This window comes from Arachis ipaensis, chromosome B5, assembly GCF_059453495.1.
Source record: "Arachis ipaensis isolate K30076 ecotype BB chromosome B5, ASM5945349v1, whole genome shotgun sequence".
NCBI lineage: Eukaryota > Viridiplantae > Streptophyta > Magnoliopsida > Fabales > Fabaceae > Arachis > Arachis ipaensis.
In genome coordinates, this window is record NC_142440.1 from 9,319,024 (window position 1) to 9,388,521 (window position 69,498).

The window sequence follows — 69,498 nt, forward strand, 5'->3', positions numbered from 1 at the left end:
TTCTATAGCACTGGAGAGGATGCCGATGGTTGAGGAGGTTATGAAGGCAATGTTGGACTGTGAATCGTCTAAAGTTCCAGGAAGTGATGGGTATGACATGAATTTTATCAAAAAGTGCTGAGATGAGATTAGTATAGAGTTCACAATAGTTGTCTTGAATTTCTTTCAGAGATCCAGGGTACCTTCAGATTAAAATATTACGTGGGCGACTCTCGTACCGAAGCTTATTGGAGCCAAGGAGATCAAGGACCTTCGACCGATGAGCATGGTGGGCTGTGTATATAAGGTAATCTCTAAAGTGTTTGTTAGGAGGATGAGATCGGTGAAGTTAGGACTAGTAGGTGAGACACATAGTGCATTTGTTAAAGTTCGAAAAATACATAATGGTGCACTTATTGCGTATGAAACAATGCAATGGCTTAAGATGAGGAAGAAAAAAGCGACAATTATTAAATTAGATTTTCAAAAGGCATATGATAGAGTTAAGTTGAGCTTTGTGGACATTGTGTTGCAGAAGATGGGTTTTGGTTTGCAGTGGAGGGCTTGGGTAAAGGCGTGTGTTGGTACAACTTCTATGTTGATTTTGATTAATGGCTCACCATCGAAACCTTTTAAGATGGAGAGGGGTTTGAGACAAGATGATCCACTATCTCCATTTTTGTTCATTCTTGTGGTTGATGTTTTGCATAGGATGGTGGGTGAGATAGTTAGAAACAGACGTATTATGCCTTTGTTGGTTGGTAAGGATAATATAGAGTTGTCATATCTCCAATTTGTAGATGACACTATATTGTTCTATCCGTCGGAGAAGGAGACCATCAGAAATTATGCAAAACTCTAAGGTGTTTTGAGGTGATATTAGGGCTAAGTATTAACTTCAATAAATCGAGTTTGATTCCAATCAATTGAACCGCAGTGGGTTGATAACATGTGTAGCATATTGGGATCCAATGAGCTAATCTTTCAGTTAGATATCTGGGCATATCTTTAGGAGTGAACCCTAGGTTGGTCAAGACTTAGAAGTCTATGATTGATAAAGTGGAGGAGAAGCTCAGTTTGAGGAAAGCAAATATGCTCAATAAAGCTAGTAAATTAGTCCTCATTAAATCAGTGTTAAATAGCTTGCCAATGTACTATTTGAGTCTGTATAAGATGTCGAAGACTGTGGCAGAAAAGTTGATTTCATTGCAGAGAAGATTTCTGTGGAGTAAGGAGGAAGGAAAGAATGGTATGGCATTGGTTAAGTAGGATGTGATCAAGATCCAAAAAAGTTGGGAGGGTTGGGGGTGGGTGATGCCGCAGTTAGAAACACAGCGCTTCTTTTCAAGTGGTTGTGACATTTTTCAAAAGAGGAGTATCTGTTGTGGAAGAAGGTCGTTTACTCTTGTTATAGTTTAAATCCCAATTTGATGTTGTCAAATTAGGCATTGCCGGTTAGAGGGGGCCCATGGAAGGATATTTGTCAATTACAGTTAAAGGATTAAAATGTGAGACGTAAGATGATTTCTGGGTTGTCTATAGAGGTAGGTGATGGTCGAAGGACTCGATTTTGGGAAGATGTTTGGCTACAAAGTGGTTCATTAAAAGATCATTTTTCGAGACTCTTATCTATTTCAAACCAAAGAGGATCTGTAATAGGAGATTGTGGGTTCTAGGATAGGTTAGAGTGGATTTAGAACTTCTAGTGGAGGTGAGAATTATACCAGTAGGAGTTGAAATTAATAGATCAGTTGCATGATACTTTAATACCTATAAAGCTAGGAAATAATAGAGAGGATAGAGTTGTTTGGAAGTTTGATAGGAAAGGAGTATTTACTACCAACTATTTTGTGTCGGTGTTGCAGTCAGAAATGCTTCCGGAAGATGTTACGAGTTATAGTTTTACCAGAACTATATGAAAAGGCTTGGTTCCACCGAGAGTGGAATTATTCACTTGGTTTGTTTTGATAGGAAGAGCGAATATTAAAGAAAGACTATATAGACTGGGAATCGTTTATCAGGGTGACAACATATGTGTATTGTGTAAAAAAGATGTTGAATTTGTTCACCACTTGTTTATTAGTTGTGATTTTACTTGGCAGATGTGGTGTGCTTGGCTATCTGGTTTTGGAAGGTTGTGGGCAGTTTCAAGTTCACTGAAGGAACATTTTGAGAGTTAGACAAGTGCCTTTACTAGGAAGGAGGAGTGTACGAAGTGGCTCATATGTTTCTTTTCAATTATTTGAAATATCTTACTAGAAAGGAATGGGCGAATCTTTCATAACAAGGAATCAGGTATAGAAGAAGTGTTCCACAGATCGATTGCTAGTTATAATGCATGGAGTAGTGTGGATCTTTTTTATTATTGATGGTAATGCCGAAATGACATTGGGGATCCTTTTTATATATCGCTCTTTGTTTATTTTGGTTGCTGTTAGATTGTGTTCTAGTTTGTCATTTTGCTCCATTTTATTGTGTTGAGCTCGTTTGTTCAAAAACAAAAATATTATATAGTAGGGTTAAGTACGATTTTGGTCCCTAAAGTATTGGTCGAAATTTTTTTCATCCCTAACCTTTTTTTGCATACAAAATCGTCCTAAGGTTCAAAGTAGTTTTAAAATTGTCATTTGGACCAAAATACCCTTCTCTTCTTCTTCTTCACAGCATCTCTTCTTCTTCTTCATCACAGCTCCCAACCCTTCCCCTCAAAAGAAACAGAGCCCAACCACTGCCACACCCAGCCCTTTCCCTCCTACCTGGACTCCCCCTCCTCCCTCTCCCCCACAGTCAAAATCCTCTACCACATCATAACCACTACTCCTTCTCAGTCCATCGAGCAATCTCTCCAATCTCTCCACGATTTCTCCCTCTTCGTCACTTCCTCCGACGTCGAGAAAGTCCTCAAGTTCTCGTACGCCTTCCCCGCTTAGGCCGTCAAGTTCTTCTGCAGGTCCGGCCACGACCAAATCAGAATTTTCGCAAAATGGATGAGGAAGAAGAAGCCTTCTGCCTCCGATCGAGTCTCGAACTAAAGGGCTTGTGCTCCTTCCTGTCTTCTCCTTCTCCCTCGAAGGCGAATTGATGGAGGCACGTCAAGGGAGCAACCATGAAAGGCGGTGGATGGTTGCTCTAATGGCAGTGTGTTTGTGGGTTAGAGAGAGAAACCTTGGCATGGCGGATGAAAAGGATGCTGAAGCTTTGAGGTGCCACAGGCAGCTGGTGGAGGAGGAAGAAGCCGCTCAAAAAAGGTAGCAGGTTGCATTTGAGTAATTAATAGCGATTGTATGTTATCGTAATTGAATGAAATTAAGAAATTGAGCTTTAACAAAATCCTTTTGTTAATTTTTAAAATAAGAGATCTTATAAAATGATAGATCAATACAGGCAAGGGAACAAAAGCATGCGACAGAAATTGAAGAGCACATTGGGAGTGCAGAAGATGATTTGTCAACAGCAAAAACATGTTTGGCTACTTATGATTTTAAAGCACATAACCTGAAAACATTCATAGATAGCACTCCTTTATATAATCCTTTTCAATGGCTAACAGAACAAAAGACGGAGGCGGTGGGGGCCAGGCTCACTGGTGAAGATGCAAATGAAGGCGCAGTAGCTGCCATTGCTATGTATTATTGTTGTTCTTAAATTTGAATATTGGGTTGTTGTTGAATATTGTATGTTTTTGTAGTTCTTTTTCTTCCATTAATGATTTTTTTGTTTTTTTTTTATTTTATAATTTTTTTTGTTAGAGAAATTTAGTCCAAAATTTTAAGATTTAAGTCGAAAAGACAATTTTAAAACTACATTAAATTTTAAGAATGATTTTATATGTAAAAAAAATTAAAAACAAAAAAAAATTTGATACATACCTTAAAGAATCCACTGTTACCAACATCAGAGCTACTAGCTAGCTAAGAACTAAGAAGACTTGAAGCTTATTAGCTTAGATGACTTTTTCTATCCACTAAAGCTTCAAGCTAAGATCACAAATCATCGCATTGCATTCATCTCTTCCAAAGTTCCAAACACCCCCTCCCCTCTCTTCCCCTCCTTTCCTCTCTCTCTTCTCTTCCCCCTCCCCTCCTTCCTCTAGTCTACTCTATGCGAAGTGGACGATAATGAGAGAGAGAAAAAAAAGTGGGTGTCATAATCAAGCACCTAACCGAATAGACCATGTCGATGCCAGGTGGAATGGGCTTGATTGGTTGAGGGTAAGAAGGGCCAATGAGAGAATAGCAATGAGTAATAAGAAGAGGGACCAAGTCGTCATTTTCAGCGGGTACAATCCAAGGCAGCCAAAACCCCCTCAAGTTGCTGCGCCTGACAACAACCCACAGCCATCCGTATACATTATCAACTAAGCAACCCACATCACCATCAAACCCTATACCGCATTCAATTATCATTCTAACAATAATAAAATACTAAAGTAATTCTTTATTCCATAGGTATATGCATATCTTATGTTATAATTTATAAAAAAGAAAATAACAAGAGCACATGCAGAGAGATAGAAATTAATTCAAAATTGAATAGAGAAGAGATAGGGAAGGAAGGGAAGCAACATGTTTAAATAAAAAAAAAGGAAAGAATAAAAAAGGAGAAAGACGACAATGTTGCTTACGAGGCAACCACCTCAACCGGCGTCATCTAATATCGGCACACAAACACAGAAAACGACGTCGTTTACTGCTTCCTCACTCATTCCATTACCTTACCCCAACTCAAAAGTCTCCTCCTCTCACAAACTCACCCACACAACACAACAATCTCAAACCTTTTCTACTTTCTCTGCTGCTAATAATATCTTCTTCACATATATAACTCATCGCTCTGCTCCGATCAGAAACCGCCGCTCTCTTTACCCCTCTTTTTTTGTGCTTTCTAATGTAATCTAATCTCCCTTCCTTCCAAGAGAGGAAAAAAGGCGGCTCCTTTTTGTTTTGCCTTTTTTTATTTGCCGATGGATCGAACGCCGGCAGCGGCGGCGGGAGCGGGCGGAGCAGGGATGGAGTTGCCAATCATGCACGAAAGTGATCGCTACGACTTCGTCCGTGACATAGGCTCCGGGAATTTCGGTGTGGCGAGGCTCATGAGGGACAAGCTCACCAAGGAGCTTGTTGCTGTTAAGTACATCGAACGCGGTGATAAGGTTAGAGATTAGGGTTTAACTTACCAGGGTAATCTTTAATCTACTTCTCTGAATCATTCATCCTTTTTTCCTTAAGTAATTCAAACAGGAAAAAAAAGGTTTTGATTTTTACGTATGTGTGTGTGTGTGTTTTATTATTTTTCTTTTTGGGGGGTTTGGATTTTTTTCTTTTTTTTTTGTGTGTTGGGGGGGGGGGGGGAGTGGATGTCACATTTTCGTTAATCTTCCTTTTAATTGTTGAATGAGTTGTCGTTTGTTTATTGACGCTGACGTTATGATACTATATTTTCGGGTTGTTTATTTTGTTTCACTACTTATTAGTTATGGAAGGTTGTTGATCTTTTTTGGGGGGAAAAAATTAAACTTTTCCTTTCTTTTCCCCTACTAGTAATTTATGTTGAGTTGTTAACTTGTTATGTTTTGTTTCTTTGGTTCTGGTGACACGTCTGTTTGGAACATGAGAGGATATGGAAATTTTTGCTATGTTAAGCATGTTACTTTAGCTGGTTAGTATCAGTTATTGGCTTAGTGCACTTTATAGTTGAGAGATATGTTTAAGGAAGAAAAAGGGGTAACAAGGATTTATGGCAAGTCCTAGTATTTTAGGAGAACATGCACTTCAGTTAATCCAAACTTTTTTGTTTGAAGTTTTGCACTTTTTCTTCAAATGTCAAATGTGGGTCGGGTTCAGGGGGCTCACTGCTAGACGGTTATGGTGAACTTTTGGTTTAGGTATTCACAGTGGAGCTATGAATCTTTTGATGTTTAAAATCAATTTTTTATTCGAGTTCGACTGGGATCTTTTATTGACCTTTACTATTATGTTATTTGTGCTGCCTATGTTTTTGCCTAATTGTCATTGATCAAGACTCGAGTTGGACGCATCTGTTTTACCTATCATGTTATTGTGGTCACAGATTGATGAAAATGTTAAGAGAGAAATCATTAATCACAGGTCTCTAAGACATCCTAACATCATCAGGTTTAAAGAGGTTGGTATTTTTTTAAGTATATGTTGATTAATTCTGATACTTTGTAAGTGTGGAGCATGCAGATGATATATTTTGCAGGGGGGATAATTACATTTACTGAAATGTCACTCAGGTCATTTTGACACCTACTCATTTGGCAATCGTAATGGAATATGCATCTGGAGGAGAATTGTTTGAGCGAATCTGCAACGCAGGGCGTTTTACTGAAGACGAGGTTCATATACAATTTGTTTACTTCTCTGACACCTGTCACCCAAGCGGAGAATATTTTTGTAATTGTGATCTGTTTTCTCTGTAACCTGTTAACCCACTGTTGTTCTGCAGGCTCGGTTCTTCTTTCAACAACTCATATCTGGGGTCAGCTATTGCCATGCAATGGTAATCAAAGTCCTCTCCTTTCCTTTCTGATCTAAATTACATTTAACCTAGACTACAATGTAGTATAGGTGAGGTATCAGTCTTATGTATGTGTCTCCTCATGAAGCAAGTATGTCACCGGGACTTGAAGTTGGAGAACACTTTGTTGGATGGAACTTCAGCTCTTCATTTGAAGATATGTGATTTTGGGTACTCCAAGGCAAGATTTTCTTTGTCTCGCTAGCTTATCATGGTGTGAGTTCCATGCTTATTGGTTGTACTGGGTGTTTGTGTGATTGACTAAGTTTTACCCCTAAAAGCGTTGGGCACTCCTTTACTACATCACCAAGTTTATGTTAGATACCAATTTTATTTATTTATTTATTAAAAAAATAATATTAGCATAGCTCCAAATTACATCCCGCATTTAAAAAAATGGTTTTCTTGTGAATCACTTTTTTTCTGCAGTGCTCAATTGGAATATTTTTGAGTTTTGATAATGTGTCTTTTGAAAGGACAATTGTGCAAGACTGTTCATTTAAAATTTGATGATCTAGATTATTTAATGAGCTTATGCTTGCTCCATGTGCTAAAACTTAGCTACTTCCAAGTCCAAGCCTGTAACATTGTCATATGTAATCATCAATTGAACAACTATTGTTTTGTAGCTTACATTAACTATTAGACCATGTATAAGGTGATAATCATTTTAGAGGAGCCAAGTTTTATTGCGAATTCATGGTGCCAATATTTTTTTTTTTGGGGGGGAGGGGGGGGGGGGGGGGGACATCGCAATTAAAACTGTGCATCCAATATATGCATCATGACACCTTCCCGTTTTGTTCATTCATTTTTTTCCCTATCAGTCATAAATTATTCATATTTTTCAATCTACTTTGGGACTTATCAATTATAGATGTTCCCAATCTAATATATTTTTTCTTGGCAGTCTTCAGTGCTTCATTCACAACCAAAGTCAACAGTGGGGACTCCAGCATATATTGCTCCGGAAGTGTTGCTAAAGCAAGAGTATGATGGCAAGGTAGAGTACTTCTTAGTTTGGTAATGTCGCTCTTTATGTGTTGCAAACTTGCAATCACATTTGATTGAATGAAAGAATATTTGTTATAATTTGTGTGCTGGTGATTTTTATCTGGATCTGAACAAAAACTATTTTTCTTTTCTGGATTTCATCTTCACATAATTCATTTCTTCTTGGCACTACTTGAGCATCTTAACAGTATTTACATAAGTCTTAGTTATTATTTATTAAACGAGAACAGGAGGTAATTTTCTATCCTGAACCTTTCCTTAAAGTTAGAAGGTCCAGATATTGATCTTTTAAAAACTGAAGTTCTAAATGTACTAAATGATAAAATAAGGCCAAATTACAACCGGCCAACTTTTTCCCGCCACTCTTTCCATGATTTTTATGTTTCTAATCTGCATTGAGACTATTTTGGCATTTTCAAACTTCTACACCCATAATCATGTGTTTAGTAATTTTTGTTATAAGCTGTGAGCAATATCACTAAGCACTTATAGGCTAGTTTGTAATCTTGTTATCCAATCCCTTTTATTAGTGATATGGTGAATTGGATTGGTGTACTTTGATTAGACATTTGAACGTTTAACTTGGTATCTAATTGGTTTAGATTCTCATACATTTAATTTCAGGTCGCGGATGTTTGGTCATGTGGAGTAACCTTATATGTGATGCTAGTGGGATCATATCCTTTTGAAGATCCTAATGAACCTAAAGACTTCAGGAAGACAATTCAGGTTGATAAGATGTTAAGACATTTGCACATGTTCACAAGCCTTGCCTCTGATTGTATGACCTCAACTTGTTTCTGTTGGTTTCATTGCAGAGGGTCCTCAGCGTCCAGTACTCTATCCCAGACTTTGTTCAAGTATCTCCAGAGTGTCGCCACCTTATCTCAAGGATCTTTGTTTTTGACCCTGCTGAGGTAATTTCTAGTTTCTAAACTTGCTCGTTTATTCATTTATTTAAATCTAATGCAGTTGAAAAATTCATGTAACAGAGGATCACCATTCCTGAAATCTTGAAAAATGAATGGTTTCTGAAGAATCTTCCGGCAGAGTTGATTGATGAAAAAATTATGGGTAGCCAATTTGAAGAGCCAGATCAACCCATGCAGAGCATTGATGAGATCATGCAGATAATTTCAGAAGCTACAATACCACCGGTTGGGGCACATACGTTAGACCATTTTATGATGGATGATAACATCGATGTGGATGATGACATGGATGACTTGGACTCTGACTTTGAGCTTGATGTAGATAGCAGTGGGGAGATAGTATATGCTATATAACTTAAGAAGTCTTCATCTGCATTTGAAAGACGACATCATAATGAAAGGAAGTGAATTCATCATAGTGTTGTTGCACTTCATGGCCGCTTTCTCAGCATCAAGGAATGAGAAAATAGGTGAAGACCATAGTTTCTGTAGACTAGCATGGACAAACACCCAAGTTCATCATGTTAATTTATATTTGTGTGCTTCTAGGAACTGCCACGATCCACACCTTCACAATACCATTTTATTTACGGCAGAATCGTTGTTCTTAAAACCTAGAAAGAAAAGTGTGAAGACAGTGAAAAAAATGATTGGTTATCCTGTTGAATGCACTTGTTTTATTATGTATTAATATATATGTACATCAAACCTCTTCGGGTCTTTGCAAGCTAAATTGGTAGGAGACTTGTTTGTTGTATGTATACGCATATTGTTCGAGTAATATCCAACGGCTTTTTAGTTGGACATCTTGGTCTTTAATAAATTTTAATTATTAAATCAGTTTTTGATTTTTTTTTAAAGACAAATCAATGCACAAACAAATAATAAAAAATATAGAAAAATAATATTTATATACTTATATATAATTTTCGTTTCTGCTTCCTTTAACAACAAACCCAGAGCATGAATTACTCCACCAGACACGCATAATAACATCATCAACAACCTGAAACAGAAAAGGATAGAGGAAATCAGGTTACCAAGTTGAAAAAGCAAAAATTGACCATGAAACTTCTATTATTAAATATGTATAATATACAACCTCTTTGTCAAAGGCAACACTAAAAAAAAAAAAAAAGGCAGCAAAATCAGCATTTATAACACCTAATCATCTATAAATTACATGTGATAAAGCTCTACATAGGGTATAATCATGTCTACAGTTAACGAAGACAAAAATGCAACCAAGACTCCGGGAGTATAAGCCAACTCAGAATCATCACATAAATGCTTGATTTAGGATAAAGTATTATTTTAACTTTAGATGAAGTTTTACTTTTGTCGTTAATGTTTGGACCGCCTAAATGCACAAATAAAAACTATGCAATGTAGTTATTGACTTATTGTTGCACATATATTCGGCCAAATAGGGTGATTATTGATTACGTAAATAATAAGAAAAAAAGAGTTACAATACTTACTATTTTGAATTCACTCTTAATTTACAGGTGGACTAGAAGTAGGGGTGGCAACACTACCCGAACCCGCGGGTACCCACCCCGCCCCTACCCGCTCGGGGCGGGTAATTACCCGCCCCCGCACCGGGGCGGGTTTTAACGGGGCGGGTTCTTGGGCGGGGCGGGACGGGGTCGGGTTTAGGTTGAACCCGCCCCTACCCGCCCCGGTATATATAATATATATGTAAATATATATATTTTTAATATATAATATAGGTAACATATATAAAATAATTAGTAAAATGATTAATAATATTATATCATATATAAATTTTTACTTTAATTTATATTATGTATGTAAATGGTGGTTATATAATTTTTAAAATTTAATTTTATTTGTTGGATTTAATAATTATAGGGGCGGGTAGGGGCGGGGCGGGTACCCGCAGGGGCGGGTTAGGGTTTAACATTTTACAACCCGCGGGTAGGGCGGGGCGGGTTTGATGCGGGTTTTCTGTAGGGCGGGGCGGGATCGGGTAGAGCAAAAACCCGCCCCTACCCACCCCGTTGCCACCCCTAACTAGAAGGGTCAAAGAATACAGTTTCATATTTTGACAAGGAGATAATACTCAATTTGGTCCGTGAACTTGTATGCAAGCCACAATTTAGTCCCTAAAATTTTAATTGCCTTTATTTAGTCCTCAAACTTTATAAACATAACTCATATTAGTCCTTGAAACAATTTTCAACGTACAAACATTAACGGAACACTGTTGTGAACAGCCGGATGCCACACTAAACCTTGTAAAATGATATCATTTTAGTTTTGGGATTCAAATAACCCAAAAACACCATTTACCCCAAAACAACATTGTAAATGGTGTTTATTAAAATTTTACCTAACAAAATAAGTGATATGATACCGTTTTTGAACTATTTAAATGCCAAAACCAAAACTACATCATTTTACAAGTTTTAATGTGACATCTGATAGTCTATAACAGCGCTCTATTAATGTTTTTATACTAAAAATCGTCTCAGGGACTAATATGAGGCACGTTAATAAACTTTGGGGACTAAATAGAGACAATTGAAACCTCAGGGACTAAATTGAGACTCGCGTGTAAGTTCAGGGATCAAATTGAATATTAACTCTTTGACAAGATTCAAGATAGTACCAACTAAAATAGTGCGTCAGCAATCAGTCGCGGAACTTGAAACAAAATTTTGGGAGCAGTAAATTTAACATAAAAATTTAATAATAATATTTATATTAAAATAAAATTTATAAATATAATTATTCTTTAAGTTTGTTACTAATAAGATAATAAATAAATAATTCTACAGATAAAAAATATAAAATAGTTTATAATGGTACTCTTTGAATTTTTAATGACTTAAAATATTCAATAATTGAATCAGAACTAAACTTTTCAACAATTTCTTTCTCAATGTAAATAACCAAACTATCCGCAAGAAAGTCGTCCTCCATCTTGTTTCTTAACCTTGTCTTTATTATTTTCATTGCTGAAAATGATTGCTCTGTGGTAGCTGTAGAAACTGAAAGAGTTAATACAGACGAATCAATTTATCAATCAAGTAATACACTTTTGATTTTTTTGTTTCTGCTAAACATCTACACAGTTCATGAATAGTTGACAAATTCTTCATTTTTAGATGCTGACGAACATCAAGAATAAAATGCTGAAGTTGAAAAGGCAAATTAATCTTCTCTTATTCAATAAAGTTTTCGGGATAGTAGCTGTCAACAAGAATAGAAATCTTAGCAATGCCAAAATTTTTATAAGCATCCTTAGACATGAGAGTAGAGCTCAAACTTAATAGATCCATTGCTTGATTATTAAATTAAAGCATCTAAGCCAACTAAACTATTTTTTATTTTTTGAAAAACTACTACTAATTTTTTTATAAAAAATTTGGGGTAGCCATGCCACTGTCAGCAACGAACTCCATGAAGCCAATTTAAGCTGATGTCTACTTTAGCTGTCTCTATCTTCAAATTGGGAGTTGAGGGGACATTTTCCCATAATTGAGCCCTCTCCTCATCACATAACACAAATACTTGATGTTTTGCATTCTCAAAGTTCATGACTGAGTATGGCACCTCACTTAGCCCTGAACAACCCTTCATGTAGAGTTTCTCAAGATTCTGCAGATCTCCAATGTCCTCTGGCAATTTGGATAGACTTACACAGTCAGATATGTCGAGACAGCGCAGGTTACACAGTCGTCCAATCCCATCTGGCATCTCTTCCAAATCGGAGCATGAACTTAGCCTTAGCACTTCCAAATTCTTCAGATTTGCTGTGTCTTTAGGAAGTGCTGAAAGCTTGTGACAGTTGGTGATGCTAAGCTTCTTTAGTGGGGTAATGTTGCATACCCCCTCTGGCAATTTCTCCAGATCTTTGCAATAGTCAATGCTCAACTCCACTAGATTTGGCATGGATTCTGAGATTGGGATAGAACTGTTCCCAAAAGCCTGGCTTGTGTTGCACATATGAAGCGATAGTTTTTGCAGACTCTTCAGTATGCATAAAGAAGGAACTGAAACTTTCTCCAATCTGATTCTTCTCAAGTTAGACAAAGCACTCAGTATCTCAAAATCTTTTAGTCCAGAAAGATGGAAGCCGTAATTTGTGACTATTAGAACTTTAAGTTTGTTCATTTTCTCCATGAACTGTGGCAGGCTGTACTGGCTAGATCGAATGTTTAAGACTATAACCTCGGCTTCATCAGCTGTCATGTCGCACCAATCCGAAGCAAAATTCTCGTCTGCCCAAGCATCATATATGGCATCAAGAACACAAGATTATGCAAGATAAAGTAATTTAGATTTTAGAAGAGAGGAATTCACAAACCAGTTGATATAGACAATACTCTGGCAGCAACCTTTAGCTGCTTTTGTTCTATCAATCTTCCAGGTAAGAATGACAGTGACAAAAGGCGGCTGAATATTCCTTGCTGGTTTTGCCTTACCCACCATTCAGGATGATCATCTCCATTTAGCTCAATTATTAGTTTCTTTCTCTGTTCAATTTGTTCCTGCTCACTCTGATGGATTGCCAGCTTTCTGAGGAGATCATGTAGCAAGACAAAGTGGTTATTGTAGTACATGTCTGTGTCCTTTGCAATTTTCCTGATCAATTACCATAGTTTAGTCCAGCTATATTATGGAATCAATCTTTACTTGTCAATAAATCAAGCATTTTTAGATAACCAGCTACGAAAAGGATAAAGGATGATGTGTACTTTGTTACTATGAGCTTAATCAAGTTCCTGGTGGTTAAATCATGGATGATGGTCATTGCTTTCCTTCCATTGTCATCAAAGTTATACAGTTCTGCCCACATATCAATCAGGATTGCAACAGGGATCCTTTGGTCTTCAGGAAAAAGGCCTAGATCCATGAAGCACTCCTTCTCACTAACTGAGAACTTATCTTCCAACATATCTAAACTTTGTTGGAGCCGCGAAAGCAAATCTGTATTACCCGACTCCAAAATCGACTGCTTTTCTAACCATTCTTTCATATCTTGCCACACCTCAAAAGGCTGCTGACACAGTGATCCACCAATCACTTCAAGTGCCAATGGTGAACCCTTACAACCTTTCACTATCTGAATTTCAGTGCAACAAAGCAAAAAATCAGTGAACAAGATCAAACAAAGAGCTTGAAAGAGTTACATGGAATACAATACACACATTCAAAGTAGAAAGAAGATAAAGCACCTCATTGACAAGATTATCATCTGGCATGTAGGAGCATTTACTATTAAGTTGAGCCGAGTGACGGAAAAGGGACACTGCATCATCATGATCAAGGGGTTCCAACGGCCATGGGGTGCCAAATCTTTGAAAAGCAACCCTTGAAGTCACCAAAATCTTATAATCTGGTATCTGAAATCTGAACTTGTCAACAAGTGCCTCTGAGCTCTGCCAAACATCATCCAGGACTAATAGTATTGGGCTTCTCCCAACAAGCCTCAACAAAATTCCCAATTTGTTGATGGCGTCTTCATCACTCTGAAACTCGGGCACCTTACATCCGCAGTGCTCAAATAATGTCCTTACAATGTTCTTCAAGTTTGGTGTTTCTGAGAAGGTCACAAAGAAGATATTCCCCCCGAACTTGCCTAGCCAAACCAAGGTAAATTTCTATAATCAAGTAGTATCTAGAAGTATTCCAGAATGCATGATATGCATGACCATTTCACTAGACTAAGAAGAGTAACGGTATATAACTGAAAGCACCTACCTCAATTCTCAAGGCCACTGTAAACCTAATGTATCTGTTAATGCATATGCATAGATAATTATGGTAATATGAATAAAAAAGGAGAAAGGAATTCTTTTCATATTGAAAAACATCAAAATTTTTACGAGGCTTTCCCAATTGAGATACTGTAACTAACAAGAATGGACCACATTCCCGAAATAGCTCAAGTATTGAACTTGGTTTTGGTACGGTGACGGATACACATGACATTCTGGTATGCAAATAAATTGGTATGTGGTACTCGCAAATCCTTCATTCCATGTTTAAGCTCCTACTAGGTTTAACCAAAAGGAGAAATGGAAATCTACCTTTAACATGTGGGTCCCAGCAGAGCTTTTTAGCAAGAGTGCTCTTTCCAGAACCTCCCAGACCAGTCAAAACAAGAACACTGACATCATCCTTGAGAAGCTCAATCCTCAACCTGCTCAAATGCTCATCCATCCCCATACACTTGGGTTCTTCAGGAGCACCACTCAAACCCTGTATCTGGCTCCCACTGAACTTAGCAAAATCTTGTTTTCCAAGAATGTTCAAAATCTCCTCAACCTTCAAAAGAACCTCCATCAAGTTCCTCGCATTCTGAACCTGAACATCAAAGGACAAGTGCCTTTGAAGTGACTGGTCCTCGGACTTAAGCTTCCCCTGGTAGTAAGGGAATGAAAGAAACTTCCGGCGACTTAACTTTCTGGAGCACTTTCGTGCAAGTTCTTGTCCTTGACGTACGCGACTCTGAAGCCTCTGGATCTCTTGTCTTGGTCGATCTAACTTGTCGTTGTATTCCATCATCTGGTCAACCAGTGGTGCTATGTCGTTCAAGGTTTGTATGTTGGTTTCAAGTGTTGGCTTGAACTGTCGACCTTTGTTTATGGTTTCAATTACTGCTCGAAGAAGCTCTCCCATAACCGCTCCAACGGCACCTCCACTGAACAGATCTGCCATACTCTAGTGATCGGATTGTCAGGTCAACCAAGAGATTGATGGTGGTCAACGGCTTCACTACTAAAACAGAAGTTATTGTCTCAGCAAAACAAATGAAGTTGCCAATAGGATTATAGGAAGGATGGTAGCAACTAGCAATGTGTGTTACTTACAAGTTATCGTAAAATAAAATAATATTTTATCAACTACCAAAGTCTTGGTCATTCACTTATATATTTTTTTGAGAAATTCTTGACAATAAGTAATTTTTAGAAAATAATCAAAATATTAAAAATGTTCATGCGCTAATTTTTTTTTTTTAATAGAAGTTTATATATATAACGGAAACACCAATGGTGATAGAAATATAAACAATTCGCCCCAACATATTAATTTGTTCCTTTTGCCGAAAATTACAATTATATTTTTGAAGTTTTAACTACAAAATCTTATTATCAAGACATGAGAAATATACTTTAGACAGAAGAACATCAATTTAGAAATATCTATAAAAACATGTAATTTTTAAATACGTATTATTTTCTTTGAAAATAATAATTGTTACGACATTTATAGTTTATTTAAAATCATAAGAATCCACAAATAATTTCATACACCTAAATAAATAACAAATATATAAGAAAAGTTCATTCTTGTAATTAAGTTCATTCTCTATTATTGTTTCTTTCTTTTTTCACCGAATTAGTGTTTTTGTTTGTTTGGATTTGGAGTCATTCCGTTTGGGAATATGTTAAAAGGCAAAAAGCGGGTATTGAACCCGACGTGAATCGAACACGCAACCTTCTGATCTGGAGTCAGACGCGCTACCATTGCGCCACGGATCCACAGATGTTATCGAATTAAAGTGACATATATTTAGTTTATATTTATTACTAGAATTCGTTACATTTACCAAAATATTTAAGAAGTAATAATCTTATACATATCTCGAATCGTATTACATAACAGCGCATCTACTACAAGGGAAATTACTGTGTTTTCTTCTCCTTATTATCCTTGCCGTTCATTACTTTGGTTTTGATCTTCTGAATAGCCCTCTCATCGATAACTTGATAAGACTTGTTGCATCTCTCTCTCAACCAATTCACTAATCTCTGGACTTTATCCTCGTACTTCACGTATGCTACTGGAACTGTCATGCTCACTATTGTACCTACAAACCGAAAATACAAAATATTCAAGAACATAATTAACAGAGGGAATCTAAATATCCATACAGGAATATATAGCAGGTAAATTAAAACTAATAAGCAAATATGTATCATGTATGTACCTATATAAAGGAAAGTTAGGAGGTCCATGAAGGTTCCAACATAAGAGAGCAACAACAGTCCAACCTCGACTCCCACAAAGACATGCCACTCTTTCTCGGCCCCCACCCAGAACAACAACCTTATTGCTTCTTCAATCCAAACTCGAATAGTGTGGGCCATTCCCATAACCGTTTCTTCTGTCAGTTCAAATCTCGTCAAGCGCGGTGGTTCCCTGAATTCCACACAATAACTCCATTATAGCTTATTAATCTAATTAATCCTTAATAATATATATAAACATAAGAATAATAAATACAAGCAAGAACATATATATATCTTACTTGCCGAAAAGCTTAGTGAGATTGGCATAGAGGAATATGGAAGCAAGAAGGAATATGGCAAGCCACGATATGAGAGTGATGAATTTAAATTGATATAGTTGCATAGAGACCCATGTTGCGGTTGCCAATATGAGAAGGGTTGCATTCAGTTTCTTTCTTCTCCATAAGACCACGTCCTTCACAACGTTGTTGCCATTAACGTGGTCTGCAGTACAAGAAGTCAAGAACAAGATTGGTGCAGTACAATGAAATGAAATAATTATTACCTGGCGAGGAATGGGAGGGAGTTGTTGTCAAAACTTGAGATTCCGCTTCAGGTTCTGGTTCTGAAGGCATAACTGGTTCTGGTTGTGCAGACATGATGGAGAATGAAGGTGAGAGGTAGAGTAAATGTATGATATATGTATGGTTCCTGGTGCAGATTGAAGTGCAAAAGGGCGGTGTTGTGTTACATAGAATTGAAGGTGATATGTATCTTTATTAGTGTGAGAGCATACACGTGTAGCAGTGCATGGAAACGTGGAATCTTTGGAACCTTTTAGCACCGCATTGACTAGTCTAGTGTCATCTAATGTATTGACTTTGATTCTAGAAGGCGCTTCATATGGTAACACACACCTTGATTCGTCATTTAATCAACGAAATCAGTTAACATATTTTAATATGCATTTTATATAAATAGTGTGATTAATAACTAAGAATTTTTGCACATTGGAGGAGAGTCCCAAAACGAAATACTCTGTTCCAATGTGGCTCTGGTGATCTTCTTTTAATCATGAGTTTAATGTCCTTATTTCTGCTATACCAAAGTCTCCAGAAAGTGATTATGAATATTTCTTTCCAATCTATCATCTGAAGTGTGCTTGCATCCCAATCCATCATCTATTTCCTCTTGTTGAGGAGGTGGCATTGCTATTGTCTTTTCTCAAGTAAGGCCGAAAAGTGTTGCAGTCTTTGTAAAAGAGAAACTGATAAACCAAGACTATGTTTGTTTTGGGTTTTTAATTTTATTTGTTGTTTTTAAATTTTGTGATACATATTTTAAGCTCTTATTTTTTTCTTTTTGGAGATACATAAATTTTTACTCAAACTTTAATACTTATAAATTTCTAATTATTGAGAAAAGAGACACATAAGTCTTTTATTGACTAAAAGAAAAGTTTGTGTATCTCAGCACTTAATAGGTTGTATTTATTTTTTACGACAACATAAAATATTAAGAATAAGATATAAAAAATAAAAAAATAAAAATTTGTATTTTTATATTTTATTTTGTAATAAATTAAAATAAATTATAAAAATTTAATTTAGTTTTATTTTTTTATTTAAAAAATTTGAGACAAAAAATATAATAATAAAAAGTATAATTATAAAAAATTAATAAGAATAATAATAAAAAGTTGTATTTTTTATTAGTGGTTTTGTATTTTTTCTGTCATGATGAATAAAATATATTACTTTAATATTTTTAAATATAATATTTTTATCAATATCTCTTCTATTAAATATAATTTTGTGTTTCTATATTTTTATTTTCTATCTCTATAAACAAATGTAAATATAGATTCTTGATTTTTTTTTGAAGACATATTATTTTTTAATCAGAATTAAACACTTATAAATAGTCAAAAAGAAAAAAAAAACACTTATAAATAGATACTTAGATTTTTTCTAATTGACTAATAGAAAAATTATGTATTTCAATAAAAAAAAATTAACGTGTCTCAATTTTTAATAATTAGATATTAATAAATATTTAATTTTAATTAAAAATGTTATTCATGCAAAGGATAGTTAAAGACTTTTTTTTTCGGTGTTTTCATATTAATAAATGAAAAATATTCGAAAGTCAATATCTTTTAGTAATATTAGTTAATATTTTTTTATATTATTAAAATTTAAAATTTAAAATGAATTATATATTAATTAAAATAATAAGTTTTATTGGTAATATAAGATTTTTCTTTAACAAATAACAAGCCGCCTCTAAACTAGGGGTGCATGGCTCGACCCAATCCGAAGATTCGGTCTAGTTCTGAATTTTTAGGGGCTAATTTTGTGTGATTTTATCGGGTTCTGAATTTTTTAGGGGCTAATTTGGTGTGATTTTATCAGGTTTAAGACGGGGTAAGAGTCTAAAAAATAGACCCGGTCATTATTTTGAGTTGAGTCCGGATCATAGTTCGAATTACCCGAATTTAGCCTGGTGTCCCGGTCATCGTACACAATTAATATTGTGTTATTAGTGATGGATGATGGCTATTCTTATGTGAAATTTAATTTTTAGAAATTTTAATATTTTGTGTTATTAGTCACTATAAGATTATAAGTTAATGTTTTATGTTTAAAATGTATAAGATTTTATACTAATGCATAATATTGTGTTATTTGTATTGATTTAAATATTTGGTGTTATTAGACAATATTAGTATTGATTGTGGTTATGCTTTAATTTTAGAGAAGAGTTTGTTCTTGTTATATTTTTCTAAGTGAATTTTACCATGTCAAATCATAGTTGAAGTCTTAGAAATTTGAATATTTTCACATGCTAACTTATAAAAAGATATTAAAGTAATGTAATATTAACGTTCCAAATTTTTATTTGGTAGAATCGTGATCCAAAAATATATAGATTTCATCGAATTTAGGACCGAATTCAAATCTAATAAATAGATTCGGCGACCCATGACTAAACACAGAGGATTGGCTTTAAAATTCTAAATTCCATAGACCTCACTCAAGTAGGGTCCATATTTGATGGAATCACCGCAATTGGTAAGGGCCAAGGGGCACCGAAATCCGTTGTTTTTTTTTTTGGTCGATAAATCCGTTGTTTATCTTCCCATATAGCACATGCATCACAGATTCACATCTACCTCCTCTCAATCTATGCGATCTTTAACTTTTATTAACGAAAATTTCGCATAAAAATATAGGGTGTTGCGCATGTGTCGTATGACAAAAATCAACGTTTGAATATTTACAACTTTGATTAAAGAATAGTGCGTTGGATTACACCTGTTACTATCACTATTGCTAATAGTTGACTTCTCCCCTAATTTGTTTATTTGTTTTAATTATTTACAACTTGTTAGTAATATTGTAATCAATAAAATCATTTATGGCGTCTGCATAAACCAATCTCTTCTAGTGCAGGTTGAATTTGAGGTTTGTGTTAACTACTTGGTCGTCCAACAAACACTCGCTAATTGCTTCATTGCTAATCCAATGAACCTCTTATTAATTTTAAAACACCTCGCATGTATTATCACCATTTTTTTAAATAAATTCCAAATTATTATTATGAACGTAGTTTTGAAACTTCAATCTCTCGTTTCGGAGCTCTGTCTGGTATCAGTCTGATCTCAATTTTCACTCAATTCACCATTGAAAAATTATACAAGCATGGTCCTTCTCACTTAATTTATACTCAATTTACCATTGAATAATGATGGTTAACTTATGCTCAGTGTGATCGTGAAGTTTTGTTGAGAATGAATTCGATTATCATTAAATAAAATGGTATACAAATACAAATGTCTTTCCGTCAAATCACCTTCTCACATGCTACTAAAAGTCAAAATAATGTTCTGTCGGTGCTCCTTTCGCAACTACTTTCTCTTTAGTTTTTAGAAGAAAATACATTAATTTTTTAAAATTTTACATCATTAGTAAGGAATCAAAGGTACAAGAAAAGAATATGAAAATAACTTCTTCTTATTATTATTATTCAGTACAATAGGTATGAACTCGTTGAGAAATCTTTACATGGGCATAGTTGTATGCTTACTTAACTTGCGTTATTAAGCATCTTAAAATTTTCACATTTTAATGTAATTTGTCTAACAACTATTTAACACGCAAGAAGTTCAAAACAAGAATTTGACGGCGACTACTTACATGAAGACAATTTTAATCATTACGATGTGAAATTCTTCTATGAGACAATTTTAATCATTACCATGGAAACATGAGAAAAATGCAAGAAAATTTGAAGTAGCAGTTTTAATGTTTTACTTTAACATGAACAGTGTTTTAAGTAGGTATATATGCATACTTAATAATTGATTATTGGTTGATGGATTATTTTTAAAATGCCTTTCCAAAATATGTCTAGACAGGGTAAGTACAAATTAAAAAGATTCTGCTTTAATAATGATACATGATAATATGATAGGAAATACTTGTACCATATCCATCATGGAGAGACATAGTGTAAAGGAGACAGAAGCATAGTATTCCTTTAGCTATAAGCAAATATAGTAATAACCAACACGCGTTAACGCGTTACCCGCGCCGAATACGAGATAAATCAATTTCAAAATAAAATCATAAATAAATGACATACATTATACTATAATAATTATTATCCATTACAAAGGTCCAATATAGCTACATTTTCTTCATATATTAATCCTCCAATTCTAACAAGTCGGTGTCACTCTTCTAAGTTCTAACAGAACCATCCCCAGATCTAACACGTAAAATGGGAAGAAGCACAAGCATGTTACACTCGCTGTGTCTCGTTGTTGCTTTGTTGTGTGTGTGTGCAGTGGAAGCAGAAGATGCATACAAGTTCTACACATGGACGGTTACTTATGGCACTCTTTCTCCACTTGCTACTCCACAACAGGTTGGTGTGTTTCATTGGATCTCAGATCTATTTTTATTTTGGAATTCTCTTTCTGACACACATTGTTTTGTGCTTACTTTCTTCAAGGTTATCCTCATCAATGGCCAGTTTCCTGGACCAAGGCTTGACCTGGTAACCAACGACAATGTAGTTCTCAACCTCATCAACAAGCTTGACGAGCCATTTTTGATTACTTGGTATGGAATATGGATCTCACTTTCTCATCAACGATGTTTGTTTGTTTGTTTGGATTCTAACATTGTGGTCACAAACATATATAGGAATGGCATTAAGCAAAGGAAGAACTCATGGCAAGATGGAGTGTTGGGAACAAACTGTGCCATTCCTCCAAACTCAAACTACACATACAAGTTTCAAACCAAGGATCAGATTGGCACCTTTTCCTACTTTCCATCAACTGCATTTCACAAAGCCGCTGGAGGATTTGGAGGACTCAATGTCTATCACAGATCTGTCATCCCAATCCCTTATCCAAACCCTGCTGGTGATTTCACTTTGCTCATTGGTGATTGGTTCAAGACCAACCACAAGGTAATTAACCAACCAGGATTATTACACTTTGCTCCATTCTTGATGAATCATGAAGAAATTGAATGTTGGTCTTCTTGATTGCAGACATTAAGGCAGACTTTGGATTCTGGAAAATCTCTTGGACTTCCGGATGGCCTTCTCATCAATGGCCAAACACGCCCTACGTTTACCGGCAACCAGGGTAAGTGTATGATAATGAAGGATATATACATATATACTTATATAGTTCAACTATGGACAATTCTTCAAACTTTGTCAAGATCTATTTTTGCCAACAATATTTGGGGTTTTGATTTTCAGGACAAACCTATATGTTCAGGATCTCAAATGTGGGGTTGTCAACCTCAATCAACTTCAGAATTCAGGGTCATAAACTGAAACTAGTTGAGTGTGAGGGATCACACACTCTACAGAACTTTTATGACTCACTTGATGTGCATGTTGGCCAATCAGTTTCTCTGTTGGTAACCTTGGACCAACCCCCAAAGGATTATTACATTGTTGCCTCAACAAGATTCACCACAAAAGATCTCACAACAACTGCTGTGCTTCACTATGCAAACTCAGGTTCCCCTGCATCTGGACTCTTGCCTCCTGCTCCCCCTGCTAATAAATATGACTGGTCCATGCAACAAGCTACAAGCTACAGGTTAGTATGAATACATAGACACTGGGAAATTAAATATAGACCTATTTGAAATATGACAAACTATGAGGTTATGTGCTTGCTAATGATTTTGATCTGTTTGAAATGAATTACTGATGCAGATGGAATCTGTCAGCAAATGCTGCTAGGCCTAATCCACAAGGATCATTCCACTATGGAAAGATAACTCCTACAAAGAGGTTTTTGTTTGCCAGTACAGCACCCTTGATCAATGGAAAGCTCCGGTATGCTGTTAACTCGGTCTCCTATGTGAACTCGGATACCCCTCTGAAGCTTGCTGATCACTTCAACATCCCCGGAGTTTTCGACACGAGTTCCCTCCAAAGCAATCCCTCGAATGGCGCAGCACGCATTGCTACCTCGGTGGTCCCAACTGCTCTCCATGATTTCATTGAGGTTGTTTTCCAGAACAATGAAAATGCCATGCAATCTTGGCATCTTGATGGCTATGATTTTTGGGTTGTTGGGTATGTGCTTCCGCTAGTATCTATCTTTACTTAGAATTATATATTGGATAGTTCTATTGATGCTCATTGCTTCAATTACAGTTATGGTTTCGGCCAGTGGTCACCCAACAGTAGAAATACATATAATCTTGTGGACGCTCTGACCAGACACACTGCCCAGGTTTGTGTCCGAATACTTAAGAAATTAGTTGAAGCGACAATTATTCTGAAACAGAAAGAGTAATTAATTGGATTGATTAAAATGAATGTAGGTGTATCCAAACTCTTGGACTGCAATATTGGTGTCCTTGGATAACCAAGGTATGTGGAATATGAGGTCCTCAATATGGGAGAGGCAATATCTTGGGCAACAATTCTATCTGAGGGTGTGGAATGCACAGCAAAGCCTTGCCAATGAATATAACATTCCCAATAATGCCCTCCTTTGTGGCAAAGCCGTTGGACGCCACTCCTAGAATCAGTTATCAGCTATCACCTTCAATTTCTAGTCATGAGAGCATGACTACATTATATATTCTTTTTAGAGAAGAAAGTCACAGAGGGAGAAGTTCATTTCTCTGTTTTCAGGCTCGGTTACTTCTAATGTGTCAAATTTTTCATTGCTTATTTATAATTTGACAATCAATTCATCCGGTGTTGTTTACTGTTATAATTTGAGAGAGGTGTACTTACTGCACAATGTGGCTAGTTGAGAAAGCAAAAAACTAGCCCTGCGTCCAGGAATATATAAGAATGTACTATCAAATCAACTTGCTGAAGGTTGTTCAAGATTTAATTATAGGTTTTACATTTGAGCTTTAGATGTGTTATATATTTAGAAAGAAAAGGTTTTATCGCACTGCCTTTTATCGCACTGCCTCTTAAGTTATGTATTTTACCTAAAACAATTAGAGTACCTATAGTAGGAGAACATGGGTAGTTAAGCTAAGGGAATGGATCGTCTTAATTGTCAATAAAAATTGAGAAGATCTATTCCCGTTAAGCTAACCGTCTATAATGCACGGATATCGACTCAAATACAAGACATAATATAACATGAAATAGAGATACATGAATCTTAAATTCTTATAAAATATGAAAACTCAATATATATATATATATATATATATATATATATATATATATATATATTATAAAGTATTTTTTAAATAAATAATAATAATATTTTAATATTTTATTGATATTAAGATATAAATTAATAAAAGTTTAATTACTTTGTTGGTTCTTACAGTTTCGTAAAATTTTCAATTAGACTTCTATATTTTTTTTCTTTTAATTGGGTCTCTGCACTAATTTTTTTTTAAATTAGTTTTTTTAGTAGTAATTGACTTAATTTTATAGGGACCCAACTAAAAAAAATTTTTGGTGCAGAGACCCAAATAAAAGGAAAAAAATCCAATTAAAAAAAATTTTGGTGCAAGGACTCAATTGAAAGGAAAAAAAGTACAGAAACCTAATTAAAAATTTCGCAAAACCTAATTAAAAATTTCGTGAAATTATAAGAACCAACAGAATAATTAAACCATTAATAAATTATAAATCTATAGTGAAATTCTAGAATCTTACTGTACTTAACTAGTGAAATTTTTGTATTCTAGTCATTTTTTTCTCGCAATTGCCTTTTTTTGATAGCATATCGTAAAAGGAGTAATCTCTGCATATAAGCAATTAACGCTTACAAGTCTTACAAGTTCTTTACCTTCAAACGCGCGTCTTGTGGCATGTGTATTTCACGCGCCTCCTTAATAGACTTTTAAATCAATTAACACGCAAATATATAACTTCCTTTTTTCAAAGGATTTCGTTTCCTTTTTCGAATTTCTTGCCTTCTTTGTTCGATCTCGTTCGTGCGTTTCTCTTTGCCTTTTCATTCGTTGTTTACGTTCGTTTCTCACTAGTTTCTCCTTCGTTATTTACGTGTGTTTCTCTCTATTTTCTTGCTTCGTTTTTCTCGATTTTCATAGTTTCTGAAATCAAGCTTTGAAATCGTTTTGAAGATAATGGATGATTCAACTTCAGATTGTCAGCTGAACCAGTGCGAAGTGGATTTTGAATTTGAATCGAATGAAGTTTCTGAGGTGTGATTTAGTTTCAGTTAATTATTGAATATGAATTTGATTCAATTAGTCGTTTATGATTGTTTAGCTGAATAATGCGTGAACATTGACTGTGAAATTAATGCGTGAACATTGACTGTGAATTAAATCTAATGTACTAGTTTTGATTAATTTTGTGTATTTTATATCAGATGTTCGGGTGTAGATCAGAACTATTTGGATGTATTTTAGGGAAGTTTGGGTGTATTTTCAGTTTATGGCTTTTCTTATTATTTTAGTTGAGTTGTTGTCGCTCGGGTGTAGATCATGAATATTTGGGTGTATTTTAGTTGAATTGTTATTTTTTTATGACGTGTAGAAACTGTATAGTATATCCTTGTTTTTAACATGGTGCATTTTGCAGCCCTTCTGTGATGTTGATGATCAGTTTGTTCCCAAGGTTGGAATGACTTTTAACACCCTTAAAGATGCTGCAAAATTTTACAAGGACTATGCGAAGGCTACAGGTTTTTTTACAAGAGTTCGGAGCACAAATAAGAAGGGAAACGAGATTAAGAATCAATTGATTACATGTAGCAGAGAGAGAAAATGGAAATCTAAAATATCTCCGACCGAGAAGACAAATCCCACAGCTGGTTTAAATTGTCCTGCAAGAATTTATATACACACATTGAAGGATGTTGGTGCTTGGATCATTTCAAAGGTCGTGTTGCATCATTCACATCCTTGCTGTCCAACTCAAGCAGAGATGCTCAAACAGCACAGGGAACTAAGCATGTCTGTTCGTCGTACAATAGAGAATAATGAGGAAGCTGGTATCAGACCAAGCAAAACTTACCAAACATTCGTTGCGGCAGCCGGGGGTCACCGCGAGTTAAATTTTATCGAAAAAGACGTGAGAAATTACATCTCGAGAGAAGTGCAGAATGTTTCAGAACAAGAAGATGCAAAAGAATTCGAGAAATACTTATTAAGAATGAAAGAGAAGAATCAGAATTTCTTTTTCGAGCTCGAACTCGAGGACGATCAGTCAATTAAGCTTGCTTTTTGGGCCGATGCAAGGAGCAGAGCTGCCTTTGAGTATTTCGGAGATGTTATTTCATTTGACACCACCTACAATACAAACAGGTAACATGTTGTTCTGGTTTATGATGCTGAATTAATGTTATTTTATGAATCTGCTGCAGAGGTGTATATTGGAGGTTTTTGGGTGTATAGGATCATTATTTGGGTGTATTTTGTTGATTTTAATTCTGTTTTGTCGTAATCTATTTCAGGTATAATCTGGTTTGTGGTTCTTTTGTCGGGGTGAATCACCACGGTCAGTCAACACTTCTTGGATGCGCTTTGATGAAAAACGAAGATATTGAATCATTTAAATGGTTATTTCAATGTTGGCTTCGTTGCATGGGAGGAAATGTTCCGAAAGGGATACTCACCGATCAATGCACGTTAATGAAAAGGGCTATAGAGGCTTGTATGCCTACAATAATTCACCGTTGGTGTATTTGGCACATCACAAAGAAGATTCCAAGCAAATTAAACAGCTACAAAGGACACACAAAAATCGAACAAGAAATGAGCCAAGTTGTTTGGAACTCTCATAGCAAAGACTCATTTGATAGGAATTGGAATGATTTTCTGTTGAAGTATGGTCTTGTGGACAACAAGTGGCTTTTAGGTAATGATGTTTAAAATCTGTAGCAGAGGTGTAAATTGCATGTTTTTGGGTGTAATATAGTCTGATTTGGGTGTATTATGCAGATCTTTACGAAGACCATCATATATAGGTTCCAATTTATCTGGATCACCACTTCTGGATCGAGATGAGAAGCACACAAAAGAGTGAGAGCATGAATTCATTTTTTAACAAGTTCATTACCCGGAATAGTTCACTTATCCAATTTGTCAAACAATACGATAATTGCCTCAGAAGCAGGGAGCAAAGAGAGAGAATCCGATGCTGCAGATTTTCACACCATCATACCGTGTGCAACAAAATCCTCCATAGAAGCTCAGTTTCAACATGTGTATACTCACCAAAAGTTTAGGGAAGTCCAAGAACAATTCAGAGGGAAGGCGAATTGCATCACAAGATTAACGAACTCCGCTCTAGGCTATTCAGTATACGAAGTTGGAGAACAAGTTTCCAGCTCAATATTCAACAAGTTTGCGGTTACTTACGACTCAGTAGCAGCCCAAGTGAAATGCCAGTGCTTATTATTCGAGTCAAGAGGGATATTGTGCCGTCACGCCCTATGCGTGTTAAGCTTTCAACGAGCAATCCAAGTGTCACCGAGATATATATTGGAACAATGGAGCAAGAAGGTAAAGTGGCAACACACACACATCAAGACCAGTCACGACGAGTCACTGTTGGAGCCAAGAAGCAAGAGGTTTGACGAATTGGTGTTACGTTTGCAAAATATATGCGAATTTGCATCAGAATCCGAGGAGCTGACTGCCATTCTGCACCGTGCCTACGATAACGTCATGGTTGAGATGGAAGAACTAAAAGCCAAAAGGAAGGGGACATGTTCGTTATCTCACGAAGATGCCAACTTGGAATCCGTTAACAAGCTTCAAAGCCCTCCAAGGGTTCGAACAAGAGTACGTCTAAAAAGTAGGCTAGGTTTAAAGTTGGACAAACAGATTGCAAATGCCTCAAAGAAGAAGAAAACGAAAGCTCTAAACGAGGTAAAAGTAATATTCTTTAAATATGTGGTGATTGAGTTTAATTTTCTTGTTAATAGTTTTGCTAACATGTGAGTTTATTATTTCCTGTTAAACCTTTTTTATGCTGCATCAGTGGTGCAACCAAATTCCAGCCAATATCACGGACATATTATGAATTATCAGTTCAGGGAACTAGCAGCAGGGGATAGTTTTTTGGGTTATAGTAACAGGATAGGGGTGTAACGCTCAGCTTTTGGGTGTATTTCTGAATTTTCTTGTGTTTGACATTTTACTTTTATATTTTTCAGATTATGCTGTTTAATGTTAGAAATTATTGTTTTGTTTAAGTTTTTATGGTTTAAGGGTTAGGGTTTAGGGTTTAGGGTTTAGGGGTTTAGGGGTTTATGGTTTAGGATTTAGGGTTCTTGGGTTTAGGGTTTAGGGTTTTGAGTTTTAGGGTTTAGGATTTAGAGTTTTAGGGTTTAGGGATCTAGCATTAGGGGGATATAATTTTGGGTGTATAGTGAAATTATTTGGGTGTAAAATTCAATTTTTTGGGTGTAAAAATCAATTTTTTTATATTTTTTGAGATGCTGCTGTTTATGTTAGAAATTAGTGTTTTGTTTAGTTTTTATGATTTAAGGTTTAGGGTTTTAGTGTTTTAGGGTTTAGGGTTTTAGGATTTTAGGAGTTTAGGATTTTAGGGTTTAGAATTTAGGGTTTAGGATTTTAGTGTTTAGGGTTTAGGGTTTAGAGTTTTAGGGATCCAGCATCAGGGGATAGAATTTTGGGTGTATATTGAAATTATTTGGGTGTAAAATTCAACTTTTTGGGTGTATAGAAGGTTTTGGGTTATTTTCCTTCATTTTTTAGAACCTGTAATATAGAGCTTTTGAATACAGCAGAGACAATTTAATTATGAAAAAAAATTATAATAAAACTGGATTATATTCGCAGAATTTTACAACAAGTGTTCAAACTATTCCAATAATACATAACACTTAGATTAATCACTGTCAATATCATAAGAATCTATCTGAAAATATGGAGTCAACAACAATGAGGATGGCTTGGACAAGCTTTCTGCATCACTTCCCCTAATGGCTTCACCTCTGTCTTGATTCATTTCATGGAATAGAATTCGGGAAGCAAATTCTACTCTAAAGTGATACACCTCCTCCTACAATTTAAAAGAATATTCTTTTTAATCAACTATGTTAATTTAGTAAAGTAATAGAGAGTTATATAGTTTTAAACACAATTACTTGAGTCCAATTGTCCCACTCATACTTTCCCCTTTTAACGTTTTCAGGCTGAATTATTTCAAGCCATTTCATTACATAAATTGCACAATCATAGCTGAAAAACAAAAAATAAATTAGCAAATTAATATAGAAAAGATTAATTTTCAGAGTGAAAGATTTATACCTTGTTTTTTAGCCTGATATGTTAATATATGGTGGTTCAATTTCGTTATCCTTTTTCCTGAGAGGTGCCCCCAACATATACCATCATTCTCGAAATTACATATCCCTAAAAACAAAAAACAAAGAAAAATATAAGAATAAATTTAATAAAGAATACACCCAAAGGAGCACAAACTACACCTTATATTGAACAGAAATACACCCAAATATTAAAATACAAAACACGGAAATAACTTACAACGAATTTATTTAGCTTCATTCTGGCTTCAGAGGGACATGTCTTGTGATACGGGTCAAGTATATAAAATTTTCTCTTTCTTGCATCAGCCACCATATCCACCAATGCTCTGAATAGCAGACAGGTGCAAAAATCTGAAGCATGTCCATATTGAATAGTGTTTTAGTTTAATTGGCACATAAGCAAAGAATTGTGATAAGAAGCTTTAGAAACGAAAACTTACATATGGATGTGATGCTAATTTTTTGAGGTCCAAGAAGGGTATAAACATTGGCTAGTCTTCGACCCTAAATGGCTTTTTGGTTTTAGGCTGTAAGAATTTTCCATCTGGATGATTTCTAATGGCCATGTTCTGCAACATTTGTGAAACACCAAATAAAATATTTAATACACCCAATAGATTACAGAAATACACCCAAACGATTACAAAAATACATCCATACGATTGCAGAAATACACCAAAGGATTAAAGAAATACACCTAAATTTCGTTGAAGTACACCTTACCACAATATTAGGAGGGAGACAGTATATTTCTTCTTGAAATCTTTTAATGTTTTGTTGGTTAAGGATGAGGCACATGGCAGTGACAATCTAGAAAAAAAAAGTCCAAATCAATTTACATCAATCAACATTGCAGTTACATTTTATGATAAAATCATTAATGTTATTCCAATATTACCTCAGCTTCTATATGTGTAGCAGCTTTCAGAGATGCAAAGTGGACTTTTGACAAAATGAATCGATCTTGGGCTTTGAGTGTGCACACGGGGTCATACTCATTAGTGCTTCCATCTCCATATGTCTTCACACGTGTGGCCTAGACGTAGCATTTCTCTTTCATTTCAGTCGACATCTTGTTGATCTTCATAGGAGTTTCAAACTTTTCAAAAATTTCTTCGCCACTTTGCTTTTCAATCGGTGGTCTTTTACCTTTTGCATAATCCAATGCTGTCTTCACCCCACTGTTTGTAATTTTTTCACCAGTTCCTCTAATTGTTCGATTAGTTTTGGTGTTTTAGGACTTTTTGCCCTCTTCCCCTCTTGCGTCGGTGCTTCTTCTTGGCTTGAATCAATCAAGCCAAGGCTGAATGATGGCATCAAACCTTCTTTAGGTATGTAGGATGCTGTCCGGGCCATCATCATCAGTGCAGCAGCGTCTTCTAGGGCTGGATTACTGCGTGTTGACATATAACATACTATAAGAATAAGAATAGAAGAATGATATTAAAAACCAAATTTTATTATGCTGAACTTACATTTTAGATGGAGCTGGTGGAACTGTGGGTGTACTTTCATCAGATTTCGGGGGTTGTCGAGTGCTGCAGTGTTAGATAAAATGAATCATGTTATAAAAAAACCAGTTACAGATTAATTGTGAAGATATACATCCAAATAAGGACAATATACACCCCAATAATAACCAAGTACACCCGAATATCATTCCTCACCTTTCTATTCTTTCTTCACTAATTTTCTCTCTCGGAGACTTTGTGGGACATAAACTTGAATCGAAACTCTAAACAAGAGAAAAATAAAAAGTTAAGAAAGCCCGTTAAAATTCATGATTATAAGGTTGAAATTTAGTTATAAAACTCACATTGAAAGCGCTTCAGGTTGTGAATGTGTCTCCGTCTGCACAACCATCATGTTCTGTTGAGCTGGGTCATTGGCTAATTCTTATACCAGACTTAACCTGAAATACATCCAAATAAAGTCAAAATACACCTGAAGCATTGAAAAGAAACACATGCTTTGTTTTTTGAGAACTTACGTAGTTGCAGTTTTTGCTTTTTTTTCTGCCTTTTTTTTCTTGAATAAAACATTAAAGGGCTTTTTTTTCTAAAAAAAATATATACAGAATTAGAAGCAGAAGGTAAAAAAAAGATAAAAGTAACCGGTATTAGAAATAGAAATTACATGCTATCTGCCAGTTTGTTTATGCTGCTTTGATCTGTTTGTTCTTGAGACAAAGGATCATTCTCAATTCCTAAGTTTACCTCGGGCATTCTAAGCATTGAATAAACATCATTCAGTAAAAATACTTTACAGTTAATTTAGGATAACAAGATTTTATCAAATAAAGGTTCTTACATTTTGGATGAGTCATAGTGACCTTCTGTCGATCGCAGGTCAACTCCCTTCTTCTTGGAAAACCAAAAACAATTATCAGCAACCAAAACACCTTAAAATCGGTAATATACACCCTAAATATAACAAACCCCTATGCAGAAGCTTTTTCATTGTTTTTCTTCTTTTTTGATTCCCTTAAGAATTCTTCTAATACTTCAGTTTCAATTTCAGATCTGATAGTACATGCATAAAAGAACATGTTAACAAATATAATTTTGATGATAAACGGTAATATAGCTTTACAAAGTATCTTACCCATCATACAATTGAGTTTGTTCAGGAGACGAATCCTCAACAATGGGCTTTCTCTTTTTGGATTACGTCCTGGAAAAAAAAGTATGAATAAGAAAAACAAAATAAAATTGATCATAATAAAATACTATCCAAAGCAGTGCATACTTTTTGGCGGTAGTCTGAATTTTTTTCTTTTTTTTTTTGTTTTTTATTGGTAATGATTCTTCACTTCTAAAAGTTAATGAGAAATACTCTGTTAATACATCAAATTTTGAAAATAAAGGGAAAAGAAAGCAATGATAATTTCAGAATCTTACTTATCATTCGATTTAGTTTCTGAATTGGAATCCTCTTGAATCTGCTTCCTTTTTTTGGATTTCATTCTGTAAGGCAAACAATCATTAGTAAAAAAATACCCTAAAAGTGACAAAATACACCCTAAAGTGACAAACTACACCCTAAAAGTGACAAAATACACCCAAGTATATTACTTACTTTTTAACCGTTCTGGTGGGTTGTTTCCTTTTTAGTTCCTCTGAGTCTTCTTCAGACTCAGACTCAGAGGAAGAATCAACTTCAGTTTCAGATGTATCACTCTGAGATGATGATGAACTTGCCTACTTTTTTTGTTTTTTTCTTTCTTTTCTTTTTCCTTCATTTGTTTCAATTTCTTTTTTGTTTCTGTCATCTTTATGATTCCCTGAAACAGTAGAAATATTAGTTTACATCATCTACGTAAATAAAATACACCCAAGGTATTCTATTCACTTACCATATGTCCATCTATTTCTACTCTCATCCTTTCAACCAACTGCTCTCTATTCCAGTTGGTAACCCAGGGTCGTCCTGGTCTTTTTTCTCCTTTCTTGTCTTTGTTTTTTGACATATGGAAATAGACTATCATCAAGGCAAAGAGGCAGCCATCGATTGATTTTTTCTTTTTCAGATTGTAATTTGTCCATCTTAAAAATTGGAGCTAGGTGCACAGGAGAGATTTTGTTTATTGTTGTTGGTAACAAGAACGCCATCTATATATAGAGGATGAAAATCCTCTTGAACATCAGGCGATCTTATTCATTTTCAACACCAATACTCATCATCTCATCGGTCAGATTCTTTAGAGTCTTCCCCTGGAATCTTCTAAAAATTTGTTTGTTCTCTTCAGAAAGTTCCTTATAACTGACTTTCTCAGGAAATAGATCTCCTACAAAAAAGAAAATAATTTACACTGCAAATCACTTGAAATACACCCAAAGATCACTCATATATATCCAAATATTACTCATATACACCTATATTTATTTCTTGATTACATGATAGTAGAATAAGATATTACGAAGAATGGAAGTATAGAAGTTTTCTGTAATCAGTTACCTGATGCATTGAGGCCAAGTGCAGCCCATATTGTGCTGGGTTTAACTTTAAAGGAACCATAGCTTGTTTCGAGTGTGTTTTTCCCCAATTTAAAGGAGTTAGCCAACTCCTTTAATAGTTTGTGATGCACCCTTAATGGCGGGATGTGCATCAGTCCAGCAAAACCTAATTCCCGAACAATCGCTTTCTTTGCCTCGCTCATATTTTCAAATTTTTCACTCAGTAATCTGGTGGCACACTTCAAGTCTTTGGTTTGCTGTAAAAAAAACCAAAATTAGAGCATTTAAATAACATATATTTGTATTAGAAAAATTAATTTGTTCTAAGATATATATTTGTGCTTATATTGTATTTTTTTCCACCTTGGTTCTTGGTTGCCATTTTTACTGCAATAAAAAAGAGATACTGTCAATATATAAAAAAATACACCCAAATATCAAAGATATACACCCAAATATCAGTCAGATACACCCAAATATCAGCCACATGCACCCAAATCCAGTCCTATAAACATTTTGTTTTTTTAATTAAACGAAATTAAATGAGTCCAACTCAACCAAACATGTATAAAATGACACTACAAGGTCAAGCACAATTAGAACAGTACCAGTTAGACTTTAATAATCCTAATATATATATCAGTCCCATACACCTCTACATTTTTTTTGGATTACTTGACATTATATGAGTTCAGAAAGATATTTAAGTTCAAAATGCTACTAGAAGCAACAGTCGCATTCCATGTCCGACATATACATCCAAAAATTCGCCATATACACCCAATAATCTGCCGTATACACCCAAAAATCATTTAGAAGAGGAAGAGTCTTTCATGTAAACATGCACAAACCTACTTAAAAAACATATAAACATGCACAAAATATGTACCAAAACAGATCAAAACACACGTTAAAGCATTCACTAGAAGTACATAAAATAGCCTAAACGAAGAACAGTTTCATCAGAACAGTAATATGAGATCTAAACCAAGAACAGTAAAACAGAGAGAGAAATACTGACGATATAGTGCTTCGATTTCGAAATCAGATACAGAAATGTGAAAAACCTAGAAGAACAGTAAAACAGTACCTTGTATAATGTTTGTTCGTTCTTTTTGGTGTTTTTTTATGGAGATTTGAATGATTCCTTATTGATTTCTTCTACTTTTCGCCAGGAGTTGGACGGTTTCTTCAGAGCTTTGTTTTGTTTCGAACTTGGCTTGAATCTCGACGGTATTGATTGAGGAAGAAGAGGAAGAGTTTTTCATTATGAGCGCGCTTTGGAAAAACGAAACGTTTGAGTAAGGCGCGTGGTTTTTACGTTCGAGTGTGGTGAGTGTGGTGCACGTCGTTTTTGTTGAGCTTGGGCCAACTTGTAAAACTTGTAACTCAAAAAGGCTTGTATGTGTAGCAGGCCTGATGTAACATCCCTTCCAGCAAAATACCTTGCTTAAGTCAGGGTATTTCTACTAGAAAGAACATTACGTAACCTTTTCTAGTATTAACTACTTAATTATCGAGCCTTTGTATCGAGTTCGCGTTTCAGTTTTAAGAAAATGCCAGAAAATTTTTGTTTTTATTCAGTAAAGTCATGTTTCAAAGATTTTCAACAAATAATAATCACATAAATATTATTAATAATAACTCTTAATACAAAAGAAACCAAATAAAACTCAAATACAATATACTAAACCTACCCCTCTATGTAAAATAAAATCTCAAGGGACAACAGCGAGGGGACTCTATGAAAGCAATTAAAACCGTAAAGAAGGCCTACTAATCGCTTGCAGCTTCATATCGCATCTTCAAACCTGTGTCACTGAAAGGGTGGAAAATTTGGGGGTGAGAACCAAACCACATGTTCTCAGTAGAGGTCGAGAATGCCGTGAAAGTAAAGAATAAATCGCAAATAGTTAATTTCATTCAAAGACATCTAAGAGAAAATTAACCTTCTTTAAAAGCATTAGTTAATTATTCAAAATCCTAGACCTATATTTTCTTTATAAAGCTCTTAAAAGTTTTCCTAGACTGTATGAATGACCAACCTGTTCCAAGCATGGGTTCATTAAGTCTATGCTGAACCAGTTTGATTTTTCATATTTTACTAGACCATAACATAAAAGAAGTTACCTACGCGGTATAAATGATCATCTTGCTCCAAGTATAGGTTCATTAAGCCAGTCAGATACTTTATACAGAACTAGACCTCAAACGTACTAGTCATAGCCTCAGGCCCAAACAACTCAATCAACATCCAATCACCACAATCCAAACAATCAGTTACAAACACAGATAATGAGGTTCAAACACAACCAAGAGCAATTACATCAAGTATAGCAATTAGCAATTAAACAGAATTATTCACTTAGGCAAACCAATTACAATATACACACCCAAACAATGTCACATAGATGCATATGATGAATGTCTAGTCCTAGTGCAAGCCATGAGCTCATGTGTCGGTTAGCACCTGCATTCCCGACATTTATCCGGTCACGAGTTTCCGATTTTCCGAATACGATTTTTTGTTCAAATAAATGCGCATATAATTATTAGCAGCTCTATTGAGACAGCCTCTGCTTTCTACTCGCAGGAAATATACTATTGGGACGAAAAATTGCTGTAGGTATCCTAGTTTTCCTACAGAAGTTCTTGGGTTGCTTTAAGCAACAGATAAATAAATATTATCTCTTGGGTTGCATTAAGCAACAAATAAGCAAACAATATCTCTTGGGTTGCCTCAAGCAACAGATAATCATACAATAAGTACTTTACTCTTTCCTTTTTCTTTCATAATTGCAAATACGCAAGCGGGACTAGACCCACGCCCTTACCAACAACCTCATAAACCAAATAATCTTTTCTTAAAAGAATCAGTGAAGTTATCATCAAGCCTTAAATTTATTTTAATTAAATTCTTATACTTTTATAAAAATTTGGACATAATTTCCTCTAAAAATAGGACTTAGCCACCCCTTCGGGTCCTTCTTTCTCAACATTTTACCAACCTCTTATCAGCAATTGCCACAACAATATATATATTCTCAAAAATATTTGATAATAGTATAGAAAATCTATTTTCTTAAATTCCATATCCAAGTAATCACCAAAACAACATCGGCAATCTAATTTCAATTTTATTTTTAAAATATCAAACGAATTCGGAATTATGCAAACCTTATATCCATGCGACCATCTCGGATTAAGCTTTCTATTAAACAAAAATCACAATTTTTCGCTGAATCTAGCTTCGGAAATATAAGCAAAACCGTGACTGCTCTGTAGTGCCTTAAAACCAGAAGACAGCAGCAGCGTACAACATTCGAAATTTCATATAAAATCCAAATTAAATCCAACCACCTTTAAAATTAATGTGGTTAAACATAACTTATCCAAATTTCTTTCTAAATTGGTTCCAGGGTCATACCATTTTTAATGAAGAAGTAACGTAGCTTCGAAGTTAGGTAATTCTCTGCAGAATTCTGTTTTACAAATCATTGAACACAACCTCTTCCAAGTCCCATAACTCACTTATTAAAACATGGAAAACCTTGAAATTTAAATCATATATGCTAAACATACTTAATTTTCACCTCCAATTAGTTGCATCTCAATATCTATTCAGGATCAAAAGTTATAAACTCTCAAAGTTACTAATTTAAGAAAACAGAATCTGGCTTTTTCTTCATAATGCATCATCTTTCAAAAATTTGTATCTTTTAAACCGCAAGTTCAACCGTTCTGAAATTTTACGACATTAAAATAATAGACTAAAGTTTCATTTAAAATTGGTTTCGCTTCAAAATTCAATTCGGGACATTCACAGCAGAGCCAACAAGTTACTGCTGTTCCAAAAATTCTGTAGTAAAAATCAGATCCCACAACCATTACTCAAAAATTCACCATAAATCTTATATTTAATAAAAAGATCTCAAACTCCCCAATTCAGTCCCAATTATTCCCAAGTTTAACCAGGACTTGGTTCAACGCAATTCCAATCATCACAGAATTAGTTACAGTCTTTCAAAGTTACTGTTTTTACTTAAAGGTAATGCAGAAAATCAGATTTTATGGCTTAACTTTGAAAAATCATAACTAAATCTTCAGTTAATACGAAACCTTCAAATTTAAATCCTAACAACTACACTTGTTAAAGTTTACTCAGATTTTAATCTCATACCATTTCGATCGCTAGCAAATTACTAGGCCGTCCTCAAAGTAACCATTCCATTTTGAAAACCAGATTCTTAATAATAGTTTAGTCTTTTAGGCCCTAATTCTTCAATAATTCTCAATCCAGTATCAAATATATCAAATGATTATCTTAGTTTCAACCATTTATACATAATCAGTCAAAACCACAATCCTCTACTAATCTCAAGTCACTTTCACAGCCATAGAAATATACCAAACAACCATTTCAACAACCAATAATCAATAATTCAATCATCTACCATACATAATTATAATCAATTCAATCACAGCACCAAGCACAATCGCAATCACAATCCAACATTCATATAATCAATTAATTACTCACAGCTATTAATACTATTTACAGTTATTCAGTAAACCTTGTTGGCATTCCTAAATTAAAATCATTTTAAACCCCCTACCTCGATGTCGCAATCGCATACTTTAACGTAACAACTCTCTTCTCTTTTAGTTTCAGGGCAGCAGCGGTAACTCTCACGCAACCGGAACAGCAACAATATTAGCCTTCGCAGCACTGACCATGGTTGCAGTAAAATAGAGGATTCAAATTGGATAAGAATCACAAGCAATTTCAGCTCTAGGGATTCAAGACAAAGCAAGAACTAAAATAGAATTAAAACCAGAACATGGCAACCACAGCAGTGACAAAACAAAACATGTAAATGGATCAACCCTAAGGAGAAGATAAGACCAGTACCCAGATAACAAAATCAGAATCAGTAATGGCTTCAACCGTCCCATGGCAGCACCAGCTTCAATACTCGACCTAATTGTAGCATGAAATAGGAGCCAAAAAGGGGCTGAGCAACAAAAATATAGGCAACCATGATTAAAACAAGTACATGAAAGAGAAAAAAAGTATAATCAGAGTAAGGGTGAGAGTGTTACGATTTCAAAAATGGAAAAATTGGAATCAGAACAAGGAGAAGGATCCTAGCTTAATTGAGAGTTGGTGGCGGCAGCTTGCTTTCTCCGATCACTACAAGATTTAAGTCTATTTGTGGCGGTTTTTTTCTGGTTTGTGGGGGTTTGAAACCCCCACCAAAAGGTTAGTGGGAGTTTTTAAAACCTCCAAAATTTGAGGTGCCACGAGCTTATTTGTGGCGGTTTTGCAGAACCCCCAGAACATACTTTAGTGGCAGTTCTTTGTCTGCTTTGTGGGGGTTTTAAATTGGATTTTTTGGCAGTTTTTGACACTTTTGTGGAGGTTTAAAACCCCCACAAAAACTGAATTTAAAAAAAAAAATTGCATCGAACTGAACTATTGCAAACTATTTAAAATTGAAACTGGACCTATTTGAAAGCTATAAATCACTATTATTCATTGAACAAATTACATCAATCAAACTAAAAATTATTTAACTTTAAAGAAATTAGTAATTAGTATGGAATGAATACAAATTTAAACAAATTACATCAATCAAATTGGTATGAAATGGAAAAATAGACACAAAAACTTAAAATTTCACTCTACTCAGTTTAGGCACTACTAAACCGTTAATTACCATTGAGAATCATGGTTTAGCATATGCAATAACCTTCCATTCATTGTTCAGAACCTTAACTATCTGCCTTGTGCCCCGTGTTTCACCGCTGAGAATCATCTGCAGAAAGTACACCATACAATGAACTGTTAAGCAATATTAATATTGTGGTACACACACTGAACCTATCAATGGTATTTGATAGAAAGTAGTAAACCTAAGTCTGAAACGTGTTTTACTTTTCAGGTCACGGGCCCAATTGGATTAGACATAATCATCATCATATCAACAATAAAACTGAACAACAATTACCAAGCAATACCTGAGATTTTCAAATCTAAGTCAGCACACCAAATTGAGTATAAACTACAAACCAATGTCCTTTCTCATTAGAAAAAGTTAGATGGTTAACATTTTGCAAAGAGTTTGTATCATCAAAAAATGGAAAAATTAATCATTATCACTCAAGTCCTAGTATCTGTTAATATTCAAAATTTTTCAGTAATTCATCAAATGAGAATAAGTAATATGACAAAATTCAGGGGAACTAAAATATGAGATTACTTACTTCAAAATAATTGTCACTATCAATCTTCTGTAATCGCATAATGAGTTCTCGGGCAGTCTTGTTAAAGTTCTTAAGAATTAAAAACTCAGCTAGTACAAATAACTCAGCTATATCTGCTTATTCAGGCATAATTACTGGTATATCCATAGCTCAACAAGCAATTAAACATGGGATTTATTACCCTCCAGACATAGTATTCAATTAAAAAAAAAAGTCTATTATATAAAAATTAACATCATTCTCTTTTAAACGAGTAGGTTACTAGGTTTGAGTCATAACCTTTGAGATGAGCGAAATGCTCCATCAAGAGTTGTCTGTTTCATCATGCTAGAACCTCTGCCTCTGCCTCTGCCCCTCCCTCTCGTTGGATTTTGAGAAGCACCAGAGGACCTAGCTTTTCCATCACTATTACAATAGTACCATATGATATGTTGGGTTTACCTCCATTGACTGATCAGCATAAGTGAACTGTGTGGGTTCCTTAGATTGTGTGGATCTTTGTTTGACACGTTCCTAGAAGATGAGAACCGACAAAATAATTAATAACACGAGAAAATGTATGTTTAATCAATCAAAGATCACAGTGATCCATACCAACACATACTAAGGTCCCAATAATTGCAATACTGCAAAGAAAATTGTGATGGACGGAGCCTGGAAGGACACAAGCAAATACATTCCTACATAATATGCTAGAATTCTATGTCATGAAAGCCTCGATAACATCAAGGCGTTCACCCCAAGGCCATGTTCATTAAACATTAAAACAAATGGATCTTCTAACCTCTAAGCACTTTCCAACTTTAACAATTAAATTTTCGTCATCGAACTTCATGGTATTTGAATCCTTAGCAATTTTGTTCTGTAGAAGCACAATAAATCATCAATGAGAAGAGGAAGGAGTATCACATGAACATAAATTGATGAGAAGAAGAGACAAGGTGGCCTACAATGTGAACCAGATCTACAACATAGCAAATATCAAAGACAAAGCCAAATGGCATTTAAAAGCAAAATAGAATCCTCACTTTTGTTTCGTTAATATTGCTTTGTACACACACGTAAAATGCATTTTTGTCATCCTTGTTCACAAAATTGTGTAATAATAGGAGTATCTCCATTTTCTGCAAAACCATTAAACGTAACATGTATTAAAAAAATAAAAATAATAAAACAAAAAAAAATTGAACTTGCTGCATGCTCATATTTATATTCCTTATCTTCAATTAAAACTCAAGAGAATCCAGATACAACCAAAGTTGGCTGGTACTATACAACTAGCAAATCAAGCTTAAACTAAATAATAGGAACTTAAGTCAGGCTCCCAATCAAATTAATATAATTGTAGGATACAACCAAGCATTGCAATAATATACAACCAATTTCGTCAGACTAGAGAAAGACACTTTGTTTGGTACTAAATTCTTTATATCAGAAGACCAGTTCACTTTCAATGTTTGGATATTATCAAGGATGGGGTGTATCCAAGAGTGATCGAAAGCAATGGATTTGAGTCTATAAAGAGAAGAGATACTTAACCCTTTGAGAGCAAGATGCAATAGGAGTTGAACATAATCAGCCTTAGATTTTTCCTCAAATAGCACCTCTTCAACCCTTTCCACTGACTCTTTAAATTCAAGTTTTCGAGACTTTAGTTCCCACGCCTCTCATATCAAATGATAATTTCTCCAAGCTCTAAAATAGGAGATTAACCTAACAAGCAACACAATCAAAATGGACTCTTTTTAAGAGCAAAATAAATTAGTTTCGAGATCTAATAGTGAATAAATCATGTAATTAATATAGAAAGTTGATTATCAAAACATTATCACTACTTCATCTTTATTCATATATAATTGTAGGCACCTTTCTATCAAATTCTGCATCTGTAAACAAATTTATTTCAAGATTTTATTTTATTTTTTTAAATTAGCTTCCTGACAAGCTAGTAGAATTTGCTTACAAGCTCAATGTCTTGGCGTGAAACTTTCTTGCTACCATTAATTGTAGCAGATGCTGATCCTAAATCCGCAATGAGAGCATCAGTTGTGTGATTGTTCGGTTATCGTTCACTTTAGAAGTCGTGAGAAGCTTGAGTTGAGGCAATTCTTGCTTTCTCTGCAATTCAGTTCATGAAATCCACAGAAAAGGTGCAGAAATAGCAATCTGGAATCATTGAAATGATAGAAGCAAGTGAGAAAGCATTCGTATGAAGCTGAACTAGGCACAAATTAGAGTTAATAGAGATCTCAAATTCAATTCACCTCTCTCAAAAACACGGTAATTGTCTGAACAAATTCTGAACGGAAGTGAGTGAGAAAATTTAAGTCTCGAACTAAACAAGAACAAATTAGGAAGAAATTCTCACTGCAATGACTTGGAACGACATGAAAATCAGTTCCACGAGATCTGATAGCTTCGAAAGCAGCTTCAATCGAAGCTTCCAGAGACTCCTGCTCACTCGCCTTCCAGATCTCCTCAGCTAATGCCACCGCGTCCGCGCCGAAACCACGCTCTGACTACTTCAAGCCACCGGAGCAAAAGCAGAACCAGCGGAAGAACCCTGGAAGACGACGCAGAAGCAGAAGAGAGGCTCCACGATCACCTCGTCCTCCATTTATAACTCCACCGGTGATGTGCTAACGAAGGAGACAAGGACAGCAACAATGGCGGTGGCGGTGGCGGTGGCGATGGCGATGGCGACGACATTGAGATTCTAGGGTTTCAGAGAGAATGAGAGATCTCACTCTCCCTCGTCCTCTCTCTCTCTCTCTCAAAGCCCTGTTTGATTTTTTTTTTGATTGGGCTGAGTTAATAATTATTTGAGTTAGATTATTTTAGAATAATTAATTGAATTGGGAGTATTATATCAGTGGGAGTTTTATAATTTGTCACAAATAAAATATATTATAGAGATTTTAATAACTTCCATTAAAAAATTATCATAAATAAATATAAATTTTGTAGTGGATGACAAGCTCCATCCACTGCAGCTCCAAAAATCAAAAGGACAGGGATCAGAAGCAGGATCTGCCGTTCTTGTAGTAGCTCCAAATCAACAGCAACCGTATTACCCTCCCCGTCAGTCTCTCTTCTCCGTTATTCTTTCTCTTCTCCTCTGCCCTAACCGACGTTGACAGTGGTGAGGGGAGCTTCAGCAGCGGCGGCTAGAAGTGCGACAGCCTCCCTCCCTCTGCATCTCGTGCTCTCTTACTCCCTCTTCCCCTGTTTCTCAGTCTCTCGTCTCCCACTTTTCTCCCTCTATGCGTTATACTATTGAAAATGTGTGGTGAATTGTTGAGTGTAAATGAATGGTAAGGAATGAAAGAACGTGGATCACTTGGGCAAAGGGTTAGTGGTAATGTGCGTATGCGTTTGTGATTGGTTAGGGATTATACGTATTAGATAATAACGGTACGTATTAAAATAAGAGACATAAGACTAGGAAAAATATATGCAAGTAACATAAATTTTATAAAATATTTGAGATAGAATAACAATTTAAGATTCAAATATAATACTATAAAGATTATTTTCAAAATGCATAAGATTTTATCTATCAATCTATTAACGAGCTCAAATAATTATTTCTAATTTAAATTATAAAATAAGCATACTAATCACATTTTATAAAATACGATTTAAATCCGAAAATATCAATTATTTAGATTATACGATATAATATTTTCATTACTTTTCTATTACCAAAACATTAATTCCAATTTATATAAAATAACTCTAATTATAGTAAAGATTGTACATAAACCTTAATTAACTTAAACCCAAAGTATTTATAAAAATCAATTTAATCATTTTCTAGTAAATTAATCTCTAAGAGCTCAAACTAATAAAATAAATATAATTTATTCATAATAGAAATTTCTTAAATTTAATTATATAACACTTCCAGTACTGAATTCTAATTTGAAATTAGATAAAATAACCAATTATAAAAATTTACACAAAAATATTAATTAACTTAACTCCGAATATTAATAAAACTAATTTAATTATTTTCAATTGAGTAATTTATAAAATAAGATATCAAATCAATAAATTAAATCGTAACCTTTCAGAATAAAAGTTACTTAAATTAAATTATACAATTCTTTTTTATTTTTTAATTACTAAAATTATACAAAATATTCTGTTATAATAAAGTTACTTAAAAATATTAATTAATTTAAAATAAAACTATTTCTAAATTTATTTAATTATTCCTAACAAAATAATTTCTAAACTTATAAAATTTAAACTTAATAAGATAAAATCATAATTTATTTATATTTAAATTTAAAAAAAATGTGGAATGTTACACCTGATCTTAAAATAGATAAGTACTGACGCTTCTGAATCCTAAGTAGCTGCTTAGATTGCATATAAAATTATAAATATCATATAATAACTTTTGATACAGTCACCGCGATTGCTAGGCAAGTGAGAAAGCAACAACGCCCTTTTCTTCCATTACTGATCGGAAGAACTCGTTGAATTTCATCATCAACACACTTGTGTAAAGATGGAAATTAGCTATGGGTAGTCGTTATGGAACCCCTCGGCTTCCTTCTTTCTTATTCCCTTCAATCCTTACTTTTAAATAAGGGATACTTATCTTTAGGAAGAGAGTCTCGAACCTAACGGGTGAAATTGAAACTCATTATCTTTTTTAATTATATAAAATATTTAAAATATTTTTTATTTTAATAAATAATAATATATTTTATTTTTAAATTCATTTTAAAAATATATATAAAAAATAAAATTAGATATGTTGATATGTAATGGTATTTAGAGATCTTTAAGCGTGTTTGATGAAATATTTTTATTTTTATTAAAACACAATTGGATATAAAAAATAGATGTGTCGAATGAGTGTCAATAAATATCGTGTTCTAAATGTGTCTGACACGTAGAACGGCAATTTAACAAAACGTTTGTATTTCATAGACAATAATTCTAGACAACCAAGTATTTTAGATAACTAAATCCAATCAAGTCATAATACATATATAGAGTAAAGTATTGTTTTTGTCCCCAACGTTTGGGGTAAATTCTATTTGTGTCCCTAACGTTTAAATCGTCTTATTTGTATCCCTAACGTTTGTAAAAGTGATTCAATGTTATCCTGCCGTCAATTACACATCATGAACACTTTAGTTTGAGTTTTAAAAATCTCTTCTTGAAGTTAGAATACAAATGTCTGGGATAGAATCGATGATCCACTCCGAAAAATAGCTCATCAAAGTTGAAATTAATTCCTACAACATTTACATAATTCACTTTTCTAGGGACATAATTGAATCTAAACACAAATAGTAGGTATAATATTAAAATCGAACACATCCAAGTGAGACCTAATTGAGATTGAATACATCTAAGTGAGAATAATTGAAAAATATAATCTGATTTGTTAGTATAATTGATAATAGGATAACATTGAATCACTTTTATAAACGTTAGGGATACAAATAAGACGATTTAAACGTTAGGGACACAAATAGGACTTACCCCAAACGTTGGGGACAAAAACGATACTTTATTCTACATATATATTTTTTTCTTCTTCATTCGTGTTTTTCTCTTTTTTTTTTTCTCCTCTTTATTTTTTTCCTTTCTCAATTGATTTTTTTTTCTTTTTCCTATTTCTCTTCCATCTTCATCATCATCGCCATCATCAACATCATTTTTTTTCTTATTCTTATTTGTTTTTTTTATTTGTTTGTGTATTTTTTAAAATTTTATGAAGGACAAGAATAAAGAAAAAAAACAAAACAAAAAAAAGATGATGATTATGATAATGATAAAGAAGAAGAAGAATGACACTTAAATTGTTATATAAAGCACAAAAATAAAATAAAAATGACATCAAAATTTGATATATAAAACACAAAAATTTTACTACAATAAACATAGAATTTGAATTAATATCCACACCACATTGAAGATAATTTGTTGTTTAGGACTTAAGAATATATAATTCAACTTTAAAATAATTTTGTTTATATAAAATTCTTCATTTTTTAAGTAAAACATAAGAAGATATAAAAAAAATGTTATATCAATAATAAAATATATATAAAAAAGAACCTGTTGAAAAAAAAGATAAAATATAAAAGAAAAGAAGTCGAAGAAGATATGTTGAGATAATCACATGTTGTTAGTTTTGTTTTTTTCCTCTGGTTAGCTATGGTTAATTGTTTATGAATTATAGGTCACTGTATAAACTCCAATCATGATGAAACAATCGCATAAGCAGTTGTAGCTAGCATCAGAAATAGAAAGAATGACCAAAAAGAAAAAATACGCGAAAAAAAGAAAGAGAATTATAGTGTACAGATGAATGAGCATACAGAGATCCGTATATTCCCTCTGCTTTAGTTCGTGAGCGACACGTGGTTATGGTGTCGAGGCTGGGGGGAGGCGGCTTGACAAATTTGTCGCATAGGGGCCCTTGATGGCTGATGGCTGGCTTGAGGCAGCTCTTACAGGGACACATATAACGCCCGTGCAACGTAACGGTGGGTTGCTGTGGACCTTGTATTCCCCAAAGAATGAGCCCAATGATACGCTTTGTTGAGAGCGTTTGGTCCGTGTTAGTAGTGGACTGAAAAATGATTTATTCAAGTCAAAAGTAAGAAAGTGGTAGAAAAAAAAAGGAGTGAAAAAAACGCAGGAGGAAAATAGATCAAAAGGGAAACTGTCCTTATAGTGAAACTGCTAACCCCATAAGGTTATTCCAAGACCAAAAAAAAAAAAAAAGATAAGGTTATTAGATGCAGTTGGGTTTGTTGGTTTTGAATATAGTATTGAGGTGATAAGTATTGGGTATTTTTAATGAGAAATAGTCAGTGTAAAATTAGAAATTAAAGAGGGTTCAGAGTTTCGGGTCATTGCAGTTAATTGTTGAGACCGAACCAAAAATTAAAGAGGGAACTAGTTTTATCTCCCGTGCCAAGCACGGGAATTAAAATTATAATTTTAAATAAATATTATTCAATAAGAATATAAATTAAATTATTTTAAAATAATTGATTATATAGAGATATATTATATAAATAATAATATTTAATATGTAATTTATTAAGAGTTAATTTAATTTTTAATTTTTTAAAAAAATATATAATATGAGAAAATAGTAATTTTATTTTTTTTAGTTAACGAATTATTTGTATTTTTTATTATGTAATTAATTTAATGAATAAGTTTTATTATTACTTTCATACTAAAAAAATACCCTTTAGTAATTTCTTAATTAATAAATTATAACTTTACCAAAACTTTTGTTATCAATTATTTTATATTTTACTATTAATTTTTCGATATCTATATATATTATTTTATCATTAAATAAAAAATTTTAGTAAGATTATTTTTTACTATCAACATATAATAATTGTTATACATATTAATAGTGGTAAGATTTTTTATTTACTATTACAATAATATTTATTGATATAAAAAAATAATAGTAAAATATAAAACTAATTATTAACAAAAATTTTGGTAAAATCACAATTTAATAATTAAAAAATTATTGAAGGGTAGGTATCTTAGAAAAAAATAATATAATTATTAATTTCTTAAAAAGTATTTTAATAAAAATACAATTTAATCAATAAAAAAAATAATTTATTAAAAGACCATTTTGGTAAGCAAAATTTAATCATAATCAATAAAATTTTTGCTAATGGGTATTTTTTCAAAAAATAATTTTCTCTTCGTAAAAAATAAATAAAGTTAATATTAGTTAACACAAAAAATTTAAAATATATTAAAGAGTAGGTTTTTTAAAAGTTAGAAGGGAGGAGAATGTACATTTATAAAATAGAAAGGAGGGGAGTGTAATTTTAGCATCTCGCAAGGGAGTGAAGTGAAATTTTCTCTTGAATTTATTGTAACATACTCTCTAAGGATTTTACTCGTTGTTGTTATTATTATTATCGAGTAATAATCTTATTGTGTCATGTGATAACATTGATGTTTTAGTCGTTGCTCATTGTTTCTTTAGAACCAGGCCCTATAGCAATAATCTTGGTGGACGCTGCTGCTAGGATTTTTTTGGATGATAGGAGAAGACTGACCCACATCAACAACTAGAGTGGTTACCCCCACTCTTTTTGGAAACAAACCTGAAGGCCCAACAAGCGCTAACGGGATCCTCTAAAATGAGAACCCCGTTCTAAATCATGCACTCCAGTCGGCTGACCCAGCCCTTCGATCAGCCTCCTCAGCTTCCTCATAGCTACCTGTTTTCAGCCATACATAAACAACACGTGTCCACAGCAAATTCATTAAAATAAAAATCTGTAAATCTGTACGAATATACATCTTTACACTAGATGAACCCAAAAAAAAAAAGTGCGTGATTTATGCAATTTTATATAAGTCATTTTTGTTAAATTTAGACTAATTAAGTTGACTTTAATTGACAAAAATATTTGGATCTCTAGTAAGACTGTTCAGTTAAACATAAAAATCAATTTGATAGATTACGTTAGCAGTTCTTCAATCATTACGATCTATTTAATGGTCCAGATGAACACAACAATTTTAATGACTAATTTTTCTAACTTACTCAGGATTCGTTGGAAAATTTTAAAAGTTATTTTTTGAACTTTTGACTTATGAAAAAATCACATTAATGGTATTTGATACAGTTTTTTAAATATATTTTTAACTTTTTAAAAAGTTGTTTAAGAACTTTTGACGAAGTCAAAAAATTTGACCTCTTTGCTTCTCAAAAACTATTTTATCAATCTTATTTATTACACAACTTTAAAATAAGTACTTTGATGATAACTTTCCAAATAAAAAGTAACTTATTTATAAGCTGCTTTTTAATATATGTCCTTATATTTTAAACATTTTTTTTAAAAAAATTTAAGTAAGTTGTTTACCCAAACTAGCCATCAATGATAGATAGATTAAATTTAATCATTCAAAATTTAAAGGACAAAACATTATTATTTCTAAACTAAAGTACTAAACTTATGTATTAATGTTGTGATAAGAATGGTTACGTGGATGCCCATTTATGATGAGCAGTTCAGGATTCTCAAAATAAAATTAATTTAAAAAAGTTTGAAAAGGTAACCTTTTATACGTATATAAATAAGAGGTTAAACCTCAGTTAATAACACACAGTAATAACAATAAACACTTTTCTCCTTTTTTATATGCTACAATATATATATGAATTATTTCTATTATATTGAAATATTAATTGTGGTTAATATTAATTCTAGAGTTATCTATTTACACTTCTTTATTTTTATATTTATTTTCTCTTCTTTATTTATTTATTTTACAATACGTTATCAGTACGAGATTCTGATCAAAATTTAGGAAGATTCTGGTAATAAAATTTTCATTATATCAAAACTCTCTCATCTTGAATTTAATACTCTTGATATATCTGGAAATAACTACTTATTATGGATACTAGATGCGAAATTCATCTTGCTTTAATGGATCTTGAAGATATCATTAAGACTGAAAATAATGCATCCCAAAAGGATAAAGCCAAAGTCATAATCTTCCTTTGTCGTCATCTTGACGAAGGATTAAAAAATGAACATCTCACATTAAAAAATCCTACAAATCTATGGAAGAACCTTGAAGAAAGGTATAATCATCAAAAGACAATTTACTTTCTCAAGCCCGATATGAGTGGACACACTTGCATTTACAGAATTTTAAATCTATAAATGAATACAATTCAACAATGTTCCGAATTACCTCACGAACAAAATTATGTGGAAAAAAGATAACTGATAATGACATGTTAGAGAAAACTTTCTCAACCTTCCATACCTCAAATGTGCTCCTGCAGCAGTAGTATCGAGAAAAAGAATTTAAAAAATATTCTGAGCTGATTTCGTGCCTTCTTGTTACTGAACGTAACAATGAATTACTTTTAAGAAATCATGAAGTGCACCCACCTAGCGCCGCTCTATTTCCTGAAGCAAATACGGCAAATCATAACCCCAGAAGAGGTAAATGACAAGGTTTTAGTAACAAAAAAATATGAAAGGAAGAAAAATTATGTTCATAAGAAAGAATCTCACCAGAAGTGGGATAAAGAAAGAAATAATATGCAAAATAATTTGACAAATGATAAATATTTTCATTGTGGTGGAAAGGGTCACTGGTCGCATACGTGTCATACTGCAAGGCACCTAGTTGATCTTTATCAAGCATCCTTGAAAAATGATGACAAAGGAAAGGAGGCGAATTTTGTTTCAAATGATATTGCTGAAAATTACACCACTCATTAGAAAGTATTTGATTTCTTTGAGGATTCTGAAGGAAATATTGGTCATTTGATCAATGATGGAAAAGTTTAATATTTAGGTTCGTTAAGTATTTATATAAATAAATAATGTAAAAAAATTTCTTGTTAAGTTTTATTCCCTATGTATTTAAATTTTAAGTATGAGGTATATAGATAATGTTTAATAAAATATTTATATTTATGTTTATGTTTATGAATTTTAAAATCACTAAATGTGTCTAAGTTCCAAAATAATAATAATAGTAATAATAAAAAAAATTTAGTATATGACACTATTTTTATGTATGGTGCTTCTTAGAAAAATAATTCCAATCAGGAATACAATTTTACTGCACATGTACTACTACTTATTTTATTATTATTATTTATCTTTAAAGAAAATAACAAAGACATATGATGAAGATGTTTGCCTTACAGATAGTGCAAGTTCGCATATCATTCTCAAAAGTAATATATATTTTACTCATCTTGTACCAAAAGAAGAATATGTTAATACTATTATTGTCTCAGACAATGTGATGAAAGGCTCCGAAAGAGCTATAATTTTGTTTATCGAAGAAACAAAATTCATAATAAATAATACACTATTGTTTACTAAATCTCTAAGGAACTTGTTAAATTTTAAAGATATTCGCCGAAATGGATATCATATTGAAACAATGAATGAGGAAAATCATGAGTACTTATATATTACAACTCATGATTCAAATAAAAAGATTATATTAGAAAAGTTGCCCTCACTTTTTTCTGGGTTATATTATACTAAATTTAGTACAATTGAATCACATGCCATTGTAAACTAGAAGTTTATTAGCCCAAATGAATTCATGATTTGGCATGGTTGATTGGAACATTCTGGAACAACCATGACACGGAGAATTATTGAAAATTTCCATGGACATTCACTAAAGAACTAGAAGATTCTTAAATCCAGTGAATTTTGTTGTGCTGCATGTTCTCAGGAAAAGTTAATTTTAAGGCCATCACCATTAAATATTAGATTTGAGTCTCCTAAATTCCAAGAAAGGATTCAAGACGATATATATGGACATATTCATCTACCATGTGGATTTTTCAAATATTTTATGGTCCTAATAGACGCATTTTTGAGATGGTCACATGTGTGCTTATTGTCTTCTCACAATCTGGCGTTTGTGAGATTACTTGCTCAAATTATTCGATTAAAAGCATAGTTTCTAGAAAATCCAATCAAAATAATTCGTCTTGATAATGCTGGTGAGTTCACTTCTTAAGTCTTTGATGCTATTATATGGCCAGAATAAGCGCTGTATATCCAGTAACTCATGTTCGCACATAAAATGGGTTAGCAAAAGCACTTATTAAACACCTCCAATTAATTGCTAGACTATTACTTATGAAAATGAATCTCCCAACCTCTGCTTGGGGGTATGCTGTTGGGTATATGAAGATGGTAAGATGACAAAATCTTATATTTATGTAGTGGTTTCAAGGCACGATTAGATCGCTTTCTTTAGAGAGATATTTGTCCCCACACTTAGTTGCTATAGGGTTAATGACAATACTCTCCCAGGATACAATGAAACCTAAGAATTTCTTAATTAGCAATAGTAAGAAATTCTCAACTCTCTTGAACAAAGAAAATCTCTTAATGGTTGAGTAATTTGTACACTTAGTACGTCATATTTGAAATAGTGAACAAGGACTTATTTATACATATTGCACATAGCAATTATGATTGGTTACGTATACAAATGGTTGTGTCTTTTCTATTGCCAATAGATACAATGTTTTGAATATACACAACTCTTAAAGAGTTGTGTCCCTTTAGCCAATAGACACAATGTTTTGAACATACACAATCCTTAAAAGGTTGTGTCCCTTCAACCAAATGGTACTAAACGGTTAGTAACCGTTTATTAATAATATTAATATTAATATCAATAATATTAATAATATTAATTAATCAAATTTGTAAATACCCTTCATATGCCATTTTACATGTTGCAGCACTTATTTGATTGAGGCCAACAAGTTACCATCAATTCTCTCCTCTGTAATTAGCTTTTGGCCAGCAGTCAAATATTTTTCATTTAAGGATATTTGGGTGTGCGATATATGTCCCAATTGTCCTACCTTTTCGCACCAAAATGGGACCTCAAAGAAAATTGGAAATTTATATAGGATATGAGAGCTAAGCCTCAAAGTAGTCCCTGAAGTTATACTCGAGTCTCAAAGTGGTCCCTAAAATTAATAGTTACCCAATTTCATCCTCGAACTTGCATTCCGAGACTCATACTAGTCCCTAAGACACTTTCTGTTCATCGAAACACTAAAACAACGTCATTTTGTATTTAAAAAAAACAGAGCCTCCCCTTCCCCTCCCCTTCTCCAACGTTCACTATCGCTTTTCTCTCATCTTCGGCATCTCTCTCCAGCCACCCAATGCCCGTCTCAACTTTTTCTCCCTTTTCACCAAAGTCTGCATCTTTCACCTCTTAGAACCACTTCTCGCTTCTTGGACTTCTCACTTTCTGCATCAAACACGCAAAGAAAAAGATAAAAAAAAAATAAGTCTTTTGGACTTGTACCATGTTCTCGCTAGAAGGAGGAAGAACAAGGGCTATCCTCTGTTCTGCTGTTTCTCTGCGTCAGTGAGAGATTGACGAGCTGGAGAGAGAGGTTGGGGGTCATGTTCTGTGAGTGACGATGAGGCCGAAGGGAAGGGATAGGCCAGCAGCGTAGCGTGGTGACAGTGGTGGCTGGTCTTGTGCGAAGGGGAGGAGAAAAACAAGGAGAAAAAGAATAGGAAGAGGAGGGAAGAAGAAGGGATTGTGATGTGGTCTTTGGGGTTGCTAGCGGCTGGTGGCTGGCGGTTGGTAGCTTGGGAAGGAACGACATAGGGAGATGTCGCGGCGGTCTGGGTTCGACGGCAGCGCTAGGGTGGTGGCAACCGGCAGCGAGCTTGTGGAGAAAAGGGGCTGGCTTCGGTGGTCCGCAACAGAGAAGTCAAGGAACAAAGAATAAGGGGGAAAGAAGAAAAAGAGGAAGGGGAAGGGGGAGTGGGAGGCTCAGGTGTTTTTTTTTTTTTTTACAAATACAAAACAATGTCGTTTTAGTGTTTCGATGGACGGATAATATCTTGGGGACTAGTATGAGTCTTGGAGTGCAAGTTCGATGATGAAATTGGGTAACTATTAATTTCAGGGACCACTTTGAGACTCGAGTACAATTTTAGGGACCACTTTGAGGTTTAAATTGGGATATCATTCTCCCTCTATAGTGAGGTATCTTGAGATACAAATAGGAGAGGTGTTTAAAGTTCGATTTGCTGATTGTCATTTTGATGAATCAAAATTTTTAACATTAGGGGGGAGAGAATAAGCTTCTTAAAAAATAACTTAATTAGAATGCATCATCCTTGATGCATTTAGATCCATAATCAGAGCAATGTGAACTAGAAGTTTAAAAGATTATACATTTGTAAAGAATAGCAAATGAATTTCCTGATGCATTTTCTTATACGAAAAGGATAACCAAATCCTACATACCATTTAAAAAGGCTCCAATTCGAATTGATGTTCCAGTCGAACAAATAGCTACCGAAACAAATTCACGTCAGAAGCGTAGTAGACCTGTTGATTCCGAAGACAAAAATTCTCAAAAGAAAGAGGTAAATACTATTTCTGTTAAAAATATAAAGACATACTAAAGACATCTGCAGTTGTCCAAAATTCTGATATAATTTTGACACCAGAAGATGTTCAGGTACTTGAAAATTCTAAAAATTGTGAAAATGATGATATCTCGATAAATTATGTCTTTACAGGAGACAAAATGAAACCAAAATAAAAAAATTGTCAATAAAATATTTGTATATAATGTGGCATTACACATCATGCATGAAAGTAAGGATCTTGAACTAAGAATAGTTGAAGAATGTCGACAAAGGAATGATTGGCCGAAATGGGAAGAAGTCATGAAGGTTGAGTTAGAATCACTTGCAAAGCATGAAGTTTTTGGACTTGTAGTCCGTACACCAGAAGATGTAAAACCTATTGGATACAGATGGGTATGTGAGAAAATGAAATGAGAAAAATGAAGTTGTACACTACAAAGCTCGACTTGTGACGCAAGATTTTTCACAAAGACCCGATATAGATTACGAAGAAACATATTCCCCTATAGTATATGAAATAACATTGCGTTATTTGGTTAGTTTATTCGGCTACATATGCATCTAATAAATGTAGTGACAGCTTATTTACACGGATCATTAGATCGTGATATCTATATAAAAATCACTGAAGGGCTAAAGATATCTAAACCATCTAATGAATATTTGCAGGGGTTGTACTCAGTCAAAGTGCAAAGATCTTTATATGGTCTAAAGCAATCTAGAAGAATGTGGTATAATCGTCTTATGGAGTATCTGGCAAAAAAGAGATTCAAAAATGATGAAATCTGCCCATGTGTTTTCATAAAGAAATCTGCATCTGGATTCATTATAATTCCTGTGTATGTTATCATTGGAACCCCTGAAGAGATTCTAATAATTATAAAAGCTCTAAAAGAAGAGTTTGAGATGAAAGATCTTGGAAATACTAAATTTTGTCTCAACCTGTAGATCGAGCATACAAAAAATGGGATCTTTATTCATCAAACGACATATACAGAAAAGATCTTGAAGAGATTTTATATGGATAAGTCTCATCCATTAAGTATCCCAATGATTGTAAGCTCTTTGGATGTGAAAAAGGATCAATTTCGTCCTAAAGAAAAAAATAAAGATATCCTTGGTCCTGAAGTACCATATCTCGGTGCTATTGGAGCACTAATATATCTTGCTAATAATACACGATTTGATATATCATTTGTTATGAATTTACTAGCAAGGTATAGTTCTTATCCAACCAGAAGACTTTGGAATGGAATCAAACAAATTTTTTGATATCTTTATGGAACAGTTGATATGGGTTTATTTTATTCATATGAATCCAAATCATAATTAGTTGGCTATGCAGATGCAGGATACTTGTCTGATTCACACAAAGGAATATCTCAAACAGGATACCTACCAATTCACATATGGTGATACAACTATATCATAGAGGTCCATGAAACAGACGATGGCAGCAACATCCTCTAATCATGTTGAAATACTAGCGATATATGAAGCAAGTTGCGAGTGCTTTTGGCTAAGGAGTTTAATCCAATATATTCTATCATCTTGTGGACTAACTGATAGAAAAATAGCTCCAACTATTTTATTTGAAGATAATACAGCATGCATTGCTCAACTTAAGGGTGGATACATTAAAAGTGATAGAACAAAGCATATTTCTCCCAAATTCTTCTTCTCTCATGATCTTCAAAATCAAGGAACAATTTATATCCAAAAGATTCGCTCGAGCGATAATCTGGCAGATTTATATACAAAGTCATTTTCAAAATCCTCCTTTAAAAAATTAGCACATCAAATTGGGATGCGCCGATTTCGAGATATTAAATAATGTCAACAAGAATGGGAGATTGTATTTTTTTTTCTTTGGTCAGGTTTTTTCTCATTGGGTTTTTCTTGACAAGGTTTTTAATGAGATAGTCCCCATCACGAAGGATATTGTACTCTTTTTCTTTTACTAAAATTTTTTTGAGTGAATACCTCATCCAGCCCTTGACAATTATCTCGAAAGGACAACGAGGCCCCCAAGAAAAAAAAACACCCAATCCGGCCCCTGATAATTTTTTTGGGACTGATTAGCCCCTGTGCCAAAAAAATAACATTGATTTTTTTTTTTGCACAGGGGCTTCGTTGTCCTTTCGAAGTAATTGTCAGGGGCCGAGTTGGGTTTATTTTTTTTGTCATGGGCCGGGTTGGGGTTTTTTTTTGTTAGGGGCCTCGTTGTCTTTCGAGATAATTGTCAGGGGCTGATTTGGGTTTTTCTCAATTTTTTTCTATTGAATTTTTTTTAGTAAGATTTTAATGAGACAATCCTAAACTGACATTCAAAGAGAGTGTTGTGATAAAAATGGTTATGTGGATGCCCATTTATGATGCGCGGTTCAGTATTCTCAAGATAGAATAAATTTAATAAAGTTTGAAAATGTAATCTTTTATACGTATATAAATAAGAGGTTAAGCCTAAGTTAATAATAACACACAGCAATAACAACAAGCACTAATTATATATATATATATATATATATATATATATAATTATGGTAAATATTAATACTAGAGTTATTTATTTATATTTTTTTATTTTATATTTATTTTCTCATCTTTATTTATTTTACAATAATTAAAAATTAATGACATTATTCTTTTTTTTTTCTTTGCCAAAGCAAAATCCATCCCTTTTTGAAAGAAAACTCACCAAATAATTGTTATATGTTGCGCAAATCCTCGAAGCCCACCCAACAACTAGTCCACCAAAAACTATGAAACCGTATTGTATTCAGACGACAGCATATAAGCGAATAGCTAAGGAGGGAGAGGAAATTGGGCATATTATTTGCATGTCTTAAAGAGTTGGGCCACGCACGCCATGGTCACCAAATTCAATAGGCCTTTTTACCACTGTGTTTAATATTTTTTCAAGACTTCGCCCACTTCTAATATAAAAAGCTAACTCCCTTTGGTCTAAAATTAGAAATGCTCAGAGATTAGGAGCTAATATTTTTATTTCAAAAAATAGAAAATTAATTATTACTATTATTAACTTAAAAATAAAAATATAAAAAAATAGTATTTGTATTTTAAAATTTCTCATAATTCTTGCACAATAATTTTTTTTTCTAAAACGGGTTAATAAGTAGACCAAAATAAATTACTCAAGAGCAAGGGATACATCTTATTACACAAGAAATCTTTGACTCTTTAGTTTTAGATATTGATCTTTTATTATAAATTTTTTATTTTTATTGTAGAATCCGAATTCTTTAGGATTTCTTATTTTATCTTATTGAATCGTATTTCTATCTCATCGAATTCTCCTAAACCCTAGAACAAAAATGGAAGTATACTTTTTTTTGTGTGTAGTACTAATAGAAAAAATACAAAACATGGTACAGTAATATCAAACTTCTAGCAATATGTTATCAAACATCACTTTTTTTGTGGTAAAATACGTAGTTGATGTTTTCTTCATATTCAGATAGACAAATAAACCACACAATGTATCATATTTTATAGGCATAATTCTATACCCGGCCGATGTACATATCTAACTATCTGATTAGTCCAATGCTTGTGAATCGCGGCACATAATGACATCAAGGCGACACAATAAGTGCAACATGAGGTAATTAATAACTTATAATAAATTAATAATGTACGAGGACCAAACTAAAGAAATTGATTGAGAAAAAGTGTCTTTTAGCTAATAATAAGCTCAAATACGAAAACTTATTTTACATGTTTTCAGATGACTAGGCTATTTAGACTTATTTTCCGTTCTTAATTACTAATTAATTAGTAGTATCAAATTGAAGTAGACAATGAATAGACAACATTGAGTTACATGCGCGAACGAAAAAAAAATTGTTGGTAACAACACTACTAGCAAAGGGGGAAAAAAAAAAGAAAAAGAAAAAGAAGAAGAAGAAGAAGGAGTCAGAGATAGGTCTTCAGTGTAAGGCTGTGTCATATATATAGACCAAGTGCAGGTGGGAATCCTCGCAAACACCATCAAGATTCTAATGCTGTTTGAGGAAACTGTTGCCAAAGGCTGCTTTTGCATTAGATTCATCAGTTTCTCGTAACAAAACAAAAATCTCTCTTAAGTCTTAACATATATATTATTTACATTATTACATATGCTACCCACCACATCTTCACTACTTAACTAATATTACTTACTTACATGACAACGAAATTAAATTATCCCTAAAGTTATTGAGCTTACCAAGATGATATATTCTTCTACACCAGCTTTAACTTATTATCCAATTTTTTTAATCATAGGTTAACTGCCTCTGTCTATATAAATTTACACGCCCTAAATCTTTGCATTCCAATGCCTACTATCTACTATTATACATATACAGTATTTTAATTTCTCTTTAGTACTGTTAACTTATTTAGATTTCGTATCTGGGCGTTAATTTTAAAGCTAAAGTAAAGGCTGATGAAGAGATTGAAAAAAGTTGAAAAGGCAGAAAAGCAAAGGCACAGAGATAATTTAACTATTTAATTAAGTGAAGAGATTTATATGAAAACTAATTGATTAATTAATATGTAAGAGAGACTTGATAAAATCTACCAAGTATTATAAGTCCATTCATTCCAAACTTTTGATCGGGAACTAATTAAACTAAATACACCATTATCATAAACCAAATATATATAGTGAAAATTAAACAGATCAAAGAAACATGCAAGAGTGAGAAATAATAATGCTACAGGTCCATAACTCATATTCATATACCACCCAAACAAGCAAAATAAACCACCAAAAAGGAAAACATACACTCCAAAAATAAAGATTAACATCTACAAAATACAAACAAAGGAGAACTAGCTATCTAATGAGGTAAAAAAAAAATCTTTTTTGAAAGAAGGAAAAACATACAGTTGCAGTTAATTAGGGTATGCACCATTGGTTGCAGCAGGAAGATCAGAAAGCCAGGGAAGGGTTGGATTATTCCAGCAGCCCAATTCAGCGGTGGAAACCGAAGATGATTCCAAAATGGTGGATAAAGAAGAAGAAGAAGAAGAAGCAGCCATGTTTGGCATGAAGATTGGCGATGAATTATTGTGAGTGGCATAGTTATTAGGTGTTGACCTGAGTTTGTGATAAAGTTGTTGAATTCCATTGCTACTGGTTTGGTGTTGTTCAGAAAGTAGAAAGGAAGTAGCAGCTGCTGCAGGTTGATGCTCTTGATTGTTATTATTATTGCTTCTCCACAAAGAGCTGCACAGATCCAATTGAGGAATGTGTCCAACTCCAACTCCATCATAGCCTAGGGTTGTTCTTGGAATATTATTATTCATCATCAATGGCTCTACTGCAGTACTACTCACCATGTTGTAGTTCCGTTCTTCCTTCACTGAAACACCGTTCATGAGCATGGAGTTAGGGTTAGGGTTAGGGTTTTGGCTCTGGCCAGCTCGGAGTAACGCCAATAGATGACTATTCTGTGGAGATCCCCATAGGATTGGTCCTGCTGGAAGATCGTGGTGGTCGATTCCAAGCGGCGATGATGATGATCTTCTGAGCTCTGATGCCACCATAGCTTTCATCTTCGGGGTGGCGCTTGCAGCCTTTGCCGCTGAGGAGTTCGAGACACCGATGTTCTTGTTTTTCCGGCAGCCACCGCCGATGGGGACGTTCCTGAGAGCACCACCTTTGGTCCAGTACCTTCGGCATGTCTTGCAGAAATGGCGAGGCTGAGTGAGGTTGTAGTTGTTGTAGTAACAGAACTTTGTGTTGGATGAATCGCATCGCGGACACCTCAGATTCTCCGAACTATTTGATGAGGTGGCGGCCACAACCGTAGAAGTAGGTGTAGAAGAAGAAGAAGAAGAAGGTGGTGCTGGTGGTAAGAGAAGTCCTCCTCCTCCTCCTCCACCTCCATTATTACTAATAAGATTGTTGTTGTTAATGGAGTATTTCTTGTCAGGAGGTGCTACAAAGCCAGCACCAGCGAAGAGTTCTTGAATCATATTATTAGTTTCTGCGGATCTACAACAAATCCAAAACGGCGAAAAGCAAAAGCTTGTGCGGGTGAGTCTTTTTGCGGTGTGGTAGTGGAGAGAAAAGCAAAGTTAAAGAGTAAAGAGAAAAATTAAAGTGGGTTTTGCTTTGCTATTGTGCTGTTATATATTTCATATACACCTTTCGGAATTCAATTTGGTTCGGGTTGGGTTGTTTCGTTGTTTTTTGCTGACAAATAAACGACACCTTCACTTGTCGGTCATGGCCTTGTTCCTTCTTGCACAAAACAATATATAGAATGGGGCTGCCACCCATATATATTATAATAATCATTTTCATTTTACTTTTAATTTCCAAGAATCTTACTTAATTCATCCAACAACTAACACCTCTCTTGTAAAAAAGTAAAAAAATTATAATAAAAATTCATATACAGTTGTGTTTATTTAAAATTATTAACTAATAATTTTTAACTATTAATTTTATATTAAAATGACTGAATGTGAGTGTTGGCCAAAAATTATATAGCACTCACTTTCATTTATCCATTCTCTTTTCTCTTTCTCTCACTTCTAACTTTTCACAAAAATTATGGATTATTATTTGAAATATAAAAATTCTAGTTATATGCATTTTACTGTATAATGTGATAGTGTGCGGTCTCTGGTCTCTGGGAAAGATAGATAGACATGATTCATGAGGTCGCCCATGCATGTAGATGTAGGCCATCCATGTCATAAACAACCACCCCTTAGTCTTTCGGATTTGACTGTATACAGTGTTTTTTTCTCACAAATTTACATGAAACCAAAGCTTTTATATATATGGATTCTATATACATGCATATGCTATAGTATTTTAACAAAATATAATTAAAATTAAAATAATATTTTTTATTATTTAATAATACTTTTAAAAAACATTACTAACAAAATTATCAAAATATTAAAAAAATATAATATTAATTTTAATAATATTTATATAATTATTATAGCAATCACAAATATAGACATATTAAAATTTAATATATATGCACACTCTCTCTATATATATATAAAGATAAAGTATTCGGAGGGGATATTACATGATCAACACTGCTGCCAATATTTAGTACAAGAAAAAAAAATGAAACGGTTAAAAATAAAAATATTTAAAACTCAGTATAAAAAATTATTCAAAATCAAAATAACATTTATACTAAACTTGTCTGGTAATTTGCTATAAGCGTTGGTTGAAACTGGACACTATATATAATGTTAGTTTTTTAGGAGTCTTCATATATATATAAATAGTTTTTTATTTTTTTCAATTTTTATTAATTACTTTAAAGCAACAATAAGAAATATTCATATAAAAGAGTCCATATAACATTTATCTTTATAAAATATTTCTAACAAGTTTCGGTTTTTGTTTCATTATTATTCAAAAAATCTCTATCTAACCTATTTAACAGTTTTCTTTTTCAGAGAAAAACCGGGAAAATGGAAAAAAAAGATTTGGATTATTGCATGAAAATTTTACGTAAATAGGTAAAAGTAAATTCTTTACAAGAAAAAATGCTAAAATAAATACAAATTTAGGAAATTGTTTGGTAAAGAAAAAATGCTTTAATAAGTTGTGTAAAATAAAAGAAGACAATTATCTCATGATAATTAAATAGTGTAAATAATTTTTAATTATTAATTTTATATTAAAATAACTGTATGCGAGTTATTATGAGTTCTAACATATTCTCTTAAATAACATATAATTTATTTTATGATGTGTCAAATTTTAATTAATTGATATTTTGATTTTATTATTAATCATACTAATAATTTGAATTGCCTAAATTTAATTAAAATTTATATTTTAACTATAATAAAATTAATTTATAATTAATTTTGTTCATATCTTAGTCCAACAACACAAAGTCACGTCCAATAGAGAGAAAGACCCACCCAAAAAGAGTAGTCACTTCTACTTTTTTGACCTATTAAGAGGTCCGGTAAGATAAGAGAGGTCCTACTCCACTTATCTGAATAAGTAACTACCTCTCTAAATTTTTTCTATTATCTATACCTTATCTAGAAGATATATCTCAACAAACTCCTAAGATAAAAGGGATTGGTTATCCCCCAACAAAAGTGAAACTACTCCAAAAAGATGGTTATCTATTCTACTATAAATACATTGACACTCATCAGGTATATTCAAGTCCCAATCTACTAAAAATCTGCTTAAAATCCTTACTAACTTAAGCATCGGAGTCTTTTGCAAGTATCACCTCGCACCTCCTCACGAGGAACTCGGAAGGCGACACCTCGGCACCAGAACAAGTCAGTCGCTGCCTCAGAAGGAGTCTGCACCTCACGTTCCGACCCAAATCACTGTTTTAGGTAGGGGTGAGCACGGGTCGGTTTGGTTCGGGTTTATGATCAAATTAGAACCGAACCGATCAAAATGTAATTGGTTTGGTTTGGTTCGGATTTGTATTTTTTTGTATATGTACCCGAACCAAACCAAACTGATTAAGAACAGATTGGTTCGGTTCGGGTAATTGGATACCCGATGACTTTGAAATTAAAAAAAAAACCAAATTTTTATCTTAAAAATTCAAAAAGTACAATAAACATGTAACATCAATAGAAATAATCCAAACATGTTAAACACCAAATACATTAAAAACTAAACTCATTAAAATCCAAACATATTAATAATGAATAAGCATTGTCTAATGGAAAAGGCATATATTTTTTTATTTTTTTAATATATGATCGGGTTCGCGGGTTGGTTCGGGTTTCGCACCCCCAAAACCGATACCCGAACCAATCACTAACAAAAGCCATCAGTTTGGTTCGGGTTGGACTCGATTACCCGTTGGTTTTAGAACCAATTTAATTGGTTCGGTTTGGATTCAGACGGGTAATCGGATACCTGCTACCCGTGCTCACCCCTAGTTTTAGATAACCACCAGAACATTAGCGCCGTTGTCGGGGACCTGGAAGTCTACATCCCCGTATGGTGTCATACGGACACCAGTATGAAAACGGTCACATGGCGACTGAGTCGGAACCAGAGCCCCGCCATGACGACCTGACGCTAGCATTACTTCCGCCTCGAGAGAGAACAAATGCCACTCACGGAGAAAGAACGTCGAAAAACACTCATCCACGGCACATTCATTCAGAGATCCACCCGTCCAAAGATGAAGAACCTCCCCATCTGACAGAAATACTTGGATTAGTTCACGGCCACCGTGGACGATTAGAACAACTCGAGCTGGAGGCTGAGCGACAATAAGAAGCAGAACGAAAATTACGAAAATAAGTATGATGACAAAAAGAGCTGGAGGAAAAGCTTTTGAGGTTAGAAGCCGACCTCCGAAGACGGAGCAATCGGGCAGATCGGGAGGAAAGTCCTCTGAGAGGCGAAGATCTGTTTGTTGAAGAGATCATGCAAGTTAAGATTCCCAGAAATTTAAAAACTTTCGACATAGATCTCTACGACAGAACGACCGATCCGATGCATCATCTCAATAATTTTAAAAGTCGGATGTATCTAGCCGATGCATTTGATGCGAATCGTTACAAAGCCTTCTTGACAACTTTGACTAAAGCTACAATGAAGTGGTTCGATAACTTACCTCCCAAGTTGGTAACTTGCTTTGGTGACCTGGTAAGGAAGTTCCTTACCAGATTTTCAATACAGAAAGATAAAGTGAATCATGCTTCAAGCCTTCTAGGAGTAAAGCAAGAATTCGGATAGATACTCTGAGATTATATGGAGAGATTCAACAGAATTTGCTTGAAAATACAAAACTTACCTACTGAAGCAGTGATAATGGGGTTGGTTAATGGCCTTAAAGAAGGGTCGTTCTCCCAATCCATATCCAAGCGATACCCGACTTCCTTGTACGAAGTACAAGAGTGGGTAAAAAAATACATCAACATAGAGAAAAATTTCTGACTTAGAGAGCCTCCCCAAGGCCCAACCTGTCCTACCCAACTCGGGACAAGAACAAAGAAGCCAAGAAAAAGGAAGAGTACAACTTGAAAAAACTTCGAAGGTATCATAACTACACCCTACCCTTAGTTTCTCTTGTAAATGTCTACAGGAAGATATGCCACACCGAAAAGCTATCACCTCCTCGGCCTATAAAGCATAAAAGGCCGAAAGTCAGACAGAATATTACGAGTACCACAAGTGTATGGGCATTCTACCAATAATTGTTATGACTTAAAGAATGTCATAGAAAAATTGGACAAGGAATGTTGGTTAGAAAGGTACCTGGCCGATAGATTAGATGATCTGAGAAAAAGGAAAAAAGATGAAGACGAAGGACGACAAGAACGTCCTCCGCAAACTCCTGAACAACACATACATATGATAAATGGAGGGTTTGATGGAGGAGAAATCTCGAAATCCTTATGTAAATGACATCTCAAAGAGGTATATCAAGGCGAGAAAGACAACAGAATTCCCAATTTACTTTTGTTCACCAAAGAGGATGCTCAAGAGGGGTGACACCTGGTCACGACGACCCGGTAGTAATAACAACATTACAACAAATAAGGGTTTTTGCAACGGTCAAAAACCATTGTTATAGATCAAAAAACCGTTCCCAAAACTTTAGGCAACGCTTTGGCCACGGTTTTTGACCTGTGGTATATGCGGCCGTTGCCAATGTTCAAAGGCAACGGTTTTTTACCTAAGACAACGGCAACAAAAAAATAGTTAAAGAGAACGATTTTAATTTGTTGCTATAAAATAATAAAAAATTGAATTCAACAGTAACACTACAAAGAACAGTTGTCTAAAACTATCTAAGAGAACGGTTTTAAGGCGTTGCAAAATTTGGCGTTGCTAAAGCCCATATTTGTTGTAGTGCAATGATCCTCGCCAATGCAAATCTCCATAGAACCCTGATGAATCAAGGGATTTCGGCGGACATACTGTTCACACCTGCCTTTGACAAACTCGGACTAGAAGAAAAGGATCTGAAGGCGTATCCAAATAATCTCTTCGTGATGGGGGACATGCCGATCCGACCTCTTAGATTTATCTCTCTATACACCATCTTCGAAAAGGTACGAAGTCAAGGACGTTAAGCGTTGACTACATTGTGGTCAACATCATGTCAGCGTACAATGCCCTAATAGGTCGGGTCACTTTAAACTGACTAACAGCAGTTGTCTCTACACCTCACTTATGTATGAAGTTTTTCACTGCATAAGAAATTGCCACCATAAAAGAAGATCAAAAGTTGGTACAAAAGTGTTACAATAAAAGCTTTAAATTGAAAGGCATCCCAGACGAAAAAAAAGTCAACACTGTCGAGCTCGGTGGTGTCCGAAGTCAGAAAGAACTACGTCCCAACCTAAAGAGAAGACAGAAAAAGTGCAAATCAGAGATCATAGCAAATATAGGTGCCAACCTATAGGAAGGTCTAAAAACACAGCTCGTTGAACTGTTACCAAGAAACTCCAACCTCTTCGCCTGAAAAGCCTCTGATATGACAGGTATAGATCCCAACCTGATGTCTCATAAACTCACTGTTTACTCGGGTTCCCGACCTGTTCAACAAAAGCGTCGAAAGCTCGGTCCTAAAAGGGCACAGGGAAGAACAGGTGCAGGCCAGGCACTATTAGAAGCTGGATTCATAAGAGAGGTAAAGTATCCATTGTGACTAGCTAACGTGGTTCTAGTAAAAAAGACAAAGAACACGATTAAACGGCGAAAACGCGAACGGTGGTCCTCTAAAAAAATGCAAACAAATCCTATAAAGCTTCGAGAGGAAGGAATCTTGAACTGGAAATGGATGCACGAAAGAAGTTCAAAGAAAGTGAAAGAAAGAGAGAAAGCAAACGTTTCAGAAACGAAAAAAGAAAGAAGAAGAAAAAAGTGAAAAATTTATAATACGCGAGGGACAAAAAGGATATTTCGCATCCCTCTTTAAAAGTCTTGCACGGATTCCCAGAAAACTGTTGCGTAACATACGCCATGTTATTAAGGGATGCAACATTTCAAAAATTTTGAAACACGTCGAGTATCCGACCTGTTGAAGGCGGTGTACCCGACGAAAGAAACTGGAGACATAAATGTTTGAGTCTGACCTTATGAAAGCTTGAACTCAAATAGGAGCACTGTTCATACCCTAGTCAAAAAATATAAAGCCGGACCCAATAGGGAAAAAGGTCCACCCAAAAAGAGTGGCCAATTCTACTTGCCTAACCTATTAAGAGGTCAGATACGATAAGAGAGGTCCAGCCTCATTTATCTGAATAAGTAACTATCTCCCTAAATCTCTCCTACTATTTCTATCTTATCTAGAAGATAGATTTCAATAATTTTCCAAGATAAAGGGAACGGTTATCCACCAACAAAGGTGGATCTACTTAAAGTCTTTGCTAATTTAAGCATCGGAGTCTCTTGCAGGTATCACCCCCACCTCCTCACGAGGAATTCGGACAGTGGTACTTCGGCACCAGAACAAGTCCGTCGCTATCTAGAAAAAAATCTAGATCTTACGTTCAGGCCCAAATCACTGTTTCAGGTAATTCCCAGAACAAATTTATTATTCAAAATAAGTCGTTGTATAATTTTTAAAATGTTAACAAACAATCCCTTCCTCAAATCTACTTCGCCAATAATTTTTTTTTTCTGATTGCGTTCTTCCCAATAATTCAACTAAGCTTACAGAGATGAGATATCCGCAATTGGATTTCTTATTTGATTCCATATTATCATATTTATGCTCTACAAACTCTATATCTAATAAAGATAAACCTAAGCCTTGAAATCTTCTCCTCTTCATAAACTGAGCTTGTTTAATTTTCAGACAATTCACTCTAAGTGTTCAGTCCAGGTTCAAACTCGAATCGTTAAACTACCTTCAATAGTATATGGACTTAATTTCGAAAATAATTTTCTATTTTTCGGAGTTAAATTTCTATTTTTTAGTTAGAGGAGTTTTCTTTTGTTTGTTTTTTTTTTTTTTTTTTTTTTGGGTTCAATCGTCGGCGAAGAAGATTTGAAAAGGGGATTTTGTTTGTTAATGCATTTAAAAATTATACAAGGATCTATTTTAAACAATAAATTAATTATAAATCGACTCTATCATAGTTAAAATATTAACTTTGGTTAAATTTAGGTCACTTAAATTAATAATATAATTAATAATTAGATTAAAATATCAACTACTTAAAAGTTAATACATCATAAGAGATAAGTTATATGTTATTTAAGAGAAAATTTAATAAAATTTATCTAATTATAAATTAACTTAGGTCAAATAGTTAGTAGAACAGTTATTTTACTTATTTGGAGTGTGAGGATTAAAATTCTGTTTTATATATATAACAATTAATTTTTTAATAATAAATTTTTAAATAAAATTTATATCTACGATAAATTAATCATTGATTTGTGAGTATTTGTAACAAATTGTCCAAGTCAAAGACAACCTTAACAAAGTGGCAAAGCCCCCTTTTAATTTGATCTTATAATTACAATCACATTATGGAAAAGGTTATTAATGCACTTATCATTACCAAAGCATATACGTGCGGCATTTGCTGAACCAATAATGAATAATGTAAGTAAGAGAAGAAATTATTTTGCTTGTCCCACATTGAATCGGACTAATTAATGCCGATGATGAAGACTCATCATCATTATTTTCTATGCATCCCACCCGTTTGACTTCTTTTTCTATAATCTATACTACTCTATGTATGTGCTTGCATTTGCATATTGCATAGCACCACTAGTTGACACATAGAAGCCAAACCCGAGGGGAAAAAAAAAAAGATTTTTTAATTCACCCTTAGTTTGATGAAGGAATGCTAGTTTTCTAAACGAATAAAATCGGCCTTGCCTTGTGATCTTTAATGGGGTTTCAAAATTAAAAATGGATTCCCTGGCCTGTTGAAGAATGTAATCATTACAAGTTCAAGGATTGCACGTGTAAAGCTGATTCCTCCCCATTGTTACTATTAACTTAAAAAAGCAGGCATTGTATGTGCACCCCAATTACCGGCTTCAATTTAGATCTTCATCTCCATTATTAATTCATTCCTCACCCTCCTATATATGTAACCAAAACCACCAAACAACAAACGTGTCCTATGATGTATGTTACTGGGTGCGCTACACTGTTCTGTCCACCAATTTATATATTCAATTATACCATCAAATACGTACCAAATTTACAAACATTTGATGAATTGAGCACGTGATGTGTGTCTTTATACACGATTAAGAGAAAATATTTCCTGAATCAACTTTTTCCAACGAACCCATTCAGCCGGTTTTGTCTTTAGTTGGACCCAACAAGAAAAACCAGAAAATTCATCAAGCTATTAACAGTTGAAGTGAATATTAGGTGAAATTTAGACAAATAATCGATTCAATTACATACAATATATTGTTATATATTATTTTAATGCAAGTAGGCGCGGTCTAGTAATGATTATGTTTGTGCTTGTTAACTGCTATGCTACCTCTACACTCCACCTTACCTACCACGAGTCGCGCCAAAGTATTTTGATTTTTGAAAACAAAACAAGAGCTATCTATAATAAAAAAGTATAAATTTTTTTTAAAAAAATGTATTTATCATATATCTTTAGAACATAATAATAAGATAATCAATTTAAATTGGTACAGTAGTTAATTCGCTAATTCATTTAAATAAGTGTTAAAAGTTTAAATTTCGTCTTATACATACAGTAACTCATTAGCCAGCGCTAAATTTTAAATAAAACTCTAATTGATGAACCAATCTTTAACCTATTGAGTTAGAGATATCGATTACTACCAAATTTAAAAGGTTGATCAGATTGAAAAATATGAAGTTGGTTATTACTTTTTGTAATTTCATTTTGTGACTAGACATCCTTATTAAAACGTAGAAGAAACTTCAATTTAATTTAGAATATATGAAATTGACGACCCTAAAAATAGAAAGCGATTAAGTGTATACACTATGTGTTATACAAATCGAAAAGGCACTACTCATTGTAACTTATTTTTATAAAAAATAATAGTTAAAATTATTAAATAAAAATTTAATTAATTTTATATCAAATTATCTAACAATTCACCTATTCTCGTGACCAAAAACAATTTAATTCGAGTAGTTAGCACTCGAAAAACATTCTTGTAACAGAAATGGAACGTATGCAATGGTGGAGACGACTTGGAATTCCTGGTCTCTTCTGAATCTGATATGACTGCATGTATAGGCCGAAAAGCAAGCAGTTATGTAGAATTTTTTATAATTATTAAACAAGATTCCTAATGTTCAGAGTACTTTATACTGTTCTACCTAATGGACAACAACACGACAAATTCAACATCTTCATCATCATCATTTATCACCTGTCAACTTGTATAGTAGAATAGCATGTATGGGATCACACATATCCATATATATCTCCAATGTCACCACCACAACAAAATTATTGAGCCATTAATAATTAATAACCCACCACACACAACACTTATTAACACGATAATTACGCAAACAAAGAAGGTTCGCGTAAATTTCTGGTCCGGCTTCTAATAAACTCACAATCATTTACTCGGAAAACGTGTGAGACTAAAAGTCAAGAATAATTAGTTAGAGAAAGCGATAAGAAGAAGCGATGCATGGCACGAGCAGCTAGCTAGATATATAGACAGATATGTCTTCCATATGCAGAACCATTTGTCAATCAACATTTTGATTGATTGAGATAGACTCCTTGGAGATACAGAGTCTTGTTAACATAAATGGGTAAATTTATAAAAGTAATTAAATAATCTTATATTATCGCTTAAGTTGGAACATATAGCAAACTATATATATAGTAGTTCTAATTAAATTATTTTTCTAACAAATTTTAATTCATAAAAAATATAAATAATTATATATTTAATATGCTTCTTTATCCTAAAATTATTTTTCTTAAAAAATAAAAATTAATCAAACAATATATATAAATAATTATATGGTTTAATTACTCTGTTGGTCCTTATAGTTTCGTGAAATTTTCAATTAGGTCCTTATACTTTTTTTCTTTTCAATTGAGTCCTTGCACTATTTTTTTTTTCATTTAAGTCCCTCT

At 33.8% G+C, this 69,498-nt stretch overlaps 8 protein-coding genes and 1 non-coding gene across 9 annotated transcripts; 3 read left to right on the forward strand and 6 right to left on the reverse strand.

The window, feature by feature from the left end:
- The first annotated feature begins 4,461 nt into the window (after positions 1–4,461).
- LOC107642799 (serine/threonine-protein kinase SRK2I) lies at positions 4,462–9,226 on the forward strand. The gene is made up of 9 exons (XM_016346276.3): positions 4,462–5,131; positions 6,049–6,123; positions 6,236–6,337; positions 6,448–6,501; positions 6,608–6,700; positions 7,430–7,522; positions 8,158–8,262; positions 8,352–8,450; positions 8,526–9,226. The coding sequence occupies exons 1-9, from the start codon at positions 4,943–4,945 to the stop codon at positions 8,817–8,819; spliced, it is 1,104 nt and encodes a 367-aa protein (XP_016201762.1). The 5' UTR covers positions 4,462–4,942; the 3' UTR covers positions 8,820–9,226.
- Positions 9,227–11,627: 2,401 nt separating this feature from the next.
- Positions 11,628–15,303, reverse strand: LOC107642800 (putative disease resistance protein At5g66900). The gene is made up of 5 exons (XM_016346277.3): positions 14,528–15,303; positions 13,673–14,076; positions 13,193–13,560; positions 12,802–13,079; positions 11,628–12,715 (listed from the first exon to the last, which is right to left on the reverse strand). Exons 1-5 carry the CDS (start codon positions 15,156–15,158, stop codon positions 11,880–11,882), a joined length of 2,517 nt encoding a protein of 838 aa, XP_016201763.1. The 5' UTR covers positions 15,159–15,303; the 3' UTR covers positions 11,628–11,879.
- A 607-nt stretch (positions 15,304–15,910) lies between these two features.
- Positions 15,911–15,982, reverse strand: TRNAW-CCA (transfer RNA tryptophan (anticodon CCA)). The gene has a single exon. It is a non-coding gene; the product is annotated as a tRNA-Trp (tRNA).
- A 7-nt stretch (positions 15,983–15,989) lies between these two features.
- On the reverse strand, positions 15,990–17,175 carry RTNLB13 (Reticulan like protein B13). The gene is made up of 4 exons (XM_016346279.3): positions 17,019–17,175; positions 16,753–16,957; positions 16,432–16,643; positions 15,990–16,311 (listed from the first exon to the last, which is right to left on the reverse strand). The coding sequence occupies exons 1-4, from the start codon at positions 17,110–17,112 to the stop codon at positions 16,127–16,129; spliced, it is 696 nt and encodes a 231-aa protein (XP_016201765.1). The 5' UTR covers positions 17,113–17,175; the 3' UTR covers positions 15,990–16,126.
- Positions 17,176–21,089: 3,914 nt separating this feature from the next.
- LOC107642801 (L-ascorbate oxidase homolog) lies at positions 21,090–23,907 on the forward strand. Its single transcript, XM_016346278.3, has 8 exons — positions 21,090–21,385; positions 21,473–21,582; positions 21,667–21,937; positions 22,022–22,118; positions 22,238–22,586; positions 22,706–23,071; positions 23,153–23,231; positions 23,323–23,907. Exons 1-8 carry the CDS (start codon positions 21,239–21,241, stop codon positions 23,524–23,526), a joined length of 1,623 nt encoding a protein of 540 aa, XP_016201764.1. The 5' UTR covers positions 21,090–21,238; the 3' UTR covers positions 23,527–23,907.
- A 1,666-nt stretch (positions 23,908–25,573) lies between these two features.
- On the forward strand, positions 25,574–26,823 carry LOC110271906 (protein FAR1-RELATED SEQUENCE 5-like). Its single transcript, XM_021123574.2, has 2 exons — positions 25,574–26,256; positions 26,406–26,823. Exons 1-2 carry the CDS (start codon positions 25,574–25,576, stop codon positions 26,821–26,823), a joined length of 1,101 nt encoding a protein of 366 aa, XP_020979233.2.
- Positions 26,824–32,905: 6,082 nt separating this feature from the next.
- Positions 32,906–33,411, reverse strand: LOC110271740 (uncharacterized). The gene is made up of 2 exons (XM_088487710.1): positions 33,210–33,411; positions 32,906–33,039 (listed from the first exon to the last, which is right to left on the reverse strand). The coding sequence occupies exons 1-2, from the start codon at positions 33,409–33,411 to the stop codon at positions 32,906–32,908; spliced, it is 336 nt and encodes a 111-aa protein (XP_088343836.1).
- A 6,060-nt stretch (positions 33,412–39,471) lies between these two features.
- Positions 39,472–42,184, reverse strand: LOC107642803 (uncharacterized). Its single transcript, XM_088486743.1, has 9 exons — positions 42,100–42,184; positions 41,844–41,990; positions 41,439–41,497; positions 41,080–41,139; positions 40,504–40,599; positions 40,260–40,337; positions 39,971–39,988; positions 39,755–39,876; positions 39,472–39,544 (listed from the first exon to the last, which is right to left on the reverse strand). Exons 1-9 carry the CDS (start codon positions 42,182–42,184, stop codon positions 39,472–39,474), a joined length of 738 nt encoding a protein of 245 aa, XP_088342869.1.
- A 15,949-nt stretch (positions 42,185–58,133) lies between these two features.
- LOC107642805 (uncharacterized) lies at positions 58,134–59,689 on the reverse strand. The gene has a single exon (XM_016346281.3). The coding sequence runs from the start codon at positions 59,413–59,415 to the stop codon at positions 58,330–58,332; it is 1,086 nt and encodes a 361-aa protein (XP_016201767.1). The 5' UTR covers positions 59,416–59,689; the 3' UTR covers positions 58,134–58,329.
- Positions 59,690–69,498: the final 9,809 nt, after the last annotated feature.

Coding starts and splice junctions, on each gene's coding strand:
- LOC107642799 (XM_016346276.3), top strand. CDS start 4,943: ATGGATCGAACGCCGGCAGCGGCGGCGGGAGCGGGCGGAGCAGGGATG. Junction 6,124..6,235: donor ACATCATCAGGTTTAAAGAG/GTTGGTATTTTT, acceptor AATGTCACTCAG/GTCATTTTGACACCTACTCA. Junction 8,451..8,525: donor TTGTTTTTGACCCTGCTGAG/GTAATTTCTAGT, acceptor TTCATGTAACAG/AGGATCACCATTCCTGAAAT.
- LOC107642800 (XM_016346277.3), bottom strand. CDS start 15,158: ATGGCAGATCTGTTCAGTGGAGGTGCCGTTGGAGCGGTTATGGGAGAG. Junction 14,077..14,527: donor CTGGGACCCACATGTTAAAG/GTAGATTTCCAT, acceptor TGGTTTGGCTAG/GCAAGTTCGGGGGGAATATC. Junction 13,561..13,672: donor ATGATAATCTTGTCAATGAG/GTGCTTTATCTT, acceptor ACTGAAATTCAG/ATAGTGAAAGGTTGTAAGGG.
- RTNLB13 (XM_016346279.3), bottom strand. CDS start 17,112: ATGTCTGCACAACCAGAACCAGTTATGCCTTCAGAACCAGAACCTGAA. Junction 16,958..17,018: donor TCCCTCCCATTCCTCGCCAG/GTAATAATTATT, acceptor CTTGTACTGCAG/ACCACGTTAATGGCAACAAC. Junction 16,312..16,431: donor CCTAACTTTCCTTTATATAG/GTACATACATGA, acceptor TTCGGTTTGTAG/GTACAATAGTGAGCATGACA.
- LOC107642801 (XM_016346278.3), top strand. CDS start 21,239: ATGGGAAGAAGCACAAGCATGTTACACTCGCTGTGTCTCGTTGTTGCT. Junction 21,583..21,666: donor GAGCCATTTTTGATTACTTG/GTATGGAATATG, acceptor AAACATATATAG/GAATGGCATTAAGCAAAGGA. Junction 23,072..23,152: donor TATGATTTTTGGGTTGTTGG/GTATGTGCTTCC, acceptor CTTCAATTACAG/TTATGGTTTCGGCCAGTGGT.
- LOC110271906 (XM_021123574.2), top strand. CDS start 25,574: ATGACTTTTAACACCCTTAAAGATGCTGCAAAATTTTACAAGGACTAT. Junction 26,257..26,405: donor ACCACCTACAATACAAACAG/GTAACATGTTGT, acceptor AATCTATTTCAG/GTATAATCTGGTTTGTGGTT.
- LOC110271740 (XM_088487710.1), bottom strand. CDS start 33,411: ATGAGCGAGGCAAAGAAAGCGATTGTTCGGGAATTAGGTTTTGCTGGA. Junction 33,040..33,209: donor ACTTGGCCTCAATGCATCAG/GTAACTGATTAC, acceptor TCTTTTTTGTAG/GAGATCTATTTCCTGAGAAA.
- LOC107642803 (XM_088486743.1), bottom strand. CDS start 42,184: ATGTCGTCGCCATCGCCATCGCCACCGCCACCGCCACCGCCATTGTTG. Junction 41,991..42,099: donor GTTAGCACATCACCGGTGGA/GTTATAAATGGA, acceptor TGAAGTAGTCAG/AGCGTGGTTTCGGCGCGGAC. Junction 40,600..41,079: donor CAGTGGAAAGGGTTGAAGAG/GTGCTATTTGAG, acceptor ATGGTTTTGCAG/AAAATGGAGATACTCCTATT.
- LOC107642805 (XM_016346281.3), bottom strand. CDS start 59,415: ATGATTCAAGAACTCTTCGCTGGTGCTGGCTTTGTAGCACCTCCTGAC.